A 72,089-nucleotide genomic window follows, 5' to 3' on the forward strand; every position below is an offset into this window, starting at 1 on the left:
CAAAGTAAAGATCATAGACAAACATAGTATGCATACTTGGTGTATGGCATGACTAGTGTTTAGAAAACATAGTGTGCATGCTTGGAGCATGGGACAACTATTGTTTTAAATTCAAGAATAATGTTGATAGCTGAAACAATATACAATGAATAATGTGTAATCATATGGTAATAAATAAAAAGGAGTTTTATTTATGTTCATAGGTTTTGATACCATATTGGATTCAATTATTATTGTGTTTCACTTTGCATGTTTTGACTTCCCGAATAAGCTAGGTCATTCTTCTAGAATGACTAAGTTATTCAAACCATCCACAGTCGGTCATATGTTGGAAGTATATATGAATTAAGACTGTCATGGGTTGGCTTGTAGAGGTCTAAGGTATTGGACAAATGGCTACAACACTCATGAGTGCTCATAAGTTCTGAGTATTGGATTCAACCCGCGCTCATTGGAATCACTTCATGGATTTTATCACGAGTGATCATGAGATGATAATATCTTATATTCTTCAAACCTAGAGATATGAGTTGTTACTATGAGTTGGTTGTACATTGATTGCATGAAACCGCATTTGGTAACTCGGTGCTATAAAACGTGTCTTTGTGTATGATTCAACAAGTAGTAGAACAAGCCATATGAGTCGAATTTTATCCATTCCTTTTACCTTCGGGATAAAAGCGATATATGTGGGCCCCTCGATGATTTGATGATGACAAATGGAAGTGCTCGGCCGGGCCAAGACTGATTTGATTTGTTCAATTAGTCAGTCGTCATAAATCGGAAATCGGGAAACAACAAATGGACAGAGAGAATGATTATAATCCATGTCTCAGTCCATATGATATCTAGAATGGAGGAATATATGATCCCTTATCTAATGGACAAGTCATTGACAAGATCAGAGTTCATCTACAAGGTCAGAGTTCGACAGAAGCTTTTGAGAGCTACGATTGCTAGTTGGTTCCTGAAGTCATACGCAATAATAGTTTTAGACTTATCCAAGTGGGAGACTGTTGGATTAATGTCTAAGTCCATAACTATAATTAGTAAGACTTGACCCGACCCGGCATGGTCCATTTGGGTTGCATACCATCATGCACTTGGATAGACTATAATGAGAGAAATAAGACACTTATGGTTATTAATATATTATAAGTTCTAGTATATTAATAATAAGAATAATGAGATTATTTAATTAGTATTGATCAAAAATTAATCTAGGATTAATTCAGTGATCAAAAGAAGACTAATTAAATATATGGGTTGATTGTGTAAATCATCCATACTTGTATAGTGGGCTAATGCTCCATGGATTATTTAGTTGGGCCAAAACCCATATAATGCTCCATGGATGCTCCATGGTGTATTTGAACCCATGGATCCAAGGAAATGGAAAGTCATGACAATTAGGGTTTACCCTAATTGTATAACTATATAAGCATCTTATTCTTGATAAAAATCGGCCACTAGTGAGAGTAAGAAAGGGCTAGCCGATTTTCATGAAGTGTAGAATTCTCTCAAGTTATTCCAAGTGTATTTGGTGTTGTGTGAACCATTTGAGGTGTCACACTTGGGGCACTAGGCACTCAAGCTTCATGAAGACATTCTACATCAAAGAGGTATGTATTCTATCTTGTTATATTGATAGTTTTGTATGCTAGATTAGGATAATACCTTGGATGTTCATATTTGCATGTATAATAGAGAAAACATAGATCCAAGGTATTTAGGGTTGCATGTACACTTAGGAGTGTTAGAATGCTCATAACCCAACAGTCCTCCACCACCTCCGGGAGAGCTAACACTGGAGCCTCACACAATCTCTGGCGAAGGGTATCGAATGATGCCTGCTGCTCAGGCCCCCAAATAAAAACAACATCCTTCAAGGTCAGCTTGGTGAGATGGATAACAATCTTCGATAAATCCATGATAAATCTCTGATAATAACCTACCAGGCCAAGGAAACTCCTAATCTCGGATGGGGATCTCGGTACCTCCCACTACATTACTGCTACAATTTTGGCTGGGTCAACCAAAATACCATTCTGATTGATGATATGTACATATAACTGGACCTCTTGAAACCAGAAATCGCACTCTAAGAAATTGGCATAAAGTCCATCCATCCTCAAAATCCCAAGAATCTCCCGGAGATGCTCCTTATGTTGTTCCCTGGTCTTTAAATATACCAAAATGTTATCAATGAAAACTATCATCGATCGATCCAATATGGGCCTATACACCTGATTCATGAGGTCCATGAACGTTGCCGGTGTGTTGGTGAGCCCAAAAGGCATCACCAAAAACTCGTAATGCCCATAACGAGTCTGAAGGGCCGTCTTCAGAATATCCTCCTCTCGTACCCTCATCTAATGATATCCAGATCTCAAATCAATCTTGGAAAACCAATATGTCCCCTGCAACTAGTCAAAGAGATCATAAATCCTGGGCAACGGGTAGCATTTCTTCACCATTAACTTGTTCAACTCCTAGTAATCAATGCATATCCGGTGTGAACAAACCTTTTTCTTGACAAAAGGATTGGGGTCCCCACAGCGAACTACTAGGTCGAATGTACCCCTTCCCTAATAGCTCCTAAAGCTGAGAGGATAACTCTTGCATATCGGGTAGCGCAAGACGATATGGTGCCTTGTCGATAGGCATACCCCTAGAATCAGATCGATCCAGAACTCCACGTATCTCTTAGGAGGTATACTCGGTAACTCCTTAGGGAAAACATTAGAAAAGTCACATACAAATGGAACATCGGGAACAGAAATCGACCCCTTCTCCACAACCCAAGTACCCATCACATATGCTAGAAAACCCGTACACCCATGCTGCAAACTCTGTCTTACCCTGGCGACCGAATAGAAAGCTGATCCCGATCTAGTACCCACGCCATGAATAGTAAGCACTCCCCCACTTGAATCCCGAACCGTTACCAACTTTCACTTACAGTCAATCAAATCCCCATATCGGATCAGCCAATCCATCCCCACTATAACACATACATCCCTTATCGATATCGGGCAATAGATCAATCGGAAAACGCGACACCAAAATTCTCCAAAATACAACCACGAAAGACATCGGTAGCAAAAACCGCGTTCTCTTCAACTATGGAAATCCTCAATGGCCGATTCAAGGCCTCGTGTCTGATGCTTAAACAATGACTAAAGGATAAACACACAAAGGATCGAATCGCACTCGAGTCAAATAGAACTAAAGCAAGCGTATAATTTACAAGAAAAGTACCTACATGGAACACAAGATAAGCATAAACAAATCAAATCAACAACATAAATAAAGAGATACATACTAGAAACAACATCGAGTGTCATGCGGACTTCCTCGATAGTCAGTTGAAAAGCTCTCCCACGAGCTCTCAGAGACTCGGCCTTCCCCAACCGACCATCAGTAATGTGCAAGGTAGTAAGAGAAGGGGCCCGAGCTGAACCCTGAGTGAGCTGAGGACACTCAGTCTTCCTATGGCCAGTCTGGTTTTAATGAAAGGAAACCAAAAATCTATTTGGGCATTCCTTCACCATATGCTCCTCCTTTACGCATTTGAAACTAATCCCCAATTGGAAAGCTCCCTCGTGAATCTTACCGCACTTGCAACAAGTGCGACCCTTCTAGCCTCCTGCTCTAGAATCAGCGGGCTTTACTCGCTTGGTTGCCAACTGTGACTACACTGGTCTCCTATCTCTCACCTGAGACTCTATCTCCTCCCTCGTCTTGGTCTCCAACTCGATCGTGGTCTGCAGCTTAGCTAATATCCGACATGATGAGTTCGCCAAAAACTCCCAAATATCCCTCCTCAAAATGCTCAAGTACCGAATCACATGTGCTTGTTTCGTAGACATGTGCTCAGGGCAGAGATATGACCTTTCGTGGAACATCGTCATGATCTTAGTCACCGTCTCTATCTTCTACTTGAGAGACAAAAAACTCCTGGGCCAATCGTTCCCTCTCCACCTAGGGAACGAACTCCTTTTAAAATAGCTTTGTATAACTCTCCCAAGTCACTGCAGCATGCTTTGCAGGAGAATAATCAGTCGTCACAAACTTCCACTAGTCCTTCGCCGCCAAGCAAAGCTGGTTCAACGCGAATCTAACCTTCAGGTTCTTAGGGCATGAACAGTTATAAAAACATCCCTCAACATCAAAGATCCATCTCATCATAGAAATCGGGTCCTGGGTCTCATCAAAATATGGTGGATTTGTGTTGCTAAACTCTTGGAATATCAATGAATCACCCACTGATGCCTTGTAGCTATAAGAGCTATGGTAGCTACGAAAGTGGCAGCCTCAATGACGCAAGCATAACGCTCATCAAAAGTCTCGATCAACGTGGTCTTAATAGACCCGAACATCTCTGGGATGGCCTCCTTGACAGTTGCGGTAACCTCATCAACAATAATCTTGTGGATCTTATCGTCGCTAGTACTCGACCTCTCGATGTTGTTGGAGCCTGAACCTCGGGTAACCACCATATTCTATGAAATATAAACACATAAATCATCAGGGATAGGCTAAAACCCATGCACAACACTTATCATCCCGACAAGCTCCTTATCATCCTAACATTCCTTCTTGAGTCGCGTACGGATCTGGTGCTTTCAGCAGTACGGGCCCAATACCACCTTCCACACCAATCCGTATTTGTCCCAAGTCGTCCTCTTAAGACCCTAAGTCACAAGTACTCTATCCCACATGGATATTTATCTATTCCCTCAACAGACTGCTCAAACTAAATATTTAGGCACTCATCCTAGATTACCCCTCAACGCCAAACTACCTCGCAAGGATCTCCACCATTCTCTCCATTTGCTCCACGCAGACCAATCGTACATGATATAGGGCTTGATAGACAGTCGAATAAATGATTCTTCCTCGAGTCAACAACCAAACAAGGAATATGAAGAAAGGCTAAATCATGCATTCTAAGGCTATAAAGCCTTAACGATGTACAATTAAGCAACATACATAGAGAAAATCAGAAGAATAGGTTCAATCAAAGAAACGACCTCCTAGGCTAAGGCATCACGAATCAGGCAACTCTAGCTCATAGTTCCTGGAGATATCTAGCCTATCTTCTAGCATGCAATTTAACAAATCAAGAATAACACATCTGATAACATAATAATGTAAGGGTATTTTGGGAAATCACCGCTTGGGCTCTGGCTGATCGTACACACTGCTTCGTCATGCTTTTCTCTTAAAAGTTCTTCACTCTTTTGGAAAAATCTTTTTAAGAAAATCATTTATTTTTGAAAAATTTAATCAAATCCTCGGTTTGAGTCCAGACATACCAAGGGTGTGCCCTAAACCCTCAAACCAAGATTCTGATACCAACTTGTAATGCTCAAAATTTTCAAACAAAAATTTCATTTTTAAGATTCCTAAAAACATAGTTTTAACACCATTTCATGCCAAATAAAAATTTCAAGCACATAACATCATAAAACAAAGTCAGAATATCCCGGAATCTGTAAATATCCCCATTAGAAGACGAGTGTGTACAATCATGCAGATGCCTTTCAGAATGGTGGTGACACGTCACGGAGCAGGAGGTTTAGGGTCTGGGTCAGGTTCGGGTACGGATTTCGAACCAGTTGGTGATGGATTGTGCAAGTTTATTGCATCCAAGATTACGTGAGGCATCCTTGAGTCGACCCCGGTAATTTTCGGGTTGCACAAGGAGGCTATCATTGAGCTGATAGAGGATCGCCTTATGGAATTTAAGAGCGACATGGCACTTGGCTATTCGAGGACTCGTACGCTCTCCTTGAAGGAATTTAGGGGATGCGAAGCACCAAACTTCTGAGGGGTGAAAGACCCCATTATGGCTAGGAGATGGATCGCAGACATTGAGTCTAGACATGTAACGAGCTTCTGACCTGAGGGGTTGAAGGTCAGACTTTGGTGCTTGGTGTTTAGGGGAGCGAACTAAAGACTGGTGGGAGGCAGTCACTGATACATTGTGAGCCCCAACCATTGAGGCCATGACCTGGTCTAATTTTGTGTCCAGGTTTCGGGCGGCGTTTGCGCCAGCTGTGGAGGTTTAGCGGCTGGCACAAAGTTTTTGGATATGAAACAAACTACTGAGATAGTGGTGAATATTACCGTCAAGTTCAAGGAGAGGGTCTTGTTGGTGCCCCAATACTTGGGGTGATGAGGAGATGAAGAAAGACCGGTAACATGATATGTTGAGAGCTGACATCTGGAAATATGTTAGCTATTCGGTGTGCCTAACTTTAGATGATATGATAGCTAGGGAGCAAGAGAGGGAAATTGATATAGAGCTCATCAGGAAGAGGAAGGCGGAGACTGGGAAGATGACTTGGATTTTAGTGAACAAACCCAAGGGATTTGACTCGAGGTCGAAGGGCTAGTAGGGACGAAGCAACTGTGGGAAATGCGGTAAGGCGCATAAGGGAGTTTGCAAAGTAGGGGGATCGGGCTGCTATAAGTGCGGCAAGTTGGGGCACTTTAGCAAGGACTGTACTGCCCCTACTGCCACCATTTAGACATCATACATGCTTTGTTTTCACTGCAATCAACAAGGCCATAAAAATGCCAACTGCCCGAGATTGGTATCTGGAGCGCCAGCAACAATGCGAGCTCCAGCGATCCTACGGATCATAGATGGCTGCCAAGATAAGTTAGATGCTCCTGTAGTGAGGAGTCGAGCCTTCCAGCTGACCGTCGAGGAGGCGCGTGTTGCACCAGATGTGGTGATGGGTATCTTTCTTCTCCCTAATTTTTATTTCATGTCGATTTCGTTATTTATATTCCATGTATTCTATTTTAGGATCGTTCCATGTGAACGTTATCCCAGTGCTGGTATTATTTGACTTGGGGGCTACCCAATCATTTGTATCACTTGCACTCAGCAACAAGTTTTGCGAGTCTACGAGTATGTTGGATTGTCCTTTGGAGGTCGAGATTATGGACGATCGATCTGTTTGGGCATCAGAGGTTTATAAAGATTGTGTCCCGAGGATGTATGACGAGTGTTATCTCGTTGATTTGGTTCCCATTCCTTAACATGGGAACAAGGTTATCATAGGTATGGATTGGTTGAGCCCTAATGTGGGAGTTGATCGACTGTGAGTATGTGTTGGTTTGGGTGAGGATCCCAAGTGGGGGAGAGCTGGTGATTCAGGTTGAGACGCTGCAACGTGGACTGGTCATGTGTTCTGCAGTGAGAGCTAGATGCTACTTTCATTAGGGATGTGCAAGTTTTCTCTCCTGCATTATGGATACCCGGGAGAAGGTTAAGGCGGTCGTGGATGATGTGCCAGTTGTGCCAGAGTATCCGGATGTTTTCCTGGAGGATTTGCCTAAGATATCTATTGAGAGGCAGGTAGAGTTCAGGATTGACCTAGTTCCTGGTGCGGCTTCAATAGCCAAGGCACCATATCGGTCAGCTCCTCCCTAGATGCAGGAGTTGTCTACACAGCTACAGGAGCTGTTAGATAAGGGATTTATTAGGCCGAGCAGCTCGCCGTGGGGAGCCCCGATCCTATTTTTGAAGAAGAAGGACAGATCACATCAGATGTGTATAGATTACTAGGAGTTTAATAAGGCAACGGTGAATAATTGTTACTCCCTCTCGATGATTGATGACTTATTTGACCAGCTTCAGAGTGCATCTTGGTTCTCCAAGATTGATCTGCGATCAGGTTATCACCAGATGTGAGTCAAGGACAATGATGTGCAGAAGACAACCTCTCAAACTCGCTATTGTCACTATGAGCTTGTGGTGATGCCATTTAGGCTCACCAATGCTCCGGCCGCATTCATGGATCTCATGAACCGCGTGTGCCGACCGATGTTGGATCGGTCTGTGATAGTTTTTATTAATGACATCTTGGTGCATTCCAAGACTCAGAAGAAGCACGGGGAGCACCTAAGGGAGGTGCTGGAGACACTGAGGAGGGAGAGACTTGTCACAAATTTCTCTAAGTGCAAGTTTTAGTTGCGTGAGGTGTAGTTTTTGGGGCACCTCGTTAACTAGAACGGTATACTGGTCGATCTGACTAAGGTAGAGGTTGTGATGAGATGGGAGGTTCCGAGGTCTCCATCCCAGATTCGAAGATTTCTTGGTCTACGGGTTACTATCAGAGATTCATCCAGGATTTCTCCAAGATTGTTAGTCCACTGACCCAACTAACCAAGAAATCGGTGACATTCCGCTGGAGGCCTAAGCAGCAGACAACTTTCGAGACTTTGAGGCAGAAGTTGTGGTTGGCGTTGATATTGACTCTGCCAGAGGGAATTGAGGATTTCATAGTGTATTGTGACGTGTCTATCACAAGCTTAGGCGCAATATTGATGTAGAAAGGGCGCGTCATCGCTTAAGCCTCGAGGAAGCTGAAGCCTCACGAGGCGAATTACCCGACACATGATTTGGAGTTAGGGGCAGTTGTTTTTGCCCTTAAGATTTGGTGATACTACCTCTATGGGGTATGATGTACTATCTACATGGACCAGAAGAGCCTGAGGTACTTGATGGATTAGCCAAATCTGAACATGAGGCAGCGATGTTGGTATGATGTGGTGAAGGATTACGATTGTGAGCTCCTTTATAACCTGGGGAAGGCCAATGTGGTGGCGGATGCTATTAGCTGCAAGGTAGCCACGACTCTGATTTGGGATATAGGCCTGAGGATGATAATGATTAGTCCGCTGCTGTAGCGGATTCAAGAGGCTCAAGTCGAGGGTATCGAGGTGGAGAAACGAAAGTGTGAGTGGATCATAGGGCAGGTAGCTTCATTCGACTATAATTGTCATTAATTGTTGACCCTACATCGTAGGGTCTGGGTTCCTTACCGGGGTGGTGTGTGCCAGGTTCTAATGGAGGAGGCTCACAAGTCGAGATTCTCCATTCATCCGGAGGTGACGAAGATGTATCAGGATATTCGCCCTGACTATTGGTGGCCCTACAAGAAGCGAGACATACATTGGTATGTGGAGTGGTGCTTGACTTGCAGGAAAGTCAAGGCCAAGCACCAACAACCTCACGATAAGACACAACTGTTGGAGATTCCTGTGTGGAAATGGGAAGTCATCATAGTGGATTTCATCATAAAGCTTCCCAGGACCGCATGTGGGGTAGATTCTATCTAGGTCATTGTGGATCAGTTGACCAAGAATGCACATTTCATACCGATCCAGGAGAGTATCTCGGCTGAGAAGCTGGTAGACATCTACATCAGGGAGGTAGTAGCTCGGCATGGGGTGCCAGTTTTGGTGATTTATGAAAGGGATGTACGGTTCACTTCCAGATTCTGGAAGAAGTTTCATGATGAGTTAGGCACTCATCTGCACTTCAGCACGACCTTCCACCCATAGACGGATGGTCAGAGAGAGCGGACCATTCAGACTTTGGAGGATATGCTGTGGGAATGCGTTCGAGACTTTGGTGGTAGCTGGGATACCTCCCTTTTATTGGTAGAGTTCTATTATAACAATAGCTACCATGTTGGTATTGATCAGCGTCCCTTTGAGATGCTTTATGCGAGGAATGCAGGACCCCGATATGTTGGGGTGAGGTGGGATAGAGGGTCATGGGGAGTACCGAAGTGGTACTCAAGATGATGGAGAAGATCCAATAGGTCCAAAGTAGACTCCAGACGGCCCAGAGTCGGCAGAAGAGCTATGCTGACAGATGTCGATCGGACCTGGAGTTTCAAGTCGGGGATATGGTCCTTCTTAAGGTGTTACCTTGGAAAGGTGTCATCCACTTTAGAACACGAAGCAAGCAGGGCCCCAGGTATATAGGACCTTTCAGGGTTATATCGGACCTTTTAGGGTTAGATAGATCCACATCACTTTTCATGTCTTACAACTACGAAAGTGCATAGTGGATGACTCTGCAGTTGTACCTTTAGAGGATATTTAGGTGGATGACAGCCTGAACTACATCAAGAGACCAGTAGCCATTCTCGGCAGGAAGACGAAGGATCAGAGGAACAAGAGGGTAGAATTGGTGAAGGTGCAGTGGCAGCACCGCAAGGGCTCAGAATGGACATGGGAGCCAGAGGATGAGATGAGGGACACTACCCATAGCTATTTCCAGCCAGAACAGACTTCGAGGATGAAGTATGAGATAAGTAGGGGAGATTTGTAATGTCTGGTTCCTAGTATGTATTTAATTCGTAAGTATTCACTGTTATATAGAAACTTGACGAGTTAGAGGCCCCAAACTCATTGAGTAGAGATGAATTGGACCACGGGTTTGGAAACCTACTCGACGAGTTGGGAGACCTCAACTCGAAGAGTAGGCTGGCAGATATGAAACCCTAATCCGGGGGTTTTTCACTCTATTCAAACACCTTAACCCCGAGGTGTTGGCCTTATCTTCAGCCTCCGCTGTCCAAAACCCTAATCTCAAACCCCTAAGACATTTTTGGTGATTGTGAGCTAATCTTGTGCATTATTGGTGAGTTTGAAGAAGGAGAGGCTTGAAGGAGGAGCAAGAACGTGTGAGAGGAGAGTAGATCCAAAAGTTGGGCTTCATTTCTGGTTCATCTGAGGTATAAAGCTTCAACCTTGTCTATGGCATGCTTAGATCTAGTTTTAGGATGTTTTGCTTCATGTTTTGGTCCAAGTATGTTGATGGTTGGGATTTGGACATCCCATTTGGGCAAAACCTTTAGATTTAGGGTCTTAAGGGGACTTCATGGCATAAATGTGCCAACTTTATGGTCATGTGTAACATACACGTTATGAAATTGTGTATTGTTATTATTAAAAGTGAATAAAATTGAGTATTACGTTCTAACAACTAGTTTTTACTAGAAATGAAGTAAAACTATGTTTAGAATCACTCATAAAATATTGGAAGTCTTATCAGATTCCAATTAATAGCCAAATAATGAAAATTTAGCGAAAATATAAAATTTGAAATAAGTAAAATTTTGTTATTTGATGTTGTAGAGAATCTTGTTAGAAACATTTACGCGAAAAACTTGTCGAAATCCGAGTTATAACGAAGAAAGTTATGACCAATCGAAGATCCACGATAAAACCGGGACGGCACCGAATGACGTAAACAGTGAGTTTTTGATAAAATACTTTTTAACCTTAGTAATCTATATGAAAGTCTTAGTATTCATTAAACCGAGAATTTTGATAAAAAGAACGCCAAAATCTGACTTCGTATGAGGATGTTATGATTTTTCTAAGTTTCGGATTAGCAGTAGACAGCTAAAAAACTCGAATTTCAGATCGAGCAATATTTGACCGATACATCCTAAATGAGAATCGAAGGTCTTGTCATTTGTAGTACAACAGTAAAATGTCTGACGAAAACGGATGTCGGATGAAGAAGTTATGAATTTTTAACGGATTTTCCTGTCCCGGTCTGTTAAAAATAATAATATTAAAAATAAAGTCAAAATTAGCCGACAAAGACTAAACAAAAGTTTTAGAGCGTAATTTTAGCTACATGTGCATATAAAGAACGTCAAAACGGAGCTCGTATGTGAAAGTTATGAATTTTAGAAGTTCGGGGCTCAATTTCCGAGGAATTTCGCATGAATAGTGCCAGCATCGCGAGATTTCGCCTCGTGTTTGACACGCGTCGCAGTTCGGTTTGCCCAGAGCATCAGTCCAATACGCATCTGACATGCGCCTCACAGCCGAGTCCGCTTCGTGTCCTCTTCTGATTCGCTGAGGTCGAGGTCCATTAAGAACTAGACACATCTCGCATCGGTGGCCAATCTGACGCGAGCCACGTCTCGCCTACCAGTCTCGCATCCGAGCCACGTCCGACCTTGTTGGCCCTTGCATATACTGACAGCTGTTTGCTTCTCAACCCTCGGATCAGAAGCCTCGACCCTATATAAAGGGAGGCTGCGAGCCTTCCCGGGTAACTTTGAAATTTTGACACTTTTCACCCTAATTCCATATATTCACTATTTTAACTTTCCCCGAAGCCCCGATATCAATTTTAGCACCCGAAAGACGTCCCGAAGCTCCCGAGAAGCCTGAAAATTTATCTTTTCGGTTTTGAAGCATTACCTTCGCAGAGCCCGACTTTCAATTAAGCTCCCGGTTTTCAACATAGAAAGTCATATTTAAAGCCGAAGTGCTGTCCAAATTACTATTTTAACCCCTGGTTAATTTAAGGTGAGTTCAATATATAGGAACAATTGTATGTTATGTGTTATATGTGCTATGTGTTTTTCAGTGTTATTATTCTGAGTTATTTTCCCGTGTTATTTTTATTCGCTATTTTAATAGCAAAGTTATACCTTTGACCATGTGATCAGTGAAAGGACTTAGATTCACGGTGGTACTGGTATGTAGCCTCTGGCCATGTAGAACATGTCTCGTAAGAGAATGACTTCTATTCTATGGTATTGGCAGAAGGTTAGATATGAATGGTATGTAGCCTCTGACCATGTAGAGCATGACTCCGTAAGAGAATGAACTCTATTCTATGGTATTGGCAAATGGTTAGATAGGGCTGTAAGCCTGAAATCTACCAAAATGTTAATCAGAAATTATATGTCTTCTGTGCCATTTGGGCCAAAACTTTATTGATGCATATCAAGTATTGAAATCATTATGTCTCATTGATCGTAAATCTTTGAATCAAATCTTGAGTTGATATTGAAAGCCTGACATATGATACGCATATGCTATTGTTGTTCTTGTTCCCTTTTGCTTCTGTCATATTGGTACATATAAGGCATAAGATTATATCGTATCTATTTATTGAATTCACTAAGCGTTATCAGTTATCCCTCTCAATGTTTAACAATTGCAGGTGATGAGTATCAAATATAGTTTTATACTGCTGAAAGATTTAGAATAGTTAATACTATTTTTCTGTATTTTAATGTTCATGTATGTATATGAATAGTAGATTCTTGGGTAGACATGAAATGTAATACAACTTAGTCGATTTGTATCCAATCTTTTGTAATCACTTTATCAATATAAAATATTGTTTTATAAGTATGCATGTAGCATGTTTTGAGGAAGTAACTTAATTTTTTTTTCTGAAATAGTATGAAAGTTTGGGTCTTTCATAAATACAATAGTTGGGGTCTTTTATTATGGAAGTCCCATGATCTTAAACCATATTTTTGGTCTTTTGAGCCATATTAGGTCATACATGCGAGTAAAGATGGGAACTTTACGTAACCAAATTGTCCCCAGAGTCCATATTTATGACCTCATGGTCTATATTGAAGTTTTGATGGCTTTTAGAGTTAGATCTAAGCCCTTTTGGGTTAGGTTTTGAGTTTTATGTGTTGGGAAGAGGTCCTTAATGGGTAAAGTTGGAAACATTACCCTTCTAGACGTATTTCCAGCTTGGATTTAGAAGATAAGGCCTGGATTTTAAGAATACGGACTTAATGCATTTAGAAGGTTGATAGATTGAAGAACTCGACAAGTTGTTCTGGAAGTGTCCCGAATCTGTTGGAAAAAGAGGGACTTAAGGAGTTATAGGAAAAACTTGACGAATCGACCCGGGATATCATGATTCTATGAGTCAAGGAGGAACTCGGTGAGTTGGAGGAAAACTTCACGAGTTGGAGGAAAACTCGACGAGTTGGATCATGATTCCATGATTTTATGATTCTTGAGAACTCGGCGAGTTGAAGGGAAAAATCGATGAGTAAAGTCAACTCTGAGCGTTGACTTTGAGTTTGACCTTGACTTCGACCGTAGTTTACCCGTAAGGGGTTGTGAGTATGTAAGGGGTCCTTAAAGGAAATCTTTTGTGTTTAGGAACTTGAGTTGGGCTGATATTAGGAGCTGAGGATTTTCAACTACTTTCCAGTATCCGAGGTGGGTTACCTTCCTGGTATGAATGGGTCGATGGCACCATTTCCAACCCATTAGTAGTTTTTTACAATAGAGACGATTGTCTTTGTGATAATTGTCTGGTATGCTAATATTTATTGAGATTTATGTTTTTGTATGCTATGTTATTATGTGGTAGTGGTAGGGAGTGAAATAGACCCCGTATCCAATCGAAAGGACCGAAGGGGTAGGCCAGTACCCAGATATGCTAGGTAGTATGGGATTTCTGTGTTTATATGCTTGGATATTATATAGTAGTGATAGGGGTGAAATAGTCCCCGTGACCGGTTGAAAGAGACTACAGGGGTAGGTCAACACCCAGATATACAAGGCAGTTACCGTTTGAAAGAGACCGAAGGGGTAGGCTAGCACCCAGATATGCTAGGTAGTTACCGGTTGAAAGAGACTGAAGGGGTAGGCCAACACTCGAATATGCTTGGCAGAGTGTTTATTGTATGGTATAAGGTATGATGGAGGAACTCACTAAGCTTTGTGCTTACGGTTTTCAGTTTTGCTTTCAGGTACCTCTTCTTCAAAAGGAAAGGAGCCGACATGATCGTAGCACATCACACCATGATTTCCGCACATAAGATATTTGGGAGTTATACTTCGATGATGTTTTATTATGACATGTTTTGATTATTGACATATTGGTTTTGATATGGGATAACACTATGGATGTTTTTAGATTATTGGTTTTATAATTACTTAATTAAAAATGAAATTTTTGGTCTTGACTTTTTGGATGTTATAGTGAACCTGGTTGGCCGAGGCCGAATCTGATTGGCTAATGCCGAATTACTTGTGTTGAGGACGAACCTGGTTAGACGAGGCCGAAGCTTATTAGCTGAACCATGTTTTCCCGTATCTAGAAAAAGGTCCGATCAGGGTATATGCAATCAACTGGTATTAAATTTTGTTCATGAAAGTAAATATGCAATAACTTGATATAGATGGAAGCATCATGGGAAAGTCAGATTCTTGACTAATGCTTTAGATTTTCCTTTAAGACGACCTAAATACGAATATTGGTAAGCCTTATTATTTGTTCGTATTTATAAGGTTTAACCGTCATAAGTTATTATTAGATTTATCAACAATACAAAAGGAAAAATTAATGTATAGCTGATAAGAAACAACCTTATAATATCATATCAAAGGTAGGATCTATTTGGCATACAAAGATATACTTTTTGGAAAATCCATTTTAAATACCTCATTGATAATGCCTTGGCATCATCTCTGTAAGTAGATTCATCAGTATAATGACTGGTATAACTGATATAACTTATTTATAAGTTACTAATAATGATTATAAACATAAATATAAGATATACTTAAAGCACGGTAAGCATAACTCAACTTACAGGTTATTTGACAAAAAAATCGGACATTGCACATGTAAAACTTCAACTATGAAAACTTCTTTTCGCCGACTCTTTGACGACTCAGAGCTTCCTAATGTACCCTAAAACTTGAAGGAATCTGAAAAGAAAGGAAGAGGAACTCTAGAGAGAGTTTAGAGAATTTGAGCAAGAAATGAAGAAGAATTAGTCATCTATTTATAGGGGTCTGATTAGGAGTAGACCCCAAGTTTCATCCATATCTTCTATGTACAAGCTCCATTTTCAAAGTTGTTTATATCTAGCTGTAGTTACTTCCAAGTACAACAACATTCATTTAGAATCCATTGGCTAGTTCTTATTCTATCTTAAATTTAGAAATTTGTATCGAATTCATCACATCTAAAGCATAGGGATCAAGTTCTATCCATATCGTTTTCATATAAGTTTCATTCTCAACATTCTCTGTATCTACACGAATGTATTTCCGAATACTACAACTTTGATTTACACTCCATCATCTAATTCTCATTTTATCTCAATTTACAAATTTATATCGAATTTGTCGCATCTAAAGAGTAAGGACCAAGTTTCGTCCATATCTTTCACATACAAGATCCGTTCTCTACTGTCTTTATATTGACATATTCATATTAAGAGATCTTCAACTCTCATTTACATTGTTTTGGCTAACAATCAACTGATTTTTATTTCTATTTCTCTGTCCCACATTGTTTGTACTGTGTTTCACTTGAAACATTGAAAAATCATAATTTCCTTATACGAAGTCATATTTTGGCGTTCTTGATATTGACGAGTTCCTACTTACGAGCACTACGATTTTCGTTTATATCACTTGACTGAAGAGCAATCTATCTCATGTTCACTTTTTATGACGTACCTTGTCATATCGTTTGAACGCAATTAGATAAATCATAACTTCCTTATACAAAGTCAGATTTAGACATTCTTTATATACTTAGAATCATCAACACAACTACTACAACTTTCATTGAGACTAATTATCCTAAATATTCTATTATTTTTAGATGTTTATTTAACGTAATTTTTAATTCTATAACAATAATGTTTTATTCAAATAGAATAAGTCCATAATACTTGCCCATAAAACATGTATGAAATGAAATTATATTTTATATAATTTAATATCCTTAAAATGTCTATACCAAATTTGCAGGCGTTACACTAACATTTTTTTTAGGTGGCTATCGACACAAATTTTATGTAGAGTTATCACTCTAGCCAACATAACCAGTTTCATGGTTAAATCTGTTATCTTTCTTGCAAAGTTTAAGACAACTGGGAAGAATTCATCACTGGTTGAGGATACTCTAACACATAGAGATGGTTAATATATTTGGAAAGTGCATGACGATGTGATTCTAGGGATATAAACGTCGTAAAAATCCTACTTCAATTGGAGGATTTATGATTCTTGTAAAAAGTAAAATCTATCGCATAATTAAAGTTATAAAATCTGTTAGGGTGCAAAGTCACTCTTGGATTTCATGTGTGCTTACTCCTTTTGTATCTGTGTAATGTGTTGTTTTTCTTTATAAGGAAGTGAGTGACACTCATTTTATCTAAGGAAGAACCTTAGAGTGATGAGTTTAGATAGAGAAATATTGTAACACCCTTGTACTCTTTCTAAAAACTAACGAGTGCTTAAACGATTTAGTTACTCTTGTGTTCTTCATGTTCTTGATTATTACAATGATTCACTAGATCTTATCAAATCCACATACGTCATCATGATTTACACCAATACAATTGGTATTAGAGCGGGTGTTCTTGATTTGAACAGGAATTGATCCATGATGACATTCTTAATTTGGTCATTCTTCATTGTGTTTTGATCTTTGTGTTTTAGAGGGTTTTTGGATTCTAGAAATAGATTTGTTGTTTGATTCTATTCATAATTCGATTTTCTTCACTAGAATTCAAGTGATTTTTGCTTTCTCTCTCTAGAAAACCCATTTAGAATCACTTTCTCTCTCTAGAAAAACTCAAGATCTTATTGATTGATCAATGATGGTGTACTTTCATTATGATTCTTGGTTTATGATCATTGAAGATGTCAAACAAAGTCAACGAAAATCAATTCTATGGATTATTGTTGAAAGGTGGCTTGATTTCATGGGATACAATGGTTTCTTATGGAGATTTGAAGGATGATCATGGAAGATTGATTTTTCAACTACTTTCGAAGATTGGATGCGTGGTTGAAATCTCCTTGAACATGGTATCTTGGAGTGAAAATCAAAAGGAAGGAGAAGAAAGAGATTTGTTTAATAAGAAATACCTTTATCTTATTGAAAACTGAAGTGATCTTCATGCTCTTAAGTATCTTGAAGTTCAAGACTATGAAGTTCAATGTGATGTTCTTGATGTTCTTGAAGTTCATTACAAGAAGATTCAAGTTAATTCTCATGAAGATGAAAAAGTTTTTTCCTAATTGGAGTTCAAACCGATGATATTTTGCATTCTTGTGATTCATTTGAATGAATGATTCCTTATCAAAATCCGTTAATCCAAGAAATTCAAAAAATATCAAACTCCAAAAGATATGATACAATCCTGTCAAGTTGAAGTTGTGGAAAGTAGGTTTATTAATGAATTCAAATCTTCAAGAAGAAGATTATACGTAAGAATAAGCGGGTTTATTCACAAAAATCTTCAAATATTTTTGTGAAGCGAAATCCATGAAGCAAATTTGGATTCCAAAGCAACAATCTCCATATGTTGCAATGAATTTGAAGTCAAAACCCAAAATTATTGATGGTTTTTTTGATGTTGGTGTTAGATTGTTGAAGAACATGAAAAAAGATTTGTACAACACGCATCGTAGGTGGTACAATGTTCAGATTGGAGATTTTATTGTTCAAACAAAAGAACCAAAATCTTCAAAATTCGATTCGTTCATTGCAAATGGAACTCGGATTGTCAAAAAGGTATCTCATATTCTTAAATGGATACCAAAACCTTCATGATTTTGATTCGTGCTTTGCGTTTTTCATTTTTGATCGCTTTGATTCATTGAATCTAATCCGTTTCAACCCCATAGGTGATCCAACAAATTTTTTTATATCAAGCCCAAAACAAACATTAGTTTTGTTTTGATTAAATCTTGAGCCCAAAATCATTTTTCTTCAATATTCATGAAATTCGATACGTGAGCTTAAACCAAATCTTTATTGTTCATCAATTAATTCATGTTTAAGCCAAATATTCAATTCATTACTGTTCATATATAAGTGTTTGAATCCAAATATACCGAATCGATAGTCACTGTTCATTGAGCCCAAAAAGTTAAACTGATATTCCATCTAATTTTGACTTATGGAATCAGTATTCATTCATGAAGCTCTTGATCAAATTCATCGACCATTTCATTTGGGTTTGACATAAGAAATATTAATATGGTATCAATCACTCATTCAATTCATTTTGAGTTCATGTTTTTCAAATATTCTTAATAATCGATTTATTTGATTGCTTTTATATTGATTTTGATTTGTTCGTTCATCCTGTTCGTAATCGATATAATTTGTGATTTGTGTAATTTTGAGTTCTTGATCTTGTTATTTGAGCTTGAGAAAGTTAAAAACATGTGAAGGTGATTCTCTCATCAGATCGATGGTTTTAAATTGAGTAAGAATGGAAATTTGATGAATTGGCTTTAACAAAGGGTCAACATCTAATGGTCATAGCTGCAAACTCAAATTTGGAAGATCATTGAGATGGTCAAAATTGGAGTTCTTTATGGAAGTATTCAAGATCGAAGTTGATTGTCGATGTATAAACATCGATAGCTTGATGATACTTTGTAGTTAATCGATTACAGATGGTCGAAGGAAGGGCAAACTATCGTATGCGGATTTGATTATGAAGCAGAAGATATTAACGTTCTGATGATCGAGATTTATAGCAAGGTCAATTGAGAATTGATATGGAAGATTATTCGATTTAATGATCGATTGATTAAAATAAAAAATGATGCTTGTTAAATTTGATATTGAAGGTTCAAAGAAATGGAATTGGTTGAAAGAACTATTTTAAATTTGATATCAAATCAAATGGTTTATTGCGATTGAAGGGTTATCGAGTTCGATAAGCGAAGGTCATAATTGAAAGATGGGTATGTCGATTTTTGATTTCGAAAGTTTGATTGAGATGTAGTTGATGTCGATTGTTGTTTTTGGATTCGAACCTTGAGGTCAAGAATCCTTGCTTAATGTCGACAATTGATGTCTGGAATTCGATTTGATTTGATGGCAATCACTTTAGAGTCAAAATCGACTTCGAGTTTTGATGAGTGTTGATGTCGATTTTGGTTGAAGGTCAAAAGCATTGTGTTTAAAGGTTTATACCAAGTATTGAAATCGAAGGGTTGAGTAGAAATAGCGAAGTCTGTGATTTGTGATATTGACTGGGAAGAAACAAATTTCGAAGTCGATGGTTGATGGGTTTGATTTCGAAGGGTTTCCTAGTTTCGTTGTCGAGGACCTGCGCACAGTTCGTTGTCGAGGATTCCTACATGAGGAGTTCTTAGTCGATGTCGAGTAGCGAATACCTGACTTTGAAATGGGAATATTGATTTGGTATCGACATAGGTAACTGGTAATGAAGCGAAGAAGAAAACAAACATTTTCGATTTAATTCCCCGCTCTTTCAACGAAATGGCAGAAAAGGCCCATCTTCGAATTAATGAAAAAAGTTTGTGAAGAATGAAGAAGTTTCACATTTAGTTACTGTAGTTTCGAAATCTTGGCAGAATTTACATTTTGGGGCCTTGTAGTTAATGCAAACTGACACTTTATGCCCAGTTTCGCAATTGGGGTAAAGTTTCACATCTGAGACTGTTTTTGGCACAACGGGTCCGTACAGAATTTTGATATTGGTAGTTTTTACCCTGATTTTTGATTCTTGCAACTCTCACCCAAAAGTTCAAAATTTTCACAAAGTTGGAAAATTTTCGTAACTTTTTCGTGATTGTTTTTCCATGCAAGTTTTTTACAGTTTCATTTCTGACATGAATCAAGGGGGAGTTTTGTGAAGTTTATTCCTCGGGCGCTTCTCAGTCTTAGTGGGAGAATGAAGAGTGGGTATTCGAAGCTTCTCTGGTATTCATTTGGGGATTTGAAGACCGGTATTACTTCGATGGGGAATTGGTCTTGATCACACGAGCTTGTTGGATATTGAAGTCGAGACACCCCATCCTAACTTTGATGGGGAGAATGTTGGGGTGCAAAGTCACTTTTGGATATCATGTGTGCTTACTCCTTTGTACGTGTGTAATGAGTTGTCTTTCCTTTATAAGGAAGTGAGTGACACTCATTTTATCTAAGGAAGTACTTTAAAGTGATTAGTTTAGAGAGAGAAATATTGCAACCCATTTGTACTCTTTATAAAAACTAATGAGAGCTTAAATGATTTATTTACTCTTGTGTTCTTAATGTTCTTGATTCTTACAATGATTCACTAGATCTTATCAATTCCGTATATGTAATCATGATTTACACAACTACAAAATCAAAATAGGATTAAAACATCGGTCGATTTTTGGCTAGTGTCACTAAAAGGAAAGTCGTAGTACTTCTCGAGGTGAGAATGTTAAGACACAACGCTGAAAATGGAGCCCGTATGATGAATACATGAATTTTATAAAGTCGTTTATTTTTACTCCCTATAGGCCAAAAGGTGAAAGTTAACACTAGACAAAACAATCTAAAGGAAACTTATAGTGCTCGTTGAGACCATCACATAGATATAAAGAGGGTAAAGATCATAGCTCATACGTAGGAGATGTGATTTTTCAAAAATCATTTTTGCATGTCAGCTGCGTGCCATGCCTGGCGTGCATTCTTACCCCAGATTTGAAATGATTGCAAGTAACGTGGCCCAGCGAGAGTGTGCATATGGCGACTCTCGGATGGATCCATAATGAACACGTATGACGTGTATGTGCTCAAAATTTGTACTATAAATTGGAAGGTCCCTATACGCCATTCTACACACCATTCCTAAGCATTCTCTTTCACTCTCTATATGTGGTGGTCTATCCCGTTGCGATCTTCAAAGTCCCGAGCCCTGAATCTACCCTACATCAATGAATCATGGTACTAGGGTGATTTTGCGGCCCCACTTTTACTGTTGTCAAATGTTTTATGGGGAAGGGGGAATACATGCTATAAAACCATTTCAATGATTTTACAAAAAATTTATTACTTGTAATATATCAATAGTTTTGAAACTGCATGCCACGTTAGGATAATATTATTCCCGGTAGTTATCCTACCTAAGCTTTAAGAATGGTATTATGCCTAGTCGTTATAATGCCTAAGATTATACTAGAGGTTTATACCTAGTCATTTTGTTGGCCAATTTCTCTAATTGCCTAGTATCTAGTTGCTATGCTAGCCAAATTTTAAGGATAAACAATGTACCTAGTTGTTACTCTGCCCTAATATCCTATCTATATCAAAAAATATAATTATTTTATGTATACGATTAAAAATATATGCGTATTAGAATAATTATGGAATAAAACTATATTAAAGGAAAACTTATGAATAGACAATGTACTTAGTTATATACTGCCCTAATATCCTATCAAAGATATCAGAACCAAGATAGTGTTATGTATATAAGGTTAATTATATATATGAATAAATATGTAAGGAAATTATATTAAACAAAAATTAAAGGAAGGAATAACAAGGAAAAATAATCATACTTTAAAGGCTTATCAAAGGAAGTTATTAAATGAGTCATATTATTCATCCTTTAGCCGATTAATATTGAGCTAACCCCAGACTTATAATCGTTAATCTTAAGTGAGTGTTAAAATATATGTATAGATATATACGAGATTGACACTCCTACTTACAATTGCTAGCTACAACCTCAGCAGGAATAACTTTATAGTCTTGTGACGTCTTATGAAGCGTTGTGGTGGGGAAATTTCAAGTCATATAACTCGATTACGGGAACTCATAGTAATGTTGGTCGCCAACCTTAATTAATTATACTACCTTGAGTAGAATGCATAGGAAGTAATTAAAATATGAAAAGATAAGAAAAATAAACATATTTATATCAGGGAAAAGTTATAGGATAAATACCATAAACTAATTATCTTAGGAAAATAAGATATAAAGAATAGAAATCTTTTAAAAAGATGATAAAAATATTCCTAAAAGTATAAAACCAAAAAAACCTGTGAACTCACCAACATTGTGTTGACGTTCTCAAAACACATGTATTTTCAGGGAAATGAGTAGCAGTGGAAGTAGAGTATCGAAGGAAGTCATCATTTGGCTGATGGAAGCTTTATTTATTTATTTATTTATTTTATATTTTTGATTAATTTATGATTTAGGAATGTGCTTTAATATCAAACAATATAACCCCTTTAATAATAAATAAAAGAACTATTTGTGTTACATTTTTGTGTACTTGTTCAATATACTTGCCTCTATATCTAACATCCCCAACGTCATACAGCCCAACGATTCCGCTGCTGTCCAGGGGTTTGACAAAATCAGTTCTAAATTTGGGTTTAATTCCAAATTTGGTCCCTATAGTTTGAAAAAATTTACACCAGATCTCCCAAAAAATTACAACTTACACGACATGTCCCTTTAGTTTAGGACTAATTTTGAGATTTTCTAGCGAGAATAGGATTCTTTGATGAGACTTTTCCGATGGTAGGTGGTTGAAATTGAGAGCATGGGTTTGCCCGCGATGGGGAAATGAGTAGAAAGGTGATATTGATTTGGAGAATGAAGGGGTGGTGGAGGCCATAACATCTATTTTCCAGTGAGGGTGAGTTTTCGATAGTAAAGCTCTCCGGCGAAGCTAGAGACGATGATGTTGGTTGGGTTATGGTTGCAAGGGTGGGGTAAACACCGTGGAGGCCTTAGTTTATGGCTTAGTAGTAGTTTATGGGTAAAATTTTAAGTTGTTGATGGTTATGGCAACGTGAGACGATAAAGTTAACCACATGTACCAATTTTGCAACAAAGATAACATAGTTAACTATGAAATTGGTTAATTTGGTTGGAGTGATAACTCTGCTAAAAGTTATGGCCATAGCCAACCAACAAAAATGTTAGGGATTTTGCCAATTATGCGTGTAAAACGTGGCTCTTTTTTGAGATAAGTCCTAAGTTTTGTATCAACTAATTTGGAGATTGAAGGTTTTATGCTTGCTAATCAAAGGTTCTCCATCTACTAAATTGAAAATGAATAACAACATAATGTTTAAGGAATTTATTAACTCTACTACTACTTATATAGTTATATATGATAAAATGTTGAGTCTCAAAAAAATCTAATAATATTATTATAGATTAAATCACAATAAATTTGAAATTATACTTTTAAACATATATTTGAGATTGAGAATTGTGTTTATGGGTGTGTATGGTGCGATTAAGTTCGGTTACAAGCCAGACCATAGTCATAACCATTATAATCGGTTAATATCTTTTTGATAGCCATTGGGTATGGTTAATAATGGTTATGGTTAATGGTTTTAGCCGGTTAATGGCTAGTAACTGTTAACCATAATGATAAAAGAAATCATATGAAAATTGAAAATGAATTAATCTAAAAAGTAAAGTAAAATAAAGTAATTATGGTGTTTTCATTAAGAGTAAGCAATTAATGTGCTGCATTAAAAGAGAAAATAAAATAGTCAAACACAATAATATACTGAGATTAACATTCATATTGAGATTTCACTATTTGAGAGCGTATGAGACTACTAGTTATTTAGAATCGGTGCAAACGAAAAAAAAAGATGAAGATTGGAGAATGTTGAAGGTTCTTATTAATTAAGAATCAAACTCTTTAATCATACATCCATACCTAATTACGTATCTTCTCTTATATGATGTGGAGTTAAATGTAATAACGAGGGAGAGTTGGCGATGATGTAAATGGGCGGAAGAGGGGAATGGAAGGAAGTCCGGTGATGGGAAAGAATCACGAACAGACATCTGAAACCCAAGAAGATAACATAGTTCGTAACAAATATACATGAAGGAGAAAATATTGGAGAATTAAGGAAACTTGCCTCCAAGTTTAGGATAGTGATGGAAGTCTTCATGGGGCTAAAACCGGGGAAAAAACAACAATCATTAGGCTTTCTTCAGATTCATCATGGTGGAAGATGTCGTAGAAATAGAGAAGAAATTGAACGGAATGGAGTTACATGGGAGAACTGTAGAAGTAAAGTTGGAAAGTCATGCAAGGAAAGAGATACATCGTACGAACAACATAAGAATTGTGTGTCACACCCCGACTGTCCGCGGAAACACCGGGCGGTGTAATGTCATTTCTCGTATCATAGTTATCAACTTCCTGAAACACATGCATTTAAAAATGCATCAACATAAAGTTGGTGAGTTCACAGGTTTTGACTCCATATAAAAATAATACATTTTCCAAGTTCAAAAGTATAGTTTTGAAAGTATCATTTTGACTCTCCAATGTTTAGTATATATATCCTAGGTATAAAAGTTTACTTACCAAATAAGTAGTTTACCTATAAGTCTCATATACTATGAATATAAGTGTTTGTAATTCCATACAAACAAAAGTTGCTATGTATAAATCTTATTTCCATTCTATACGAGTAAACCCGCTACGTATAAATCTATTTCAATTCTATACGAGTATGTGTTTTAGGTATAATTATCTACTTAATATACAAGTAGTATACCTACCAGTTTCTTGTACCTAGAGTATAAGTGTTTGGGAAACTTATACTTAACATTAATACTTGTATAACGACAAAGTATAATGCTTCTAACAATTTGCTACCATGAGTCCATAACCGTAGCTATATGACTAGTTTCAAACCTCTGCATGATGCTACAAGTTTCGCATCTTGAGATAAGTTCCACACGATTCATCAACATCAGAAAAACAAACAAACAAATGGACAGTTCATCAATCGCACACGATTTTGTTGTAGCTAGCAACCACGAGTGGGGTTGTCAACCCGTATCTTATTCATACACGACTTCCTCGCTCACACGAGATTAACGGTTATAGGTGAGAGGATTTTCCCTAAGATTTGCAATCTTAGTTGATGAATACAATAGCTCATGTAGACTTGTCGAGTTCCGTTAGTTCTAGTAGTAAAATCATATTCGTGTCTAAAACCCTAAGTTATCAGACTATGATTTTAACATTACTCCTAATATTTATAATACTTAGGAAGTACAACAACTATAATTAGAATTACAACCAGGTTTTATCTTGACATAAAATCAATAATAGCAACATATAATGTTCTTAGTTTTATCTTGAAATAAAACTATCAATAACAATATATAACATACTAAGCTTTATTTTGACAAAAAACCAATAATATCAACATACTTTATAACTTAACATATAGAACATCCAAATATAACTTCGGAACTATATCGCACACAAAATATATATAGAATCCTAAGTATAACTCAAGATCTACATTAGTATACAACTATGACAATAACAGGCTAACAACTTTACGATAGTTGTATACTTTCAAATACGAAATAACTATATCCTGGTTATTATAACTATCTACGTTGATACTGATATATACTATCATATAGACATAATAATAACATATATATATATATATATATATATATATATATATATATATATATATATATATATATATATATAATATTTAGCATGCATTTTCCCACGAAATATTAGAAAGTGGGGCCGTGAAACTCACCTTAGCAGCGTGATTTTATGTAATCTAAGCAGAAACGGTCAGTGGTACGAGGTCGTCGGGGCTCGGCAAGCGAAACGGCTTCAGCAAAGGAGAGAAGAGGAAGGCGATTAGGTGAAAGAATGGCTGAGGTCAAACTTGCTATTTATAGGAAGATTTTTGGCCCACACGACGTGAGAAATGACAGGTTCACGTCGCGAGTTATGGAAAGAGTCATCCCGTAGCTTTAACGCGTGTTTTCTAGTCTTGAATAGTGTCCTGCAGCGTCCTCACGTTGTGAGAAAACATTGCTAACATCGTGAGCTTTTGGGTTATCGTTCCGTAGACTTCTAGCTTCGAAATGTGGTGTTTTGACTCTTCATGTCATGAGTTTTGATGCTCACGTCGTGGGTGTAGTCATATTAGGGTTTCTGACATGTGTCGTGTTATCAGACAACTGTAACTTCGGAATGTCGTAACTTTTGCATATGAACTCCGTTTTTGACGTTCTTTATATTCACGTGTAGGTTATTCCGAGTAATACAAATTTATTTAGATTCCAATAGCTAATTCTAAGTATATTTTAAATTCCTCTTATTATAGAGATTTATAGTGTTAGGGTTTATCATAACTTCTTCACGCGAAGTCAGATTTATGCGTTCTCTATAACGTTGTAATCGTATGGACTTATACTTTGAGTTGTATCATAAATTATGTATGAAAGTTCATAATTGTATTAGAATTTATAGTATGTTTATCACATTACTAGCTTAACAAAATCACATTACATGATTGGCATAATCACATGTGATTGTTATTGACCTATTTTGACTAGTGTTACATTGTGAGAAGACAAAACCAATATCAAACCCCCTAGGTTAATGGTGGTATTTGGGGTCACTAGAACTTTGAGGAGGTAATGGCTCACAAAAGAAGAATGGAAGACACCACACGGTGCACACACCCCATCCCCTAGCTACCCCACAACCTGCACAGATCCTCCTACGACGGGAAACCAATGCACTGCACTGGATGGAAAAAATGTCTCTCATCAAGGAAGCAACATCCCTAACACATTTGGGGAACTCACCCAAACTCTTCCTAGTCAAAGGAGAAACATGAAGGGAAATTAAGTATATCGACATGTTAAAAGTATTAATACTATTTTACAACTCTATTGTATCTAAGGCTTTCATGGTAGATGAAAATAGGTGGAAGGAACATATAAAATGGATAAAATGGGTGGGGGGGGGGGGGATAAGGTAGAGGTAGGATTTGATAGGGTCATCTAGATCAGAATCTTGGGACCCCCAATACAACTATGGGGTAATCACAACTTCGCAACCATTACCATAGATTTTTTTTTGAAACAATTGCACTCTATGACAACATCCCACAGTGGGTTGACTTATCATGTGCAAAAATAGGTATAATCACTACAAAATTATAAAGAATTAACGAAGAGATACACGTAGCCATTGATGGAAATGTCATGAAGATGAGCATCACATAATTCGATGAGGATTGATTTCCATTCTGCTTCTACCCCTCCGAAGATTATTAAGAAAAGCGTGAAGTAGATGAAGAAGATGATGGTGATGAGGAGGACAATCAAGATGAGGATGATAAAAAGGAAGATGAGGAAGGTGTATTACAAACATGGATGGAGGTAGATGCCGATGATAGGGAGGAATGGGGAGCTCCATCCAGAAATAGTGCAATTGGTTGTATCCCCAGGTACCGGCGGTTGGAATAGTAGAACCGCCAGCAAATGGTGATGATATATGAGAACATCAACATGTGGATAGGGAGGAAACACAACTAGTGGAGAACATGAGAAAGGAAGGTGAAGGGTCGCATGGAATTGTGAAACATTACATGGTAATGGTACCGATAGTATTTCCATGTCCTCACATGAGATAAATATTAGGAGGATCCCATCCACCAACCCCCCCCCCCCCCCCCCCCGGCTAAATCCTAACTTGTTTTTTAATGGGCTACTTCCAACAAGGTTCTTTGGTCCATTCCTATCTCCAAGCATCCCCTATCGTAGTCTTACCCAGTTATTTGATACATGTGGATCAACTAGAAAAAGGCATCGAGTGGAAAAACGTGCCACCAGATTATCCACACCAACCTCTATAACTCTGATGTTAAGACTTCTGGAGATGAAAGTTCATCCCCTCCCCTACCAAAATTGTCCATAATATAGTGGGTTAGGAATCCAAAGCCCCCTTATCGAACTTAATCGCACAATCCCAAAAATTAATGGTGCTCCAACTACAAGTGAAGGAAGCACCGCCTCTACGGAAGAGAGGAAAACAGTGGAGATTAGGAATGAATCGGGGTTTGAAATTAGCTCGAGGGACCTGATTCTACTAGAAGAAATGGGAGCAAATAATGAGACCACTTACCCATAATGAATTGTCTTAGCCTAAATGTCAGGGATATCGAAGAGGAAGATACGGTTAAATGGGTGAGGATAATTAAGGTGCAAAACAATGCAACCTTTGTAACGCCCCGTTTATTTAAATAAATTAATAAATATAAGTCTCGGACTAATTTGCGGAGAATTTTGGAAGTCGGAGATTAAAATTGTCAGTTCTGGATTAGTCTTGTAAGTATTTATGAAGGTAAGGACAACGTGGTAAATTATCGAGACTTAAGATGGATAGATTATGAGAAGCAAGGGTTAAATGGTAATTTTGGACTTCATTGTAAAGAGTTTTGAAAGTCAGAGTTTAATAGGTAAACATATAAGGGTGGAGGGGCTGAAGTTGAATAATCCGATCACAAGTTTAAAATGGATACGGGATGAACCCGTCACTTTGATCCTCCCGTTATTTAGGAGGCATGAAACCCGAAGCCTACAAAAGAATGTTCCAGCCGTCGTCCACCACTCTCGTTTCCCTCTCGCTCACCGATCAACGAACTGTTAATCGACCGCCGCTTACATCTCAGGTCCGATCGCTGACTGCTACACTGCCGATGAAGGTCGCCTTGCGACGTGTGATGCCAGAAGTGTCGGGGGCCGCTAGAGAACCATCGAGAACCATAGAAAAATCCGTTGCTCGTCATGGGTGGGTCGTGAGCCCCCAGAAACTCTCGGTTAGTCCTCTGCAAACCACCCTCTTCTCTCTCTTTCATTGTATTCTGTGTGTACGACGCTGGAAGCATCATCGTCGACGTTGGTGGACATGGGGCCGCTGTGTGCGACTTTCCGATAAGAACAACCTCCTAGTCAGCTATTGGGGGCTTGATCTCGAGTCGTTTCGTGTATGTGTTGCTGCCACAGGTTGTTTGTGTAAGCTCGGACCTAGAAACCCATCGCCACCACCTCATGATGGTGGTTGCCACCGTGTTCTGTTGCCCATTTCCACCACCAGCCACCGTAGGAGGTGGCTTTGTGTGTATTTATTGTTAATTGTGAAGAAGTATGTGTGTTTTTGAGCAGGAACCACCACTACCATTGGAAATCATAGCTGCCGCCGCAGTGCCGCTGCTGTTGCTATCGGACCTCCGCACGCCACCGTGATGTGGGTGATCGTTTGCATTCCCAAGTAGGAGGCATATTTTGTGGCTATGTTTCTTTTAGTAGAGTGTGTTTTGTGTAGCCAAAATTTCCACGATCAACCACTGCCACCACCGTGAGGTGGTGGCTACCGCCAAGCACTGCTACCGACCACCATGGTGTGTGTGTGATTAATTTATTGTGTGTGTATGGGTAATTGAGATTAGCTTTGTAAAATGTAACTAGAATTTTGGATTAATGAAAATAATCAAAGCCACCACCGTAAGGTGGTGGCCGCCGCCGTAAGTCGCCATAGACCACCACTACCCGAGGTGGTAGTGGATGGTGCCCCACTAGCAAACCCTAATGGGCTTAGAGATCGATGTTGGGCCTATTGGGCCATGTTTGGGTGGAAAACCCTAATTGTGAGTATTTGGGCCTTGGACTTATTTAGACCCACTTTTGGGCCATTTGGATTGGATTGTGAATTAAGCCCAAATTATTCCATGCCATTTATATAGTAGAGTAAATGAATTAATAGATCAAGTCCTTATTTCTAATTGAGAAAATCCTAATATTTGAGAATTTTGTCAGGATGCAAACGAGACTTAATTAATAAGTGAAATATTAAATAACAATCATTGGCAGAAATTAATCTAAGCAATAATGGACTTAATGGATTAAGTCCTTAACGGACTAAGTACTTAGTGGGATAAGCCCTTAATGGGTTAAGTGAGAAACACTTAACCATAATTGTCATTTTATGTGAAACCCTAATTTCACTTGGGCTTTGTGTTGGGCCATCCAAGAATAATTAAATGGGCTAGAGTAATTAGTTGGGCTTTAGGGTAAGGCCCATATGAAGGATTGGGCCCAATTTGGAAAATTGGGCCATAGTTGGGGCCTAGATGGTTGTATGATGTTGGGCCCCTAGAATGAGACATGTTGGATTAGACTGGACAATTGGGCCTTAAGGGAAGTCCATTTAGAGGGTTGGGCCCAATTTGGAAAATTAGGCCATATGTTGGGCTTTGATCCCTAGTTGACCTTGGGCCTATGGATTGGGCCTTAGGCTTGGGTAAGCCAAGCTAGGGGTAATGTAGTAATTATCCAAAGCATGTATTTATAGTTATGTGTTAGAACCCAATTATTAATGGGGTGTTATTTTGGTATTGACAGTTCAGGAATCTGTCATTCAGCAGCTGGGGTTGAGTCTGCGGGACTTCATCAGTGTGGGATTGTGTCTACGGGACTTCAGCAGTGTGAGGTGAGCTTCCTTCCAGTAGGAACGGGTGTAAGGCCACAATGCCAACCCGTTTAATTAGCAGTAGTTCCGGACTCCAATCCGATGCAGTAGTTCATTATATTTGGTGTCTTTGTGCTACAGATGAGTTATGTGTTCCGGACTATGGTCCGATGTAGTATGCAGTATATGTGTTTATATTATATGCTATGTTCAGTTAGTTACAGACTTCGGTCTGATGCAGTAGTTAGGGTGCTTGATGTCTTTGTGATTCAGGCGTGTTTTGTGTTATGTGTTCCGGACTCTGTTCTGATGCAGTATGCACTATATGTATTCATGCTAGTTGATATGTTTATGATATGCTATGTTCAATCAGTTTCAAACTTCGGTTCGATGCAGGGGACGGGGTCCCAGTCAGTTCCGGACTTCGGACCGATGCAGTTAGTTCTGGACTTCGGGTCCGATGCAGTTAGTTCCGGACTTCGGTCCGATGTAGGGGACGAGTCCCAGTCAGTTCCGGACTTCGGTCTGATGCAGTTTCTGGACTTCGGTCCGATGTAGTGGGCAAGGCCCGATATGTGTTTATATGTTATTGTATGGTATGTGGTATTTTGGGGGAGCTCACTAAGCTTCGTGCTTACAGTTTCAGTTTTGGTTTCAGGTACTCAGTTTTCAAAAGAGGAGCTCGGGAAGATTGCAGTGCACACACCATTTGTTCAGCCTGGGATGTTTATACTCTGATATATTTTACAGTTGTTACGATATTTTGAGATACATAGTTTATGGTTCTTATATGACGTTGATGAATATGGTTTTATTACTGATTTAAAACGAAAATTTCAGACTGTATTTTTGGGATGTTACAAGTTGGTATCAGAGCCTTGGTTTGAGGGATTCGGGCATATTTTCGGGTGTGTCTGAACTCAAACTAAGGAATTGGTATAGAAATTTCAAGTAGTAAATTAGTTTTTATAAAAAAGGAGTTTTGAGAAAAGAAAAGAGTTTTAGAAAAAGCGAAAAGAATTTTTAGAAAGAAAAGAAGTTTGAAAAAAAAGTGTTGTGCATGCAATCAGCCGAGCTCAAGTAAGTACTCCCAAATTACCCATACAAGTTATGTTATGATTATCAGTTTCATTTTCAGTTTTAGTTTCAGCTCCAGTCTCAGTAGAACAACATGCTAGTATAGGACTAAGGATCTTGGAGGATGCCTTATGTGCCTTCTTTATGTGTTTCAGTTTGATGAGAATTGCATGCTAGTATTGAGTAGAAAATAGTAGGATATCCTGTTTAGGTTATGCCTGATAGTATGAGCCTAGCATTGTATGCTACTACAGTTTCTTGTTATGAGAATAGATTGCTTGAGTAGTTTCCCTTTGTCTGAATGCTGCTTGCTTTGTGCTTTGTGGGACTTTGAGTGATGGGAGTTAGCTATTAGGTGGATACGTTAAATCACATGCAATCAGGTTTGAATAATCTTAGAGGATTGGATTTGACCCTATTGCGTAGCTCTTGTCTGAGTCCTAACCGTTGTAGGGATGAGTCCCTTACTCGAAGTATTATCTGAGCCTCGTCGCATGTGATGGTATCCATGTGGTGGCTAACTGGAATTATGAAGGGACTTTCAGTAGCTGAGGACTGGTTTGGATGAGTCAGAAGTTTCCCTAGGGCGAGCCTAGGATGTGAGCAGCAGATATCAGTAGTAGTAGAAGTGACTTAGTGGAGTCAAGGCAGTTCTTGAGGAAAGTATGGATAGATGTGGAAGGTAGTATGGGCCCGTACTACTGAAAGCAGAGGATCCATACTCGAATCAAGGAAGGCTGAGATAAGACCATGGAACTTGTAGTATGTGAGATCCCTCGAGTTTTGATGAGTATTGTGACGTTAGTGATGGTATATTGCCGAGTATAGTGATGCTATGTGGTAGACCAGATGGAAGTTCTGGTGTCGATGAGGGATCAGGCTCGAACTCTGTAGCAGGGCAACTTGATGATCAGATGAAGGAGTTCATTCCATATGAGGTTATGCGCAGTATCATTGACCAGACTCCTATGATCAAGGAGGGCATTATAGATATTTTTGATGAGAGGTCGAGAACTTTCTGCACTGAGGTTGCAGACATGATAGGGACCCGTACGTTGATGTTTCGGGAATTCAGAGTTTGTGAAGCCTCATATTGTCATGGGGGTTAGGGACCCCATTGTTAGCAGCAGATGAGTGGCATATGTCGCCAACATTTTTTGTACCAGACGTCTCAAAAGGAGACAAGATCCAACTTGCTTCCTATATCTTGAGGGATAGAGCATGAGATTGATAGTAAAAGGTTGGTAGTGAGCTGAGTAATGATGTGGTTGATGCTATGTCATGGGATGACTTTCAGACTAGATTATGGGTAGAGTGTGCCCAGACTTTTGAGGCATGGAAGTTGGTGCAAAAGTTGTTAGATCTCCACCAGACGACTGAGACTGTGGCAGAGATCACTGCCAAGTCTCGAGAAAGAGCTTATATGGTACCGCAGTATGCAACAGATGAGGAAATGAAGAAGGTAAGTTATCAGAACATACTGTAGAACGATAGCAGGGAGATCGTGAGTATCTAAGGGTGCAAGATCCTGAATGATATGACTTCTAGAGCTTGAGAATGGGATGCGGACTTGGAGCACATGGGTAAGAGGGAACCAGAGCAGTTGATTATATAGAAGGGTCTCGAGAGGCGACCTAAGATTTCTGATTAGCTTTCGAGAGACCAGTAGGACTAGATTCAGTGCAGCACTTGCGGGAGTAGGAGAGTACAACGTCATCTTGGTTTATTTCAAGATTGAGGAGTAGCACGAGAAGCACCTGATGGGGGTGCTAGAGACTTTGAGGGAGAGAATTTTCGCAAGGTTCTCTAATTGTGAGTTCTGGTTGCGCGGGGTGCAATTTCTTGGGCACCTTGTCAATCAAAAAAATATTCTAGTCGATCCGACCAAGATAGAGGCCGTGATGTAGTGGGAGATTCCGAGGTCTCCAATTGAGATTCGGCGCTTCCTGGGTATAGCGGGTTATTACCGGATATTTATTCTGATTTTTTTAGAAGTTGTGTGTTATTTTGGATTAGGTGGTGTTGAATCCCTAGCACGGATAAGCGTGAGTTCTATCAGATTGGTCATGGGTGGTGAGAAGGATTAGGAATTATTCCAGTCTAGTATGCTGTAAGGCATTAGATGAATCAAAGTGGGGGAGAATCGCCCAAGGATTCAGAAACGAGAGCAGTTTTGGGACTAGAATAAGTTTTGCATCCTTGTCAGGAAGGAAAACAGCTTGAGCGGCTGTATGGTTTGATGATAGTGTGAGATGGAAGTTCGGAAAAACTTGCCAATAAGGAGATCGCGTTTCCGTAATGTTTTCTAGCAAGCCTTAGGGAATCCGGTTGGGGATTCCAGTTAGGACACGAGTTCAGCTGAGTACGGGTCAAGCGCGTGTTCGACCCAATCAAATACTGTTAGAGTGTTGTAAGTCTGCGGGTGTAGCCATAGCATTCACTAGTAGCCAGATAGTGTTAGAGTGGTGTAATTCTACGGGAGTAGTTGAAGCATTCACTAGCAGAAGATAGTGATAAAGTGTTGTAAGTCTACGGGTGTAGCCGTAGCATTCACTAGGTTATTAGATAGCGTGAGTGCATCGTTAGGACGCGAGAAGGATAATAGTACCCAGCAGTTTGGGTATAGCAGTGAGTATATGGAAATCCACAGATTAGGTTTTGGAGTTTCCCAGACGGATTAGAAAGGGTTAAGCCAGTAATAAGATTGTAGAAGCACCACTACAGAGATGAGAGCAAGGAAGCAGTGGACTGTTTAAGGTCATTTATGACATGAGGCTACCAATGGTCATGTAGCAATCACTTATAGCCTTGGGTTTGGTGACGTCAGGATTCGACGTATGGACTTGATCAGTTAGATCAGAAAGTTATTAGGGCCTCAGTGACAAGATAATTAGTACCAACTAGTTCCAGAGAAGGATTTCGTTTATAAGTCGTGTGAGACGACTAAGTAGGGAGTCATTTGGCTCTGTAATCGGGTTGGAGCCCGGTATATCAGATGATTGGAGAATGAATTGAGACCAGGAAGGTCTCGATAGATGTTGGAAAGCAACCATGTAGCAGCATGCTGTTTCTGACAGTTCAGTATTTCAGGTAGTTCTGTGGTTCAAGAAGTCATTGTTTCAGGCAGTAACGATAATTGGGGATTTTATGTGCGGTTTGAGTAACAGATAGCTTGGATTATGCTAAGTCACTTACGATAGGATTATCTAAGTTTTAGCCAAGTATAAGTGAATCACAGGGATAAGTAGATCTGTGATTCTGTTTGCTAGTAGGAACCTCGAGTTGTCAGAAGTTAAGTAAGCAGTTGAGAGACAAGTTGGACCGAGTGCGACGATAATGATTTCAGTATGGGCGGTCTACCAGGGATTCAAACCATCTCAAGACATCAGATATCAGACAGAGTAGATGTGAACTATTGCGAGGAATCCATTCAACAGTGGAATTCAAGGCTTTGCAAGAATTGGTCATGGTTACCCTGAGAAGGCTAGGGTGTGCCCAGGATTATGGCCATGTTTCTTGAATAGTTAGTGCGTAAGGAATGATTTCGAGGATGAAATCTAATTTAATTGGGGGAGACTTGTGTAACACCCCGTTTTTCAAGTGTTTAATTATGAGTCCCTGAGGTTTAAGAGAAAGGTAATTCTGGTCCTTTTCGAGAAATGAGTTTCATCCAAGAAGGTTTCGGGCGAGTGTATGTGTTAGAAGTATTGGGCTTCTCGTCACCCTCGTATGAATGTAAGTTATTTGAGAGTGGTTTAGATTAGAGGAGTTGCGGTGCCTCGAAGTTGATCATTGTTTATAGTTCTTTGTGGAATAAGAAGGACATGGTCCCATGCATGCATGCTTTTGGTTTTGAAAGGTGGCTGGGTACGCCCAGCGTAATGGGACGGAAGGTTGCGGGTGGCCGGGTGAGTACACCCAGCGTACCAGGGAGGTACGCCCATCATACTCTTAGAAACCCCAAACCCTATTTTTAGGGTCAGCCACTATATAAGGAACATGTTGGTTCACCCCTCAGCCCCCTTATGCTCATCTTCAACCTCAGAGAAACCCTAATCTCATATTCCCTCCATATTTGAGTGTGTTTGATCTTGGAAAGCTCATGTTGGCAAAAGAAAGGCTTGAAGGAGAAAAGGGAAGTTGTCAAAGAAGAGGAAGAACGTGTGGAGCTTGTAGATATGAAGAAATACCGCCCTTTGGAGTTGGTTTAAGGTATAAAGTTTCTTGCTTGTCCTTCATATGGCATGGATCTATGTATTTTTGAAGCTTTGTCTCCATTCTTGACGCAAAAGTCTTCATCTTGTTGCATAGTTCGATTTGGTCAAGTGTATCTGTCCTTTCAGACCTTTGGAGAGGTCTGGAGTGATAAAAATGAGGTCCCAAGGGCTGTAGTTGTTCCATGTATGAGATATATAGGTCTTAATGGATTTAGACCTTGGATTAAGAACTTAAGGACGTCCCAAGTGATAAAGTCTGAGACTTTATGATTTCTAATCATATTTGGCCTATGGATCTAAAGTTTGGGCTTAAGAGCTTAAGCCATTAAGTTGTTAAAAAGGACTTATTGGATCTCGCAGTTACGCCCCGCGTAACCTTCGAGTATGCCCCGCGTAGCGGGCCAGTGCACCATTTCATTTTGGCGATCATTGCAGTAGGCCCAGCGTACCAAGGAAAGTACGCCCAACATACTCCTCCTGTGGACTTCCTTTTGGGCTTTTGTGTTGGGCCATTTGTGGGTTGTTGGTGTTTGGGCCAAGTCTGGAAATTATGAATAGAGTATTTTGGGCCCAATTAATATTATGAATACTGGATCTAGGCCCATTTGGTGAGAGGTTGGCTCAGGATACATAGTCACGATACATAGTCAGTGACGGAAATCACCAGGATGTTTACTGAGAGAGCGATGTTTTGCCCTGAGTTCGCTTTGGAGCAGGCTCAGATGTCCCAATATCTGAGTATGCTAAAGAGGGACATCAGACAGTTTGTGTCCGCACATAGGTGCGAGACCTTGTTGGAGTTGCAGGAGGACGCCAGGCGGCGTGAGTTAGAGATTGAGTTGCAGTTGCGTGAGCTGAGGCAAGCTGCGGTTCAGTCACAGTCGGCGACGAAACGGTCTAAGACCGTTGATACCAGGATGGGAGATTAGGGTAGCCACGTCTGTGGAAAGTGTGGGAGGGGTCACGCTGGAATTTGTCGGTCCGGTGGTTCATGCTGCAAGTGCGGAAAGCAGGGGCACTATGCGAGGGATTGTCGGTAGTCAGTGCTGGTGCGGGATTTGAGGATATGTTATCATTGTCATCAGGTTGGACACTTGAGGGTCAACTGTCCACAGCTTGCTGCAGGACCGGTGTAGGCTCCAGCACCGGCCACGTTGAGGATCACGGGTGGAGGTCAGAGTGGAGCGGAGCCCCCAAGGGCTTAGGGTCGTGCTTTTCAGCTTGCAGCGGAGGAGGTTAGAGCAGTGCCGGATGCAGCTGCGGGTATGTTTCTTTCTTGTTGTCTTGTTGATTTATGATTATTGTGGAGTATCGTTTATCTTCTAGTCTCGTTGGATGGTTTTCGTTTTGGTATCCGTTGTTCCTTGAGAGGTTGTTTAGCTGCTTGGGTTTCGGCAGTATTTCTTTCAGTCGAGAGCAGGCTAGTATGGGTGAGTAGCAGGCATGCGGGGCGGGATACAGACCTATGGCATTGATTGTGTAGGGCCTGGGATCAGGCTGGGATCGAGTATGTATGGTGGAGATAGCGTTCGGAACCCCTAGGGGGCTAGAACAGTATGCAGGGGAGGATTTCTTGGAGAGATAACTTGAATTGAGGAATACTAGTTGAGCGGTCCGGATAGACTGAAGGCCGGAAGGCGTACCAGTCAGACCGAAGGCTCGGGGGACGGTCCAACCAGACTGAAGGCCCGAGAGGGCAGCCCAGATTGGCTGAAGGTTTTGAGAGTGGTCCAGATTGACTGAAGACCTGGTGAGGTGGCCCAGTCATGCTGAAGACTTTGCAGGTATTATCGGATCAGTTCGAGGAAATGGGTTGGGTGTGTTGTGATGTGTTAGCATTAGAAGGTCTGGCCCCGGGTATTGATTGTGAGTAGCAGAGGTGGTGCATGGACTCGAGAGTCCTTGCGAGCAGGTTCAGGACATGTATGTCGCATCGTTAGCGGTCATGCTAAGGGAATGTAAATCCATGGAAGTGGAAGCAGCAGCGCAGGTTTGCGATGGGAGTGGTCCAATTATGGTCATTGAGCAGCGAGATTTCGGCAGTGGTATGGAGCACATCTGGGTTGGATGGTTGCTGAGGCTCGGCAGGAATGCATGGATGGAATTTCGGAATTTCAGATAGATTTATTTATGTGGTAAAAATGCATCCAGAAGGGTGTTTGGAGGTGTCAGCAGTGTATCGGGGTTTTCCTAACCAAGGACACTAGAGCCAGTTTGGTGCGGTTATGAGATTGCGATGGAGAACTTGTGGGGGTTGCTCTAGGGCTGAAGCTCGTTTCATTCTGTTGGCAAGAAAGGTAAAGTTGGGTTTCGGACTTCAATGGTCGAGTCTTGGAAAGCCTGGTCCGGTGAGTGCCAGGCGGAACATTGCAGGGATACTTTCGGAGTAGAGTAATCGCAGGCTTCGAGGACGAAGCCTAATTTAAGTTGAGGAGAATTGTAACACCCCATTTTTCAAGTGTTTAATTATGAGTCCCTGAGGTTTAAGAGAAAGGTAATTCTGGTCCTTTTCGAGAAATGAGTTTCATCCGAGAAGGTTTCGGGCGAGTGTATGTGTTAGAAGTATTGGGCTTCTCGTCACCCTCGTATGAATATAAGTTATTTGAGAGTGGGTTTAGATTAGAGGAGTTGCGGTGCCTCGAAGTTGATCATTGTTTATAGTTCTTTATGGAATAAGAAGGACATGGTCCCATGCATGCATGCTTTTGGTTTTGAAAGGTGGCTGGGTACGCCCAGCGTAAGCTGGACGTATGCCCATCGTAATGGGACGGAAGGTTGCGTACCAGGGAGGTACGCCCAACGTACTCTCAGAAACCCCAAACCCTATTTTTAGGGTCAGCCACTATATAAGGAACATGTTGGTTCACCCCTCAGCCCCCTTATGCTCATCTTCAACCTCAGAGAAACCCTAATCTCGTATTCCCTCCATATTTGAGTGTGTTTGATCTTGGAAAGCTCTTGTTGGCAAAAGTAAGGCTTGAAGGAGAAAAGGGAAGTTGTCAAAGAAGAGGAAGAACGTGTGGAGCTTGTAGATCTGAAGAAATACCACCCTTTGGAGCTGGTTTAAGGTATAAAGTTTCTTGCTTGACCTTCATATGGCATGGATCTATGTATTTTCAAGCTTTGTCTCCATTCTCGTCCCAAAAGTCTTCATCTTGTTGCATAGTTCGATTTGGTCAAGTGTATCTGTCCTTTGAAACCTTTGGAGAGGTCTTGAGTGATAAAAATGAGGTCCCAAGGGCTGTAGTTTTTCCATGTATGAGATATATAGGTCTTAATGGATTAAGACCTTGGATTAAGAGCTTAAGGACGTCCCAAGTGATAAAGTCTGAGACTTTATGACTTCTAATCATATTTGGCCTATGGATCTAAAGTTTGGGCTTAAGAGCTTAAGTCATTAAGTTGTTAAAAATGACTTATTGGATCTCGCAGTTACGCCCCGCGTAACCTTCAAGTACGCCCCGCGTAGCGGGCCAGTGCCACATTTCATTTTGGCGATCATTGCAGTACGCCCAACGTACCAAGGAAAGTACGCCCAGCGTACTCCTCCTATGGACTTCCTTTTGGGCTTTTGTGTTGGGCCATTTGTTGGTTGTTGGTGTTTGGGCCAACTCTGGAAATTATGAATAGAGTATTTTGGGTCAAATTAATATTATGAATATTGGATCTAGGCCCATTTGGTGAGGTGTGACAACCCGATATTTTAACTCTTTGTAATGGCCTAATAGGTCAAGTATTGTAACCACTTTTGAGTAATAAAATTAACGATGATATTAAAATGTGCAAAAACTTTCTATTTAACTACCTACTATGTTTTATATCATTAAACCGAGATCGTACGTAAAAAGAATGCCCAAATCCGGCTTCGTATATTGAAGTTAAGATTTTTCCAAATTCGGCTTAGCAACAGGCAACTAAAAACTCGAATCGGAGATCGAGCGACTTTTGGCCGGAATGACCTAAATGAGAATCGAAGGTCTCGACAATGGTTTTTCAGCGGTAAAAAGTCTGGCAAAAACCGACGTCAGATAAAGAAGTTATGATTTGTTTAAAGAAATTTGTTAATCACGACATTTTATAAATAAATAATAAATAAAATTTCGGAATTTGCCGACGGAATCTAAACGAAAGTTGTAGAGTATGGTCTCACCTTCGCGGGGATATAAAGAACGTCGAAAACGGAGTTGGTATGAAGAAGATATGAATTTTTGAAGTTTATTAAATAAATTATATATTTATTTAATTCAAAATCCGGTATTATCCGAAGGGGGAGTCAGCGTACTCATCCGAGTTACGCGCCGCGTAATCCCGTACGCCCCACGCACGCAAAGGCCTTGACCTCGGATCGTCCACACCGTGCCTGTGCGAACCACCGACCCGTCCCATCCGAGCTCCGAGGCAGTCGTGGACTCGGTCACGCATGACGTACGCGTACACCCAGCGTACGTGCGTACGCCTCGCGTAACGAGGCCGCTCAGCCTCCTATAAATAGAGATGCGAGGGTTCCGGAAAATTCACCCCATCTCTCTCATTTCTCTCACGATATTACCTCGATTTCCGTGCCCGCACTACCCTGAAGCCCTGGTCATTTTGCTCAAGTCCCGAAGGTCAATTTTACTCCCGAGATTCCCGAGAATCCCAAGAAAAATCCGTTTCCGGAGACGAAACTCTGCCCGGTTTTTCCATCTCGCTATCTTCAAACTTTCAAGTGAGTTCATACCCCTTAATTAACCCTTTTTAAATATTCTAAACGCTTTTATATGCTTTCTAAGGGGGGGAAATACAAGTAAAACACACGACTACTATCGGGTGTTATATATAAAGATTATTATACACTTTGATTAAGTAGAATCATATGTGATTTATAAACTTTATAGAGAACTCCCGTATACAAAATATATTACAATAGCATTCTATCTTTAAAACTATAACTTGTTGTAATGCATGTATAAACTAAACATTTTTCCTAGATTTAAAGTATATGTGTCTATCTTAGGCTCTACAAAAATCTATGCTTTCATAACAAGTGGTTCCTTTTCTAGATATTCTAAAACAAACGAGGCACACTTTTAGAAAACTATAATAGGTATAGTTTTATGAGGATATTGCTAACTTTTACATACTAGAAACATGATTTTCAAGAAATCACTTTCATATACAATAGCAAATGAACATTTTAACACGTAAATCTATTTTTATACTACGGTTTTGTGAGACATTAACATCACGTACGTTCGAGTACACATTTCAAGTCCTGTATTATATACCAGAATCCCTTGGAGGGGGAGCATGGTGTTTGTGTAGAGATCTATACGGGCTTGACAACCCGCGCCCTGACTGTTAGCTACAATCCACCATTTGGGGTGATAAACGTCATTACATTCCAACGCATGAAGAACATTGTGTATAGGCATTATGAGTTAATAGTATGGTTATAAAACTCACATGAGGTATTAAAAATACATTGATTTACGAGCTTTTCGAACATATTGGTTATTTTTACACTTACATACAATTTTTGGAAACAAACTTTGGTCTTGAAGGAAGACTACTTTTATACTAGTAGAAAATATAGGATTTTCTAAACACAAACCAACAAGGACATGACAGTTCATTTCATACAAACATTTTCATTAAATACTTATGAAACTCACCAGCTTAAATGCTGATCTACTCTTTCAAAATTATTTGTATGTCCCAGGGATTCAGTAACTACAGGTATCATTATGCTTTTGATGAAGGGATGCTGCGGCGCCAGTTTAATCTCATATTTCGACATCATATTTGTAACTGGTTTTGAACATGTAACTTTTGACAATTGTAAACTTTCAATTATATATATGATGGTTGTATTCCTTTCTTTACTATGTATTCATTTGTTACGTTACCACATGAAGTCATCAGCCCCCGAACGTTTCCGTCGTTCAAGTTTGGGGGTGTGACAGATTGGTATCAGAGCAATGTTTATAGTGAACTAAGTATATCGAACCTCATAAGATATACAAACTATAAATGCTTAGGGACTCAAAGTCTCTGACAAAAGTTTTTGTACCTAAAATCCTTATTTCACATAAATAGATTATTTTAGGTTATAAAAATCCGAAATACATGCATACAACGACACATTTTTATGATAAGAACTATACAAAAAGTTTTAGGACAAGTTGGACACTACGAATAATTCTCGAGATATGTAATCAAATTTGGGACGAATATAGCCTGCTCAAATTTGACTAACGTATGTCAAGGAATGATCGTAGTGAGCAAACAAGTCAAAACTTAACAAAATAGACACTAGTATCTAACGTACAAATTAAATACTATAGGAGTATTTGGTGCATACACTAGATTAATTAGTATTACATGTCTCAAGTTTTATTCAAATCTAATAACCCTATTCTCGTATAGTCAAAATGGCTATATTTCACCCGCATGGAGACCCCTACTACCCACAACAAGGCAACGGAGGATGGATTGAAGAGGATCCAGAGGAGGACGAAGAGCCCATTGAGTTGGATGGCGGGGACAACTCCGGGACAGACTCATAACCGGAAATAGTCAACCCTCCACCCATTAGGAGGAACTTTCTAGGACCAACTCCCGTTTGGGGAAGTCACCTCGTCCACTGGAGCCAACAACAAGGGATACGATCTCCTTACGGAATGTGTCGAGACTTCTACGACATCAGGGACGGGGGTTCAGCCGACCGAGCATTTCCAGCAATGGTAGGTAAACTGGCCAACCAGTCCTACCAATCGGGGGTTCAAGCAAACCGAATCCGAGAGGTCAATGTGGAAGTACAAGTCCACACGGCCGATATCAACTGCCTAAAGATGTTACAGAACGACATCCACCTCCGCGCCGAAGCATTCCAAGCACAAGCGAATGCAGCCTTCGCAGAATTGAGGGAACAACAAGCCGCCTTTGATAGGCGTCTTATGGAGTCGAAGCAATCAGATGCAGAATCGAGCTCCAAGCGCAACACACGTCGCAAGTAGTACTTGTGAAAACCTCAAATTTTGTTATAACTTAGGACCTCGACTAAAAGTATTTAAATTTCTCGAACTTTGTAATCGGAGACCCTTATAGGGGTCAAATTTTCATGATCGTTGTATCAACTTTTATATTAATATAAGTGACACTATTATTACTACGTTGAGTATTTTGTTCAAACCTTGAAAAGTCATCGAGAAACCAAATACTTGTTTCATACTTTCAGTCTTGCAAATAACTTTCATTCTTCTATTTTAAGATTCATGCTATCATATGTTGTTGAACTATGGCAATTTGGTTCATGAGACACATTCATTGTTCACTTATTCTTATCCATATCATCATCTTTTAAACGTATAGTTAAAGATGCCGCCACACAGGAATACCAGATGTAACCCTATCAATGAAACACCGATACCACCACCACCTCCACCTCCTCAATTTGATGCTGTCATGTTCCAAGCAGCAATCACCGCAGCGGTAGCAGCTGCTTTGTCACAGCTCAATAACTCGAGTACTAATGACTCGAGAACTGGCACACACCTATCCAACCATGGCGAGAGTCATGGGCAATCCCGAGAATGCACTTATAAGGACTTTACTAATGCCAAACCCCATATGTTTTATGGAACTGGTGGTGTGATGGCTCTGAGACAGTGGATTGAAAGGACAGAATCAGTCTTTGAAATCTGCTCCTGCCCCGAGCACAGCAAAGTTAAGTTTGCAACCTTCACACTCATTGATAGAGTTTTAACTTGGTGGAACGGCCACGTTAAAGTACTTACCCTAATAATGGCAAACTCCATAAGCTGGGAGAGCCTCAAAGCCAAGATGATGAGAGAATACTGCCCACGGGGAGAGATTCAAAAGCTCGAACATGAACTTTGGACTCTCGGAATGGCTGGTACCGAAATCGCAACATATACCAACAGATTCTGCGATCTGGCAATCCTTTGCCCAGATATGATTGCTCTTGAGAGCAAGAAAATAGAGAGGTACATATGGGGACTGACGCCCCAAATACGGCCAAGCGTGTTAGCTTCCAAACCTGACACCTTTGAAAGTGCTAAGGAACTGGCACAATCTCTGATTGACTACGGAGGTCATTAGAACTCAACCGTTTCTACACCAGAACCACAGAGAGGAAACAACAATAACAACAACAACAACAACAACAACAACAACAACAACAACAACAACAACAGGAAGAGAGTATGGAGTAAAGGGAAGGGTGGGTCTTCCCAAGAATCCGCAAAGAAACAACTGGTTTCAGTGAATGCTGCCACGGTACCTACTACAGCTCCTACAAATACCTACCCAACAAAGCCTTATGTAGGTAACCTTCCAAAGTGCACCAAATGCACTTACCACCACCATGGACCTTGTCGGGAAATGCAGTGCGCCAACTGCAACAGAAAGGGACACACAGCCCGTTTCTGCAAGGATCTCGCAAAGCCGATCACTCAAGTTCCCAGTGCGGGTATAGGCCAGACTTGCTACGGTTGTGGCGAGGTGGGCCACTACAAGAGGAACTGCCCTAAGGCAGCAGGCACCGGCGGTGTGGGACGAGTTTTGACTATAGGCCACGATGAATCTATAGCTGACCCAACTGTAGTTGCTGGTACGTTCCTCCTCGATAATTCATGTGCATGCATATTATTCGATAGTGGAGCGGAGAGGAGCTATTCACTTACTTAAACCTAAACCTAGCAAGCTAGAAAAATCATTCACTGTAGAGATGGCCAACGGAAAAACTGAAAACACTAACTACATATACAAGGACTGTACGTTAACTTTAGACGGTCGGTCTTTCCCAATCAATCTCATGCCGGTCCCTATTAAAAGTTTTGACGTCATAGTCGGCATGGATTGGTTAAGTCTTCTTCGCGCCGACATCATGTGTTTTGAAAAAGCAGTTCGTCTTAATCTCCCTAACAACGAAACATTAGTGATTTACGGCGACAAATCAAGTACAAACCTTCGTATCATTTCGTGCATCTAAGCTCGAAAGTGTTTACGGAAGGATTGTCGAGCATTCTAAGCGCACATCGTCGATACAAGTCAGGAACTGAAGGACATCAAGAACATTCCAGAAGTACGCGACTTTCCCGATATCTTTCCAGAAGAACTACCAGGATTACCACCACAACGCCAAGTCGAATTCAGAATCGACTTAGTTCCAGGGGCTACCCCAGTAGCGAAATCGCCTTATCGTCTAGCACCAGCAGAGATGCAAGAACTTTCCAGTCAACTTAATGAACTCCTTCAAAAAGGATTCATAAGACCAAGTTTCTCACCTTGGGGAGCACCGGTTTTGTTCGTAAAGAAGAATGGCGGATCATTCCGTATGTGCATCGACTACAGAGAGCTGAACAAACTTACTGTCAAGAACCGTTACCCTCTACCCCGTATTGACGACCTATTCGATTAACTCTAAGGAGCAAACTACTTCTCAAAGATAGATCTACCATCCGGATATCACCAATTACGGGTACTTGAGGGGGATATTCCCAAGACAGCTTTCCGAACTCGTTATGGGCACTACGAATTTATAGTACTGCCATTCGGATTAACCAACGCACCAACAATATTTATGGACCTAATGAATAGGGTATGCCATCCCTACTTAGATCAGTTCGTCATCGTCTTTATCGATGATATACTTATCTACTCCCGAAGTAAGGAAGAGCATAGTCAGCACCTACGAAATTCTTAGAAACACTGCGATCGGAGAAACTCTATGCGAAGTTCTCTAAATGCGAATTTAGGATTCGAAGGGTCGAATTTTTGGGCCACGTTGTTAGCGAGAAAGGGATACACGTAGACACCTCCAAAATCAAGGCCATCGAGAAGTGGTCGGCACCAAAGACACCTACAGAAATTCATCAATTTCTAGGCCTCGCTGGCTACTATTGCAGATTCATAAAGAACTTCTCTAGCATTGCGAAACCTCTTACTGCATTAACCCAGAAAGGTGTGGCCTTTAACTGGGAAGCGAAGCAAGAAAAGGCGTTCCAAACACTAAAACAGGCCTTGTGCACCGCACCGATACTATCCCTCCCCGAAGGGATACAAGACTTCGTAGTGCATTGTGATGCGTCAAATCAAGGACTTGGTTGTGTTCTTATGCAGAGAGGGAAAGTTATTGCTTATGCCTCCTGACAGCTTAAGACACACGAAGTGAACTATACGACACACGATCTTGAGTTAGGAGCAGTGGTATTTGCTCTGAAGATCTGGAGACACTACTTATACGGAACAAAGAGTACTATTTTCAGTGATCACAAGAGCCTTCAACACATTTTCGATCAGAAGGAACTCAACATGTGACAACGACGATGGGTTGAGTTACTAAATGACTACGAATGCGAAATTCGTTATCATCCTGGCAAGGCCAACGTGGTAGCTGACGCCCTCAGTCGAAAGGAATACACTGGTCGGAGGGTCAAATCTCTGACTATGACTATCCATTCCCACTTATCCACACAAATTAAGGAGGCACAAGTGGAAGCTTTGCGACCTGAAAATGTGGCGGGTGAATCCCTGTGAGGAATGGAAAAGAATCTAGAAGTCAAGGGTGCGGAGCATATTATCTTATGGACCAAATCTGGACGCCGAAACATGGTGGGTTCAGAGATGTAGTAATGACTGAAGCACACAACACAAGGTATTCCATTCACCTGGGTTCAGATAAGATGTATCTGGATCTTAAGAAATTGTACTGGTGGCCTAACATGAAAGCAGAAATTGCTACCTTCGTAAGTAAATGCCTTACTTAAGGTTAAGGTCGAGTATCAAAAACCGTCAGGATTACTACAACAACCAGAGATACCAGAATGGAAATGGGAACGGATTACTATGGACTTCATAACCAAGTTACCCAAGACGACGGGTGGACTCGATACCATATGGGTCATCGTCGACAGATTACAAGAACTTACTTAAGGGAAGTAGTACGACTGCATGGTGTTCCGATATCCATTATCTCCGACCGAGATAGTAGATTCACTTCAAGATTCTGGCAGCCACTACAAGGTTCCCTAGGGACTAAGCTAGACATGAGTACAGCCTACTACCCACAAACAGACGGGCAAAGTGAGAGAACGATACAAACTTTAGAAGATATGCTGAGAGCCCGTGTGATTGAATTTGGAAAGGCATGGGACATCCATTTACCCCTTTTCGAATTTTCATACAACAATAGTTATCATACAAGCATAAAGGCTGCTCCGTTTGAAGCCCTCTATGGTTGAAATTGCAGATCCCCTCTGTGCTGGACTGAAGTTGGCGATACCCAGTTAGCTAAAGGAAGAGTTCCTGAAATCACTCTCACCGGTCCGAAAATCATATGAGAAATGACAGAGAAGATCGTTCAGATTCGTGAACGATTGAAAGCCTCTAGAGACCGACAGAAAAGCTACGCTGACCAAAGGAGGAAACCTTTGGAATTCCAGGTAGGGGACCACGTTTTATTAAAGGTCTCACCGTGGAAGGGTTTAATACGCTTTGGAAAGCGTGGGAAATTAAATCCAAGATACATAGGGCCTTTCGAGATTCTTGCCAGAATCGGCCCTGTGGCTTACAAGCTTAACCTACCGCGTGAACTTAGTCTTATACATCCAACCTTCCACGTCTCAAACTTGAAAAAGTGTCTGTCCGATGAGACTCTTGTTATTCCACTCGATGAAATCGAGATCAACGAGAGCCTTAACTTTGTGGAAGAACCGGTAGAAATCATGGACCGAGAGGTTAAACAAACAAAACAAAGTCGCATACCCCTCGTGAAGGTTCGCTGGAACGCCAAGCGGGGACCTGAATTCACATGGGAATGCGAAGATCAAATGAAACAAAAGTACCCACATCTCTTTCATGTTCACTAGTGTCTTTACTACTTTATATTTCGAGACGAAATTCCCTCTAACGAGGGGATGATGTGACAACCCGATATTTCAACTCTTTGTAATGGCCTAATAGGTCAAGTATTGTAACCACTTTTGAGTTAATAAAATTAACACTGATATTAAAATGTCCAAAAAGTTTCTATTTAAGTACCTACTATGTTTTATATCATTAAACCGGGATCGTACGTAAAAAGAATGCCCAAATCCGGCTTCGTATATTGAAGTTAAGATTTTTCCAAATTCGGCTTAGCAACAGGCAACTAAAAACTCGAATCGGAGATCGAGCGACTTTTGGCCGGAATGACCTAAACGAGAATCGAAGGTCTCGACAATGGTTTTTTAGCGGTAAAAAGTCTGGCAAAAACCGACGTTAGATAAAGAAGTTATGATTTGTTTAAAGAAATTTCTTAATCACGACATTTTATAAATAAATAATAAAAATAATTTCGGAATTTGCCGACGGAATCTAAACGAAAGTTGTAGAGTATGGTCTCACCTTCGCGGGGATATAAAGAACGTCGAAAACGAAGTTGATATGAAGAAGATATGAATTTTTGAAGTTTATTAAATAAATTATATATTTATTTAATTCAAAATCCGGTATTATCCGAAGGGGGAGTCAGCGTACTCATCCGAGTTACGCGCCGCGTAACCCCGTACGCCCCATGTACGCGAAGGCCATGGCCTCGGATCGTCCACGTCGCGCCTGTGCGAACCACCGACCCGTCCCATCCAAGCTCCGAGGCAGTCGAGGACTCAGTCATGCATGATGTACGCATACGCCCCGCATAACGAGGCCTCTCAGCCTCCTATAAATAGAGATGCGAGGGTTCCGGAAAATTCACCCCATCTCTCTCATTTCTCTCACGATATTGCATCGATTTCCGTGCCCGCACTAGCCCGAAGCCCTGGTCATTTTGCTCAAGTCCCGAAGGTCAACTTTACTCCCGAGATTCCCGAGAATCCCGAGAAAAATCCGTTTCCGGAGACGAAACTCTGCCCGGTTTTTCCATCTCGCTATCTTCAAACTTTCAAGTGAGTTCATACCCCTTAATTAACCCTTTTTAAATATTCTAAACGCTTTTATATGCTTTCTAAGGGGGGGGGGGGGGGGGGGAAATACAAGTAAAACACACGACTACTATCGGGTGTTATATATAAAGATTATTATACACTTTGATTAAGTAGAATCATATGTGATTTATAAACTTTATAGAGAACTCCCGTATACAAAATATATTACAATAGCATTCTATCTTTAAAACTATAACTTGTTGTAATGCATGTATAAACTAAACATTTTTCCTAGATTTAAAGTATATGTGTCTATCTTAGGCTCTACAAAAATCTATGCTTTCATATAAGTGGTTCCTTTTCTAGATATTCTAAAACAAATGAGGCATACTTTTAGAAAACTATAATAGGTATAGTTTTATGAGGATATTGCTACCTTTTACATACTAGAAACATGATTTTCAAGAAATCACTTTCATATACAATAGCAAATGAACATTTTAACACGTAAATCTGTTTTTATACTACGGTTCTGTGAGACATTAACGTCACGTACGTTCGAGTACACATTTCAAGTCCTGTATTATATACCAGAATCCCTTGGAGGGGGAGCATGGTGTTTGTGTATAGATCTATACGAGCTTGACAACCCGCACCCTGACTGTTAGCTACAGTCCACCATTTGGGGTGACAAACGTCATAACATTCCAACACCTGAAGAACGTTGTGTATAGGCATTCCGAGTCAATAGTATGGTTATAAAACTCACATGAGGTATTAAAAATACATTGATTTACAAGGTTTTCGAACTTATTGGTTATTTTTACACTTACATACAATTTTTGGAAACAAACTTTGGTCTTGAAGGAAGACTACTTTTATACTAGTAGAAAATATAGGATTTTCTAAACACAAACCAACAAGGACAAGGCATTTCATTTCATACAAGCATTGTCATTAAATACTTATGAAACCCACCAGCTTAAATGCTGATCTACTCTTTCAAAATTACTTGTATGTCCCAGGGATTCAATAACTACAGGTATCATTATGCTTTCGATGAAGGGATGTTGCGGCGCCAGTTTAATCTCATATTTTGACATCATATTTGTAATTGGTTTTGAACATGTAAGTTTTGACAATTGTAAACTTTCAATTATATATATGATGGTTGTATTGATTTCTTTAGTATGTATTCATTTCTCACATTACCACATGAAGTCATCCGCCCCCGAACGTTTCCGCCATTCAGGTTTGGGGGTGTGACATGAGGTGGGTCCAATTTGGTAAATTGGGCCAATGTTGGACTTGGTGTGAGATTTGGACTTTGGTCTTGTCCCGATAAGTGGAAGTATGATTGACCTTATGTTTATTTTTGTGATGTTGGTTAGTTCGGGATTTGCGGTGAGTTGGTGGTTCGAGAGTCTGCTTCTTCCGTTCAGATTATCGGTATGTGCAAGGTGAGTTATCCTCACTATATCAACAGGGTCTAAGGCACCAAGGCTGACCCTTCATTGGATTAAGATTCGGATATGGTTATTATGTTATTGCTTGATATGTCTGCATCCTGGTAGCTAGGATGGTATTAGCTAGAGACCTGGTTAAGGTGAGTTTCCCGATATGTAGTTTGATGCTATGCTAGTGGGTTAGGTCGGTAACCTGGTTAGGGTAATGATATGTTACGTGGTCTGCTTGATCGGTTTGTTGACTATGACTGTTATATGATTGTATGTTATGTGCACATGGACTGGAGATGGGTTGAGGCGGGTCCTGCTTTGTGCTGTAGGCCAAGATACGTAGGGCGGACCGGTTGTTCCGAAGGCCTAGCGAGCGGTCCGAATAGGCTGTAGGCCCCACGAGGGCGGACCAGACATGCTGAGGCTCGGAGAGTGGACCAGACCGACTGAAGGCCCGATGCGGGCGGACCAGTCGTACTGTAGACTCAGAGAGTGGACCAGGTGGGTTGAAGGCCCAGTACGGGTGGACCAACCACACTTTAGACTCGAAGGACATGACTAGACTCAGAGGGTGGACCCGGTGGACTGAAGGCCCGATGCGGCGGACCAATCACACAGTAAACCTGTAACGACCGAAAAATACAACCAATTTAAATTTTTCAAAAACAACCTGATTTCATTAAATTGTTTACAAAAAGGTTTTCAATACAAATCATTTAGAGTATTCCCAGAATCACATTGCTACAAAATCATGAGCAGCGGTACGATCACGCCTTCACCTTGCCGCAGTCTCCTGAAGAACCTGGAAAACATTAAACCACAACTGTAAGACCGAAAGCTTAGTGAGATACCCCCAAGATACCAACCACACATACGCCCTTCCAGGGTAAGACCTTCCGGTCCCAAACAGATAAAACATACATAACATAACGGAACGTAGAACAACCATGCATATCGGGTCTACTGTGTGATTGGTCCGCCGTTTCGGCCTTCAGTCCACCGGATCCATCCTCCAGGTCTAGTCATGTCCTTCGAGTCTACAGTGTGGTTGGTACGCCCGCACTGGGCCTTCAACTCACCTGGTCCACTCTCTGAGTCTACAGTATGACTGGTCCGCCCGCATCCGGCCTTCAGTCGGCCTGGTCCACTCTCCGAGCATCGACACGTCTGGTCCGCCCGCGTGGGGCCTACAGCATATCCGGACCGCTCGCTGGGCCTTCGGAACAAGCGATCCGCCCTGAGTATCTTGGCCTACAGCACAAAGCAGGACCGCCTCAACCCATCTCCAGTCCAAACAACCATGTACACATAAACATATAATCATATAACAGTTCACATTCAAACAAGCCGATCTAGAAAATCACATAGCATAACATACTCTAAGCAGGATACCGACCTAGCAAGTCATTAGCATAGCATCTCCCTATCTCTCAGGATACCGATCTCAATCAGGTCTCTAACATATACCATCCTAACTCTCAGGATGAAGGCATATCACAACAACAAAATAATAACAACTACCCGGATCTCAATCCGATAAGGGCCGGCCTTGGTGCCTTAGACCCTATTGATATAGTGAGGATAACACACCTCGAAACTGCCGGCTGAAAGGATAAGATCCCGCTGCTCCAACCCTGACACGAACTCCTCCACTGAACACCAAAACATTCAATTCAATAAATACCCTTAATCACCAAAATACCCCTGGAAGACAACTGGTCAACCTTGGACAAAGTCAAAGTCAACCCCTGACTGACCCTACTCGCCGAGTCAACCCGATGACTCGCCGAGTCCCTATGCTCAGAACTTCCCTCAATCAGCGACCCGATGAATCGCCGAGTCCCTTGACTCACCGATTCTCGACTCAACTAGGAAATATTGGGACTCTTCGACAAGACTCGCCGAGTCCAAGAACAAACTCGCCGAGTCTAAGCCTATCTTCAACCTACTCGCCGAGTTGTTCTTCCAACTCGCCGAGTTCCAGGCCATCTTCAAGCAACTCGTCGAGTCCACCCATGTGACTCGCCGAGTCAACCCAATCTGAATCAATTCAGAAGCACTCCAGGCCATGCAATTGATCCAAAACATAGATCCAACCTCCTACAATCCATCCATCACGTAAAGTGGCAAACTTTACGTGAATCTAAAGAGATCTAGGCCTTATTCACCTTAGAACTAAGGTTTGGGACATGAAAGCTCCATTAACAACACAAGAGCAGGGGCTTTAATGCTCTTAAGATCTTCTCCACTCCAGATCTGAGGTAGCAACCTCAGATCCATCCTTCAAACATCAAGATGCCACACAACTAAGCTTCCCATACAACCCCAAAATGAGAAAGTAAGAGAACACATCCCAAGAATGAAAGTATTACCTCCAAAGAATGCCTCAACAGTAATGAAACTCGAATCCAAGCAAAGCCCTTTGATCCAAGCCTCTTCTCCTTCAAGATTTCTTCAACCAACACCTCTCCAAGCTCTAATTTGCTCAACAATGGGGTTCCTCCACGAAATTAGGGTTTCTGGGACTCAAGGGGGGATCAAAGAGGCTGTGGAGGAACATAATGATCTTTATATAGGGCTCATTCCCCGGATTTAGGGTTTTCTTCGACCAGCACCTACTCGCCGAGTCCATCTTTGGACTCGCCGAGTAGGCCACTTGACACGCGACCCAAGTCGCGACCTGACTCGCCGAGTCTATCCATGTGACTCGCCGAGTTGCCCTCCAAAACTTACACTTTTCACCCTTCAACTATACTCTTGCGATTTCGAGATGTTACAATTCTCCCCCACTTAAATTAGGCTTCGTCCTCGAAGCCTACGACATCTCAACTTCAAAATACTTCCCACGACGCGCCACCTGACCTTAACCGGACCAAGTCCCTCAAGACACAACCATAGAAACCAAAAGCTCACTTTCTCCTTTCATCCGGTGTCCCAACCACCTACTCAACCCGGGCACCAGTTGTACCCTCTGATAGCCGCACTCAACAACCGAGAATTACCCATGATGCCTTACTGCTCTAATTCTCATCATTCACTTAACTCATATGGCTAGAAAACCATGAACCATCGGATCCTCGATCCGAATCCCACTTTATCCATTCCATGATGACAGAAAGACCCATTCTTCAATTCTGGAGCAACTCCCCCGAGTTCTCCTCTTGCAATCACACTCATGCTGATCTAGCTCTAGCACCCTCAGGTTTGGAAAACCCGATACACTGATGATATCCTCAAACATCCCTCCAGGATGAACCACTAATACATACCCAAAACCCTGATCAGAATCTCACTGAGAGTCCAAGACTCTCTCCCTGCATCCCTTCCGAACCCCTCTCCCTGGCTCTACGCCTGTAGGATTCCCTCCGCGCCCTGAGCAAACATCTCAAGTCGAATGAGCTTTTATTCCACTGCCGCAAACACGCTACTCAAAAACCATCGACAGACTACTCCAATCATAACTCTACACTGCCGCTTTCACTTCCGTGAATTCGCACTCCCTTTCGGAATTTCATTCCTCCCTCTTTCCTTACCAAGGAAACCACTCGTCCGCCCTGTCACCATGACAGGTACTATGGTGCTCACCCCACGCTACACTACCTCTTTAAAGCGTACCCGTCATCCATACATCACCACTACTCTGACTCTCATCGCAGGGACTCTCAAACCCATGCACTACCTTCACTGCTCAGATCGCTACCCGGGGCCAGACCTCCCAATGTAATCACACTGCAACATACGCAATCCATAACCTCGAACCGATCCAACAGTACTCGCAGAGTCTTCAGCATGACTGGACCGCCTCCCCAGGCCTTCAGACAATCTGGACCACTCTCAGAACCTTCAGCCAATCTGAATGGACCATCCTCCGAGCCTTCGGCCTGACTGGTACGCCTACTGGCCTTCAGTCTATCCGGACCGCTCAACAGCATTCATCATTCCGAGCTATCTCTTTGGGAAATCTTCCCATGCATATCGTTCTAGCCCTCTAGGGGTTCCGAACTCTACCTCCATCTTACATGCTCGATCCCGGCCTGCTCCCAGGCCTTCCACGATCAAATGCCCTAGGTCTGTATGCCGCCCCGCATGCCTGTTACTCACTCATACGAGCCTGCTCTCGGCTGAAAGAAATACCACTGAATTCCCAAAGCAGCTAAGCAACCTCTCAAGCCTAACGACCATCCGGAGAATTTCCAATTCTCCCCCACTTAAGACACTGACAATTAATCACCGATCGCCATCACCGATCTCCCAAAGCAACCTTGCAGAAGACCAACACTTACACGCAAAATGTTTCTCCCCGGCGCTAACAACTTCCATAAAAATCATGTTTCCACACTGAGCAACCCGCTCGGAAGGAATCCAATCTTCAAATATCCACCCCTCAGACTGCAGAGGCTACCTGACATTCAAACCAACGCCGCATCCGCCACTAATCCTCACAGAGATAATCCACAATAGCTCGAAGTACTAATCCATAACCATATCGATCCTTCAGGGAACAAAGGATACCAAAACGAAATCTCGAACACAACTCGTCAAACCCTCAAGGAACAACGGATACCACATGAAAACCCGAAACACAATTTCATAACCATCCAACAAGACTAGCAGATAACGCTACTCCACAATAATCATAAATAATCAAAACAACAGAAAGAAACATACCCGCAGCAGCAAGCTGAAAAGCACGACCTTAAGCCCTTGGGGGCTCCGCTCCACCTTGACCTCCACCTGTGATCCTCAACGTAGCCGGTGCTGGAGCCTGCACCGGTCCTGCAGCAAGCCGTGGATAGTTGACCCTCAAATGTCCAACCTGATGACAATGATAGCATATCCTCAAATCCCGAACCGGCACTGACTGCGGACAATCCCTCGCATAGTGTCCCTCCTTTCCGCACTTGCGGCATGCTCCACCGGACCGACAAACTCCGGCATAACCCCTTCCACACATTCCACAGACGTGGCTACCCTGATCTCCCATCCTGGAATCAACGGTCTTAGACCGTTTCGTCGCCGGTTGCGACTGAACCGGAGCTTGCCTCAGCTCACGCATCTGCAACTCAATCTCTAACTCACGCCGCCTGGCGGCCTCCTGAAACTCCAGCAAGGTCTCGCACCTCTACGCAGACACAAACTACTGATGTCTCTCTTTAGCATACTCAGATATCGGGACATCTGAGCCTGCTCTGAAGCGAACTCAGGGCAAAACATCGCCCTCTCAGTAAACATCCTGGTGATTTCCGTCACCGACTCCGAATCCTGTTTCAGCTCCAAGAACTCTTGAGCCAACCTCTCCCTCTCGACCTGCGGAACATAACGAGTGCTGAACATCTCTCTGAACTGATCCCATGAAATTGCAGCCCTCTGCGCATCCGAGTACGACCCCATGGTCAATCTCCACGATCGGATCCTGAACTCCATCAAAAGTGGGAGGCTTCGTATTATCGAAGTCCCGATACTGAAAACCTCTACTAGCTCCTCCCCCTGCCGCTGCTACCGCTGCTGTAGCCGCCGCGGCAGCCGTCTCCGTGAGAGCCGCATAGCGCTCATCAAAATACTCCACCATGGCGGTCTTGATCGACCCAAACAACTCCGGCAGCTCAGCCCGAAACAATGCAGCAACCTCATCATGCAGGATCTCACGAATCCTCGCATCCAACTCGTGCGTACTCATCTGACTGACAACCTCAGGCTGTACAGACCCACCTAGAACTCCCTCTCCTGCTCCTGATCCTGACCCGGATCCACTCCCAGCGTGCCCTGAAATCTCCATACTGAAAATAAAACACCAAAAGCTCAGACATTTCCCACTATCCCGGGAACCAGCTCTCATCCCAACCCTAGAGGTCATGGTTTCCCTGATACGCGTATGGGTCCGTGCTTTCAGTAGTACGGGCCCATACTACCTTCCACACCTACCCATATTTGTATGAAGTACTTCCACAACACCCTAGCGAAACATACATAACAATGCTCTATCCTCACAACTAGAGGAACACTAGAAATCTCTCACTAGTAAACTCTAGGCTAGCATGCATCATAAATCAGGCAACACATCAAGAAATCCTGAAGATCGCTAGCCTAACTCTAGCATGCTGTTCTATTAAAGCTCAATAAAAAAAATATCATGTATGGTATTTTGGGGTTACTTATTGGCTCCGGCTGATCGTATCTCCGCATCCTCCTTTACTTATTTTGAAAACCATTTTAAATTCTCTTTTTGAAAACCCGCCTCGATTTGAGACTAATTGAGAAAATCCTAATATTTGAGAATTTTGTCAGGACGCAAACGAGACTTAATTAATAAGTGAAATATTAAATAACAATCATTGGCAGAAATTAATCTAAGCAATAATGGACTTAATGGATTAAGTCCTTAACGGATTAAGTACTTAGTGGGATAAGCCCTTAATGGGTTAAGTGAGAAACACTTAACCCTAATTTTCGTTTTATGTGAAACCCTATTTTTCATTATATGTAAAACCCTAATTTCACTTGGGCTTTGTGTTGGGCCATCCAAGAATAATTAAATGGACTAGAGTAATTAGTTGGGCTTTAGGGTAAGGCCCATATGAAGGATTGGGCCCAATTTGGAAAATTGGGCCAAACTTGGGGCCTAGATGGTTGTATGATGGTGGGCCCCTAGAATGAGACATGTTGGATTGGACTGGACAATTGGGCCTTAAGGGAAGTCCATGTAGAGGTTTGGGCCCAATTTGGAAAATTAGGCCATATGTTGGGCTTTGATCCCTAGTTGACCTTGGGCCTATGGATTGGGCCTTGGGCTTGGGTAAGCCAAGTTAGGGGTAACGTAGTAATTATCCAAAGCATGTATTTATAGTTATGTGTTAGAACCCAATTATTAATTGGGTGTTATTTTGGTGTTGACAGTTCGGGAATCTGTCATCCAACAGCTGGGGTTGAGTCTGCGGGACTTCATCAGTGTGGGCTTGTTTCTACGGGACTTCAGCAGTGTGAGGTGAGTTTCCTTCCAGTAGGAACGGGTCTAAGGCCACAATGTCGTCCCGTTTAATTAGCAGTAGTTCCAGACTCCAGTCCGATGCAGTAGTTCATTATGTTTGGTGTCTTTGTGATACAGATGAGTTATGTGTTCCGGACTATGGTCCGATGCAGTATGCAGTATATGTGTTTATTTTATATGTTATGATTATGTTATGCTATGTTTAGTTAGTTCCGGACTTCGGTTCGTTGTAGTAGTTACGGTGCTTGATGTGTTTGGGATTCAGGCATGTTTTGTGTTATGTATTCCGGACTCTGTTCTGATGCAGTATGCACTATATGTATTCATGCTAGTTGATATGTTTATGATATGCTATGTTCAGTCAGTTTCGGACTTCGGTCCAATGAAGGGGATGGGGTCCCATTCAGTTTTGGACTACGGTCCGATGTAGTTAGTTCCGGACTTCGGGTCCGATGCAGTTAGTTCCGAACTTCGATCCGATGCAGGGGACAGGGTCCTAGTCAGTTCCGGACTTCGGTCCGATGCAGTTTCTGGACTTTGGTCCGATGCAGTGGGCAAGGCCCAATATTTGTTTATATGTTATTGTATTGTATGTGGTTGTTTGAGGGAGATCACTAAGCTTCGTGCTTACAGTTTCAGTTTTGGTTTCAGGTACTCAGTTTTCAAAAGACGAGCTCGAGAAGATTGCAGTGCACACACCATTTGTTCAGCCTGGGATGTTTATACTCTGATATATTTTACAGTTGTTATGAAATTTTGAGATACATAATTTACGGTTTTTATATGACGTTGATGAATATGGTTTTATTACTGATTTAAAACGAAATTTTCAGACTGTATTTTTGGGATGTTACATCCTTCCTGGGACTTCAAGAAACACAACAAGTCAATGTTTAACACAATAAATTTAGAGGGATGATGGGATAATAGTGAATTTGGCTACTCCGCAATGCCATCTAATGGTCGATCTGGTGGACTACTAAGTACATGGGACATTGGCATGTATGAGGTATCCAAGGTGATCAACTCAACATATTTTCTTATTTCATGTGGAAAGTGGGAAGGAGTTCAAGGAAACATAGTATTTGCGAACATGTATGGACCACATAACCCACTGTAGAAGAGACAATTGTGGGATGACATACTGCAAATAAAAAATGAGAAGCAAGGAACTTGGATCTTGCTTAGAGATTTCAATACGGTAAGGTGCCCTGAAGAGCAATACAAATCCCAATTTTTTCCCTCATACGCGTATCAATGCAACCGCTTCATTGGAGTTGCTGGACTCCAGGATTTGAGAATAGGAGGGAAAAGATTCACGTTTTTTCAGAAAAATTGACATCAAGCTCAACAAACTGGATAGGTTCCTCATGTGCTCTAACTTCCTCTCTGCCTTCCCTAACTACTCAGTCACTACTCTCTTACATGAGCTCTCCGACCACTGCCCCATAATACTAAAAAACACCATGCCTGACTTCAGAAAAACACCATTCGGATTTTTCAATTCCTGGATGAAGAGGGAGGATTTTGACCAACTTGTTGTTGATACCCGGAGGAATTTCATAGGATATGGGACTCCTGATCCATATTTGGTGGTGAATTTAAAATTCTTGAAAAATTAAATTAAAAATTGGAGGCCCGTGATCACCAAAAGGGAAAAGAGGAGTTATGGCGTTCCAAACGTAGAGTGCATGAAATTGACGCAGGGTTTAAAGAACGTGCACTAACAACAACAGAAATCAATGAAAGGAGAGTAGGTTTTCAAAGAATAGCTGAATTAGAAAAGATGGTGGTAATAGATATGAAGCAGAGGGCAAGGATAAATTGGACCATAGATGGCGTTGAGAACTCATCTTTCTTCTATGGGCACGTTAACAATAAAAAAAAGGAAGAATAGGATTAATGGTTTGTTGGTCAACGGGGTATGAGTCATGTCTGCAATGAAGATAAACAAGGAAATATACATATTTTTACTAAAAGAAATTTAAGGATAGTTGGCCTAGTAGACCAAAGCTTATAAGTTCAAAAATTAAAAGTCTAGACCCCATAATCAGTACAAGCTTGGATAATCCATTCAACCCAGAGGAAATCAAAAGTACATTGTAGGCTTGTGGTAATGAAAAGGCACCGGGCCCAGATGGATTTGCGTTCAAAATCATTGAAAGATACTGGAACTCGCTTCTGGAAGATATTATACAACTATTCAAGTTTTTCGAAAGGCATGGAAAACTAGGCAAATGATGTAACTCATCGTTTATCACACTGGTTTTGGAAATCAAAGATCCTCTCATCCTCAAAGACTTTCAACCTATAAGTTTATAAGGATTTATGAACAAGATAATCGCCAAGGAACTCACCGATAGGCTTAAAAGGGTAGTTGGAAACAACATTGGAGACGCTCAGTTGGTGTAATCAATATATTGGAGAAAATTAAAAGACATTTCTTACGGGGAGGTTGGGATGATAAGCACAAAATCAATTAGGACTCTTAGGGATAGGTGATAACACCAAAAGAGATAGGGGAACTGGGGTTGGGATCCCTACGAGCATTCAATCTCTCGCTAATTTTGAAATGGTGGAGGAAACTGAAGATTGAACAACAGGGATTATGGAACAAAGTGATCAAATGTAACAACCCAAAAATTCAAGGTAAAAATTTCATTTTCCAATATAATTGAAACACTTTAATAACTTCATTCAAACATTGAAAGCATTTCAACTAAACAAATATCAGAGTCTAATCCCGAAGACCACATATTGCGGAAACACGGGTGTATGCGCTGCGATCGTTCCGAGCTCTTTCATTTGAAAATTGGAGTACCCAAAACAAAATTGAAAATTGGAGTACCCAAAACAAAATTGAAAATTGTAAGCACAAATCTTAGTGAGCTCCCCAAATACCACATACCATACATGTCAAATGATCCGCACATATCATATATAGTCGCGAGCCATATATATCATTCATATATCATAATCTCTAACATTCTGATTCCCACGTATATTATTTTATTCATTTATTTTGGAGTTTGTAGAGGGACTCGGTGAGTTGGTGCTTAGACTCGCCGAGTAGGGTTGCGGATTCTCATCCGGGTTCATGACCGGACTCGGCGAGTCCACGCTGTTTAATGAAACCCTAATTTCCCAGGTTTGGGACCTATTTAAAGGCCCTTAGGGCCGTCATTTGCGGCTACCAAACCCCAGAGAGAGACCCTAAGAGATCTAGAACGTTTGTGAGGAAGGAAAGGCCACTTTTGATCATTTTGTTGGTGTGATTGCAAAAAACAGGTAACCAACGCAAGAGGAGGCTGAAGGAGGAGCGGATCTAGTAATTTCAGAGTTCAGAGACTTTATCTTGAGGTATTTATTCAGAACTTCTTGAGTTTTGGTGTTGGTTCTTAGAGTTAGGGTTTCCTAACCCCTTTAGAGAATGGATATGTAGAGCAATTGGTCCCTTCTCGAGTTTATGCTTTGGATTTGGACTCAAAGAGGTCCAGAGACCTTAACCCTTGGAGCTTTATGGGTTATTTTGGGAGCCATGAAATTAGGAGTTTATTTTTGGGGCTAAATGTAACAACCCGAAATTGTCCGTCGCCAAAACCCGTTTTACCCGAAAGGTCGCCGTTATCGGATTCGTTCCGTTTTCTCTTTGGACTTTGTTAACTAAAAATTATATGTTTATTATCATTCATTGAGGGTCCAAATCACTCAGGAACTTATGTTATTAGCCCAAAATCATTATTTCATAAGTTTTAAAAATGTTCCCGTCGAGTGACGGAAACTCAATCGGGTGCGACCAAAAGCCGCGTTTAGCGCCGGTATCGGGTAGAATTCCACCGCGTCCAAGTTTTAGGAACTATATAAACGTGTTTAACCCATCATTTGAAGCTTTTTCCTTCTCTCTCTACTCTCTCTCTAACCTCTCTCCTAAATCCAAAGATTAAGGGTCCAAAACTCAATTTTAAGGCTTCAAATCCTAAAGGTACCTTCCTAGCCTTAATCTATAGCATGTTTGGCTTCCAAATTCGACATTTAATCATGAAATAGGACATCATATGTGAGTTTACGGCCCAGGAGGTTGCCTAGGCCGTAAACACCATTTTGAAGGGTTTTTAGCCCTTAAACTCCTTCCTAAGCTCATTTGGACTTTAGATATGGCCAAGGGACTTCAAGATATGGACTTAGAACATTTAAAACTATGATTTTGAGGACTTTGAAGGAGTTTATGGCCAAGGCATAAGCTTGGGCCGTAAACTCATGTTAATGGGGTTTTTCATGCCCTTAAACCCTTCCAAATCACTTCTATGGCTTAGATATGAATTATAGGACCTTGGTTTTAGCATTTGGACACCTGAAACATGAATTTTGGGGGATTTAGATGAGTTTACGGCCAAGGTGAGTGCTTGGGCCGTAAACTCCCCAAAACTTGACATAAATCCAATTCTAAGGTGTTAGAAAGCCATCCAACACCACCAAAAGCCTTGGAATAAATCAAGGGACCAACCAAAAATACTTTAAGGGCCTAAAACACATCATTCATGGGATTTCTAAGAGTTTACGGCCAAGGCTTGTTCTTGGGCCGTAAACTCCAAAATCTTTGGTGTTAGAATGCAAACTAAACACCCCTAAGGCTCCTAGATGAATTTTAGAAGTCCTTTCATGCAAGTTTTAGACCTTGAAACACCTTGGAGCACCATATATTAGAGTTTACGGCCATGAAGGGGGTTTCATGGGCCGTAAGCTCCATAAATCCCTCATATGTCCCATACAAACTCATTTCTAGGCTTGTGGAAATTTTTAGAATCACATGTGATTGATTTTAACACCCTAAAAACACTAAATCTTGGAGAATTGAGAGTTTACGGCCAACGACCCCATGCCTAGGCCGTAAACTCCCTTATGTATTATAAATGATGTTTTTAATTCAATCCAAGCCTTAAGAAAAATTAATCCAAGCATTTCCAAGTGTCCATATCCCTTTATGACCCAAATTTGCACCATAAAACACCCTACCATGAGTTTACGGCCGTAAACTCATGGGGAATGGGTATTTTGGACCAAAAACTCTTTTATAAGTTTATTCATGGGGAGTAAACTCATGTCCCAAGTCCCTCGCTTCAATTCCCGTCCTAAAACGCCACCCGGGTCCCTCCAAACACTCGTAATGGAGTGTTTCCGCGATTACGAGTAATGGTCCCTATCCAACAATCAATCTAGGTCCTAATTAGATACAAATGTGTATATTTACATCATAATTATGAACCTCGTGTGTTTGCAAGCCCCGGACCAACACTTAGCATCCGAATTCGCCACATTCCTCGTCCGGTGAGTTCATACCCCTACGCTTTTTCAACTGTTTTCACTGTTTTCAGGGGGGGAATACAAGCAAAAGTAAAAGGAAATCTTGTACTCAAACTCATTGTTTTCAGTTTAATCGTTTTCATTCTGTATGTTCTAATATCAATAACTGTGTTTATCAAATAGTTCGAATTACGAATTTAGCTTTCAAACGAATCATAGATATCTCGATGAAATGTTCTAATCTAAACTATGTTTCATAATCTACGAATAACTTACTAATTTACAATGATAACTAATTACGAAAACGAAAACGAATACGAAGCTATAACTAGGAATAGAACGAATAAAGAATCAACAACTAGAAACAGAACGGATAACACATCTATAACTAGGAACAGAATGGATAACGAAACAATAATTAGGAACAGAACGAATACGACTGCGAATAGTATTAGGAGTAGGATTAGGAATAGGAATGCGATTGCGAATACGAATACGAATACGACTGCGAATACGAATACGAATGCGAATATGACTGCGAATAGTATTAGGAGTAGGATTAGGAATAGGAATGCGACTGCGAATACGAATACGAATACGACTGCGAATATGAATACGAATACGAATACGATAAGTAATAAGAGTAGAAATAGAGAAACGAATACCGTAATGAATACGAATACTAGGACGAATAAGTACGCGAATATGTTTAAGAATATGAATACTGAACACCCGTAACCAGTAAGGACACACACCCACACAGTCAGGAAAACATGGGGTTTTCCTGGAGAAAACAAAACATTACCTAATCACTTGTATATCTTTTGCATCTTTAACATCTTTCACATTAGAAATCAACATGCAGGAAAGCATGGGGCTTTCCTGAGTAATACTTACATAACTAGAAAGAGTAGCAAACCGAATAACATTACATGTTTCACAACTAGTAACGTACAATTAGGAAAGTATGGGACTTTCCTGGGTTCATAGTTAAACATAACCAGAATCGTGTAACCTAATAATCAATTAACTTTCTCTTTTAAGAAAATATGGGATTTTCTTGGATAACAACTTTTCGATAAACAAAAGGAAACTCGTACATTTTCACAAAACAAACATCTTATGAACTCACCAGCTTTATGCTGATTTTCAAACTGCTTGTATTCTCAGGTCCACATTAGACAGCTACCTAGCAAATCTTTTGGAGAAGACGGAGCGTACGGAAGACACGTCTCTACTTTTGTTCATATATACTATGTATTACGAATGTACAACTTTACTTTTGAACAAATGTAAACTTTGATATGTAATGTATGGTTGTTTACTTTGCTTACTATGTACATTGGATTAGATACTCAACTTGGTAGTCCACCCCGGAGACGTTTCCGCCTTTGGTTTTCGGGGTGTGACAGATTGGTATTAGAGCCCTTGTTTATAGTGAATGGAGTATACCAAACCGTACATGGTATAAAACTATAAACACTAAAGGGCCTAAATGCTCTAAACTAAAAGTATACCTCAAATATAAGTATTTTCAAAAGTATACAAGTATACCCGATATTCGAAAATCCGTAACTACAAGTAGAACAAAACATAAGTAAATGGGTGTTGTACACTGCGGTTAAACCTGGGCAGTTATGTAGTCGTGTCTAGTATCAATATAGCCTGGCCAACTATATTCATGCAAGACACGGACAACATGTGCTTGGGAGTGACTATGGTACGCAGCATGCCTAAGACTTACCCAATACCCAAACAATGAGCCGTCGCTGCAGCGAATCATGAAATACTATGGGAGTATTTCTGGAGCCAAATCTGTTATAGGATTCCTCATCCTAGCGTTACTCCTTAATCATTTCTTTAGCGATAATTTATCTGTTTGATAAAACCTTCCTGCTTTATCGCTTAATAAAATTCTATGTCTACCATAAAGAGATATCCTTTGTATCATATCTCTTGATTCAACTTAGAGGGCTTATCATCCTCCCTTCCTGATCTTATTAGATCAAGATGCCTCCAAGAAAGAGACCCAGCTCGCAGAACAACAACAACCCTCCTCAAACACCACCTTCTCTTCAAATCGACCTGGCAACCCTTCAGTCAGTTTTAACTGCAGCATTTTCAGCAGCCATGTTGCAAACGAACCCCGGTAGTTCGGGAGGTGGTCCTCAACCTCAAAACCAGGAAAATAGCCAGGGACACCGAAAGGAATGTTGCTATAAAGACTTTATGCATGCGAAACCTACATTCTTCGATGGCACAGGAGGTGTCATTGCTCTAACTCGATGGTTAGAAAGAATCGAATCCATCTTCGAGATCTGTGCTTGTTCAGAATCCGACAAAGTGAAGTTTGCTGCTTGCACTCTCACCAACAAAGCCCTGACTTGGTGGAACAGCCGAGTCAAATCTCTAACTTTACCTGTAGCCAATGCTATGGGTTGGGAAGTTATGAAGGAACTTCTACACGCTGAGTATTGCCCTCGGGGTGAAATCCTGAAGCTGGAACATGAACTTTGGAATCTGAAGATGAAAGGTTCCGATATCGCTGCCTACACATCCAGATTTGATGACTTAGCACTTCTTTGTCCAGGGATGGTTACCCCTGAAAGTAAGAAGATTGAGAGGTTTATCTGGGGATTAACCCAGCCAACCAAAGGGAACATCTTAGCTGCGAGGCCAGATACATACGATAGCGCCAAATGCCTAGCGCAAATCTTGATTGACCATAGTGAGGACGTAGAGGAAGCAGCCACCACTCCTGAGCCGACAGAAAGAAGTGGTGAGAAAAGAAAGTACTGGGAGGCAGGGGATAAATATCAGCCTTCCCAGGAGTACTCGAAGAGACAACAAATGATGACAGTCCATGCTGCCACTACCCCTGCTGTTGTACCTGTCATCGGTTCCTCGGCTCGAGCACCTATTACCGGATATGACGGTGTTCTCCCGTGGTGTAACCAGTGCAGTTACCACCACTATATCCCCGGTCCCTGTCGTATAAAACTTTGCAAAAATTGTGGCCAAGAGGGTCACCTTGCGCGGAATTGTAGAACACCCTCAAATCAAGCTCCTGGAGCGGGCGTTAATCAGGTCTGTTATGGTTGCGGAAAGATCGGGCATTATAAGAAAAACTGCCCCAATGCAACCACAACTGGCAACCCTGGAAGAGTCCTAGCTACAGGACAAGGTGAGACATCCACCGATCCCACAGTTTCCCCAGGTATATTCCTTTTCAACGATCATTTCACTTACAGTTCTTTTTCAACTCTAACCTAGAAAGATAAACTGTTATCTATTCATTCGAATCTCTCCATAAACGTAAAACTTTTTGAAATCCTCATTAGGATTGATCCCGTAACATACAAACTTCGATTAACCTTGAAACCTAGAGACATTCCTATGGTACTTCACGTCTCGGTCTTTTAATACCCACCCGACGAAACCTAGACGCTTCCCGAAAGTGAGGGTTCACTGGAACATCTAGTAGAGACTCGATTCCACGTGGAAGCGTGAAGATCCGAAGCAGTAAACTCGTACTTGATTCTCTTTTCAACTTGCAATTTGAGTCCAAATCTTTGAATTTCGGGACGAAATTCCCTCTAATGGGGGGATAATGTAACAACCCGAAATTGTCCGTCCCCAAAACCCGTTTTACCCGAAAGGTCGCCGTTATCGGATTCGTTCCGTTTTCTCTTTGGACTTTGTTAACTAAAAATTATATGTTTATTATCATTCATTGAGGGTCCAAATCACTCAGGAACTTATGTTATTAGCCCAAAATCATTATTTCATAAGTTTTAAAAATGTTCCCGTCGGGTGACGGAAACTCAATCGGGTGCGACCAAAAGCCGCGTTTAGCGCCGGTATCGGGTAGAATTCCACCGCGTCCAAGTTTTAGGAACTATATAAACGTGTTTAACCCATCATTTGAAGCTTTTTCCTTCTCTCTCTACTCTCTCTCTAACCTCTCTCCTAAATCCAAAGATTAAGGGTCCAAAACTCAATTTTAAGGCTTCAAATCCTAAAGGTACCTTCCTAGCCTTAATCTATAGCATGTTTGGCTTCCAAATTTGACATTTAATCATGAAATAGGACATCATATGTGAGTTTACTGCCCAGGAGGTTGCCTAGGCCGTAAACACCATTTTGAAGGGTTTTTAGCCCTTAAACTCCTTCCTAAGCTCATTTGGACTTTAGATATGGCCAAGGGACTTCAAGATATGGACTTAGAACATTTAAAACTATGATTTTGAGGACTTTGAAGGAGTTTATGGCCAAGGCATAAGCTTGGGCCGTAAACTCATGTTAATGGGGTTTTTCATGCCCTTAAACCCTTCCAAATCACTTCTATGGATTAGATATGAATTATAGGACCTTGGTTTTAGCATTTGGACACTTGAAACATGAATTTTGGGGGATTTAGATGAGTTTACGGCCAAGGTGAGTGCTTGGGCCGTAAACTCCCCAAAACTTGACATAAATCCAATTCTAAGGTGTAGAAAGCCATCCAACACCACCAAAAGCCTTGGAATAAATCAAGGGACCAACCAAAAATACTTTAAGGGCCTAAAACACATCATTCATGGGATTTCTAAGAGTTTACGGCCAAGGCTTGTTCTTGGGCCGTAAACTCCAAAATCTTTGGTGTTAGAATGCAAACTAAACACCCCTAAGGCTCCTAGATGAATTTTAGAAGTCCTTTCATGCAAGTTTTAGACCTTGAAACACCTTGGAGCACCATATATTAGAGTTTACGGCCATGAAGGGGGTTTCATGGGCCGTAAACTCCATAAATCCCTCATATGTCCCATACAAACTCATTTCTAGGCTTGTGGAAATTTTTAGAATCACATGTGATTGATTTTAACACCCTAAAAACACTAAATCTTGGAGAATTGAGAGTTTACGGCCAACGACCCCATGCCTAGGCCGTAAACTCCCTTATGTATTATAAATGATGTTTTTAATTCAATCCAAGCCTTAAGAAAAATTAATCCAAGCATTTCCAAGTGTCCATATCCCTTTATGACCCAAATTTGCACCATAAAACACCCTACCATGAGTTTACGGCCGTAAACTCATGGGGAATGGGTATTTTGGACCAAAAACTCTTGTATAAGTTTATTCATGGGGAGTAAACTCATGTCCCAAGTCCCTCGCTTCAATTCCCGTCCTAAAACGCCACGCTGGTCCCTCCAAACACTCGTAATGGAGTGTTTCCGCGATTACGAGTAATGGTCCCTATCCAACAATCAATCTAGGTCCTAATTAGATACAAATGTGTATATTTACATCATAATTATGAACCTTGTGTGTTTGCAAGCCCCAGACCAACACTTAGCATCCGAATTCGCCACATTCCTCGTCCGGTGAGTTCATACCCCTACGCTTTTTCAACTGTTTTCACTGTTTTCAGGGGGGAATACAAGCAAAAGTAAAAGGAAATCTTGTACTCAAACTCATTGTTTTCAGTTTAATTGTTTTCATTCTGTGTGTTCTAATATAAATAACTGTGTTTATCAAATAGTTCGAATTACGAATTTAGCTTTCAAACGAATCATAGATATCTCGATGAAATGTTCTAATCTAAACTATGTTTCATAATCTACGAATAACTTACTAATTTACAATGATAACTAATTACGAAAACGAAAATGAATACGAAGCTATAACTAGGAATAGAACGAATAAAGAATCAACAACTAGAAACAGAACGGATAACACATCTATAACTAGGAACAGAATGGATAACGAAACAATAATTAGGAACAGAACGAATACGAATGCGAATACGACTGCGAATAGTATTAGGAGTAGGATTAGGAATAGGAATGCGATTGCGAATACGAATACGAATACGACTGCGAATACGAATACGAATGCGAATACGACTGCGAATAGTATTAGGAGTAGGATTAGGAATAGGAATGCGACTGCGAATACGAATACGAATACGACTGCGAATATGAATACGAATACGAATACGATAAGTAATAAGAGTAGAAATAGAGAAACGAATACCGTAATGAATACGAATACTAGGACGAATAAGTACGCGAATATGTTTAAGAATATGAATACTGAACACCCGTAACCAGTAAGGACACACACCCACACAGTCAGGAAAACATGGGGTTTTCCTGGAGAAAACAAAACATTACCTAATCACTTGTATATCTTTTGCATCTTTAACATCTTTCACATTAGAAATCAACATGCAGGAAAGCATGGGGCTTTCCTGAGTAATACTTACATAACTAGAAAGAGTAGCAAACCGAATAACATTACATGTTTCACAACTAGTAACGTACAATTAGGAAAGTATGGGACTTTCCTGGGTTCATAGTTAAACATAACCAGAATCGTGTAACCTAATAATCAATTAACTTTCTCTTTTAATAAAATATGGGATTTTCTTGGATAACAACTTTTCGATAAACAAAAGGAAACTCGTACATTTTCACAAAACAAACATCTTATGAACTCACCAGCTTTATGCTGATTTTCAAACTGCTTGTATTCTCAGGTCCACATTAGACAGCTTCCTAGCAAATCTTTTGGAGAAGACGGAGCGTACAGAAGTCTCGTCTCTACTTTTGTTCATATATACTATGTATTACGAATGTACAACTTTACTTTTGAACAAATGTAAACTTTGATATGTAATGTATGGTTGTTTACTTTGCTTACTATGTACATTGGATTTGATACTCAACTTGGTAGTCCACCCCGGAGACGTTTCCGCCTTTGGTTTTCGGGGTGTGACACTAAATCACCAAGTAGGACCATCTAGATGTTATATGAGTGTCAAGGTCTGAACTTTACGTGATTATCATGCTTGGGCAGGTCAGATCTATGGATTTAAGGAACCGATTTGACCTTAGGAGGTCAATGGAGTTTTTGCATGTCATGAACTCGCCGAGTCCAAAGATTAGACTCGGCGAGTAGGGTTAGGGTTTCCCGTAAATCACTCAGCGAGTAGACTCACCGAGTTGGGGGAATAACTCAGTGAGTCAGAGAGGGATTAGAGGATTGGAGTTCAAGGCGGAACTCGCCGAGTTGATCTTGAGACTCAGTGAGTTGAGTCTGGGTAGCCCCGCGATTCATGCCAGGTGGGACTCATCGAGAAAGGGGAGGGACTCGACATGCCAAGTGAGACTAAGGAGTTAGTGGACACGTGTTGACTCGCCGAGTTGCCTAAGTGCACTCGACGAGTCGGGTCAAAGTTTGACCATTGACTTTGGTTGACTTTTAGGGTTTGGTCAACAATGAGGGCCTTTGAGCCAAAGGAGGGGGTAAAATGATCTTTTACCCTTCTGAGGGTGCCTAGAGAGGGTTGAGTCTAGTCCTGAGGTTATATTTATGAGAGTATTACTTTATGTGATTAGGTGGAGGCTAGATTGTATTTCTACCGAGTCAGAGATTTACCGAGACATCTGAGGTGAGTCTTCTCACTATACTTTACCTTAAGTGGTAATTAGAGTCATGTGATAGAGTTACTGTATGTTATTATTTGATGTGTTGCACTGCATTATGTCTATGTGATTTATGCCATGTGTATATCAGAGTATATCAGAGTTAGAACCGGAAGGTTCACAGAGCTAGGACCAGAGGGTCGACAGAGTTAAGCCCACAAAGTTATAGCCTCGAGTGGATTGTATGTGTTATGTATGGTATTTTGGGGAACTCACTAAGCTTTATGCTTACAGTGTTATGTGTTAGGTGTTTCAGGTACCAGTGATGATCGCGGGAAGGCGCCGACATGATTCGTACAAACGCATGGGATTTATGTATTTTGATCTTAGGAAATATTTTGTGAAACAAAGTTATGATACAATGGGATTTTGTTAATAAATGTGTTTGGAAAAATGTGTTTAAAAATGCGAAAATTTGTTTTAAATTTTACGGTGTTACAATTTGGTATCAGAGCGTTGGTTTGAGGGATTCAAATGCATCTTTGGGCATATCTGAACTTAAACTCAGGATTTGAGGAAAATTTTGATAATAAAGTAAATTTTTAAAGAGTAAAAAGAGTTTTGAGAGAAACAGAGCAGAGCCGTGTGTACGATCAGCCAGCGCCCGAACGGTGATTTCCCAAAATACCCTTACAATAAGTTTTAAAAGAAACGTTATGCTATGCTATATGATGAATTTTATTATGCATACTAGAGAAAGACTAGGTATTCTTATTAGGACTAGAGTGGCCTGATATATGATGCCTTAGTCTAGGGGTTTTGCTACTAGAGATGCTTGAAAGTGTTTAGATTGCAGCATGGAGCTGATGAGAGATTTGCTATTGAGTAGCACATGATTAGAGAGAATAGTGTACTTGAGATTTGGGACTTTGGGAGGAGGACTTGGTGTTAATGCTGAGTCGGTGTGGTCGGTAGTATTGGGCCCGTACTACCGAAGGCACCGGGTCAGTGCGCAACCCAAGTAAGAATCCTTAGGGTACCAGAGATCAAGTAGGGTTGGGATATCGAGTGTGTGTACATCCGAGAAAATTAATGATATCTTATGTTGTATTTCAGAGAGTCATCATGGTTGGGACACGCCACAGACCAGGGACCAGTGGAGGGGGTTCGAGCGACAAGGAGCTCCGCCAGATGATTCATGATCAGGTGGCTGCTGCCATCCGTGATGAGATTCCAGAGATGTTCGGGTCTATCAAGACCACCTTGATAGAGACATTCGACGAGAGATATGCTGCTCTTTCTGATGCTGCTGTTGCTGCGGCCACTGCAGCTATAGCTGCGGCTAGACCGCAGGGTGGTGATGCGTTGCTGTTCTGGGAGTTCAGCAACATAAAACCACCGGATTTTGATGGGACCCAGGACCCAATTGCAGCGATGAGGTAGATATCAGACATAGATGGATGTTTCTTTACTTTCTCATATCCTGAGCATTTGAGAGTCCGGTTCGCGCTGAACCAGCTTCACTTGGGAGCGAAGGTTTATTGGAAGTTTGTGACGGCACATTATTCGCCTGCTGAGCTTGCTGCAGTGACGTGGGAGAGGTTCACTGCTATGTTCCGAGATGATTACATTCCCCAGGTGGATAGGGAGCATTTGGCCCAGGAGTTTCTGACCCTCAAGCAGGGTACTGATTCTATCACAGTGATTACGAGGAAGTTCCATGAGCGGGCGATGTTTTTCCCAGAGCACGTGTCCTCCGAGCTGGCACGTATGAGCCGCTATCTAAGTATTTTGAGGAGGGATATACGGGAGTTCGTGGCGAACTCGACGTATCAGACATTTTCTGAGCTTCAGGAAAATGCCCGGAAGAGAGAGATAGAGCTGGAGACCTAGGTTAGGGAGGAGGCTGAGTCTCAGGCGAGGGATCGGCGACCGACACAGTCTCAGTCGACAGCTAAGCGGGCCAAGCCCGTTGATTCACGATTTGGGAGTCAGAAGGGCCGCACTTGTGGCAAGTGCGGCAAGAGCCACGAGGGGGTATGCAGAGCG

This window comes from Lactuca saligna, chromosome 4 (assembly GCF_052625555.1).
Source record: "Lactuca saligna cultivar CGN05327 chromosome 4, ASM5262555v1, whole genome shotgun sequence".
Lineage (NCBI taxonomy): Eukaryota > Viridiplantae > Streptophyta > Magnoliopsida > Asterales > Asteraceae > Lactuca > Lactuca saligna.